At 42.6% G+C, this 72,089-nt stretch overlaps 1 protein-coding gene, 2 long non-coding RNA genes and 3 pseudogenes across 7 annotated transcripts; 1 reads left to right on the forward strand and 5 right to left on the reverse strand.

Annotated features, from left to right (window-relative positions):
- Window positions 1–484: 484 nt before the first annotated feature.
- Window positions 485–3,989, reverse strand: LOC147911533 (methyl-CpG-binding domain protein 3-like 2B pseudogene; annotated as a pseudogene).
- Window positions 3,990–16,432: 12,443 nt separating this feature from the next.
- LOC147911534 (ral guanine nucleotide dissociation stimulator-like) lies at window positions 16,433–18,849 on the reverse strand. The gene is made up of 4 exons (XM_087428038.1): window positions 18,699–18,849; window positions 18,073–18,225; window positions 17,553–17,929; window positions 16,433–16,786 (listed from the first exon to the last, which is right to left on the reverse strand). Exons 1-4 carry the CDS (start codon window positions 18,847–18,849, stop codon window positions 16,433–16,435), a joined length of 1,035 nt encoding a protein of 344 aa, XP_087284164.1.
- A 71-nt stretch (window positions 18,850–18,920) lies between these two features.
- LOC147911535 (uncharacterized) lies at window positions 18,921–36,263 on the reverse strand. The gene is made up of 3 exons (XR_015551228.1): window positions 35,938–36,263; window positions 19,622–21,363; window positions 18,921–19,025 (listed from the first exon to the last, which is right to left on the reverse strand). It is a non-coding gene; the product is annotated as an uncharacterized LOC147911535 (long non-coding RNA).
- On the forward strand, window positions 25,472–26,097 carry LOC147911536 (methyl-CpG-binding domain protein 3-like 1; annotated as a pseudogene).
- A 3,609-nt stretch (window positions 36,264–39,872) lies between the features above and the next one.
- On the reverse strand, window positions 39,873–42,062 carry LOC147911537 (uncharacterized). 5 transcript variants are annotated; one of them, XR_015550856.1, is made up of 4 exons: window positions 41,513–42,062; window positions 40,472–40,593; window positions 40,304–40,370; window positions 39,873–40,011 (listed from the first exon to the last, which is right to left on the reverse strand). It is a non-coding gene; the product is annotated as an uncharacterized LOC147911537 (long non-coding RNA). The 5 variants fall into 5 exon arrangements; XR_015550855.1 differs by lacking the exon at window positions 41,513–42,062 and having other exon boundaries at window positions 40,472–40,748; XR_015550857.1 differs by lacking the exon at window positions 41,513–42,062 and having other exon boundaries at window positions 39,873–40,020; window positions 40,472–40,748.
- A 9,123-nt stretch (window positions 42,063–51,185) lies between these two features.
- Window positions 51,186–59,993, reverse strand: LOC147911538 (vomeronasal type-2 receptor 116-like; annotated as a pseudogene).
- Window positions 59,994–72,089: the final 12,096 nt, after the last annotated feature.

A 72,089-nucleotide genomic window follows, 5' to 3' on the forward strand; every position in this document is an offset into this window, starting at 1 on the left:
AAATTATATGAAAATGGCTTGTATTTGAGTTAGCATTTGGCAAAGATAAGGGTACAGCTTATGTTAGAATGAGATATAAAAAACAAGCTTAGTAAAGTAAGACTTTTATGGAATCAAATTAATTTAAGGTTAAACAACGTTAAAGCTCTTTACAATAGGTATCATCTTTTCCTGATTGCAAGTATTCTAAAAAAATATAACTGAAAATACTAAATGATCCCTTAGGCCAAATTACCTTTAATATACAAGTGAATAAGAATCATGGTAAGCAGAAATTGCAGTATACAAGGACAAGTAAAGATCTTCTTTCCTGTCACATGAAACCTGATCTTTCACCCACACAACTGTCGACTCTTCACATTTATGTCTCTCAAAAGAGTTTAATAAAGTACAATTATAAAATGACAAAGCATCACGGTCCAGAGCAAGAAGAGGGGTTGACATTAAATGAGGAGAGTGAATCTGGGGACTGTTCATGGGGAACCACTTCCCCAGGGCCACAATTCTTGGCTTTTTCAGCATGACCTTCTCCTATTTTCTACCAGGTCCCAGAACATCGTTCCTGGCTCCTTGCTCTCTCAGCCTCCCTGCCAAACCTGTCTGCCCTCAGGGCCTCAGTCAGTCTTTCCTTTGCTTTTTTCACTTTATGACTCTGTCTCCAGCTGTCTACATAAGTTATGGGCTGTCTGTAGAGTGGTTGGGGGAGACTGAGACCCACTCCTGGGATCACCTCTGCCCAGTCTGAAGACTGTGTGGCACTGGGGTTGAGGATGGGGTTTAGAGACCCAGCACCAACACAGCCCAGGGATTCACCTGGACCACTGGTGCAATTATATTTAAGGTATTTGTGATATAGAAAGTACTTAAAAGTTCTCCTTCACTGCAGCAGGCCCGGAGTCCCTGCAGTCTCCTGTATGCACAGACTTACGGAGGGTTCTGCAAGGTCTCCTCCCGTTGACTGTACCTGACCTCATGCCAGGGTGGAAAGTTATCCTTGTAACTGGTCTCTTGAAAATGCAGCTGGTGAGTCTTATAGGAAGTACAGACCTTTCACGATGTCTCCACTTGCTCTTGGTTAAATGGACCTCTCTTTTCTTCTCTGAAGTCTGGGGCATCATATTTCTTTTGAGCTTCCCCTTTCAAAACAAAATGAAATGTGAAATCTGAATAAAATGGGGGATGCAGACTGCCAGCCATGGAGAATATTCTCACCTCATTTGGATCTTCCATCCTCCTGTATCCTGGAGAAATATCATTCAAACTGCCCTGTGCATCACAATCATCTGGAGGGTTGTTAAAACACAGATTGCTGGACCTCCACCCAAGGAGCCCTGGGGAGGTCTAAGAATTTGCACTTCTCATTGTTCCCTGATGATGCTGATGCTGCTGGCACAGGCACCACACACTGAGAACGAGATCCTGGGACATCAATATGATATGAGTCAAGGGCAGAGAGGACTATGAAAACTAGATGGTCGTGTGCCCAGAGCATAGTAATTTAGTGCCTCATCTCTAATGAAATCACGTTCCTCTCAGCAATTTAATGCTCACTTCACTTGCACACCTAAGTCCCATCTTCACTCAAATATTCTCCTGTTCATAAGTAAATAACTCACACATGCCATATTCCCATCACACAGTCCTATCCACTGTAAATAACCATTTTTCCTCCCCTGACTTTTCCTCTCTCCTCCTACTCCTCCCTGTTAATCTGGGCTCCACCATCTGACTTAACACAATTGATGCTTCTTAGAAGTCAATCCTGCTCTCACATTTGTTCCACTTCCACACCCTCTTCTAGGTCATCCCATCCATTTCCCTGGCTTCAAATACCAGTAATGAACTAGAAATGCCCGTAGAGTCAGCACAGATCTGGCTTCAACCCTGAGACCCAAATACCCATCTGCCCACTCACCACATCAGTGATAACTCGATGACTCAGCTTGCAGTTAGCAGGTCCCAAGTTGAACAAACCAGTTCTCCAAATAATCACCCATATCTCAGGGTCCCCTAATCTCACTTGTTGGTACTGATATCCTGTCTACACCTGAGTGTCATTCTGGACACCCTGCCACTCCACACTTGTACATCAATGAACCATCCGTCCTCCCTCCTGAATCCACCTAAAAGTTCTCCACTTTTGAATAATTCTTGAGCACCTTTCAGATTTCCTACAAAATACCATTTCCACAGAGTGGCATTTCCTGATCCAGCCATCAAAATTAATGTCACATTGTCTCTGTTAATTTTTAAAATTTTAATTGTACGTGTATTATCATCTATTTCTCTCATAGTGTTTTTCTCACTAAATTGGATACTCCATGAAGTGAAGACTAATGTGGACTGTAATGTTTTACACTGCCGTATTCACTCATTGCTGTGCCCTTAGAAGGTACTCAATATATTTATTGAAAGAAATTATTCAAACTCCAATAAATACTTTGTAAAATTTTCAAACAAATTCACTCGACTGAAGTTATACAAGGATATAACCTGTTTTGTGGTATACTGCAATAAATTATCACTAATATTACAAATCCTTTCTGTCTGTAATTCATTTTAAGACTCTAGCCACAATAATCTATTTGAAATGTAAACCTAATCAGTGCACCTTTCCTTTACAATCTCTCATTTCTGTCTTCAGATACTCTTTTTTTCTGTATGTGTGAGGAAGATCGTCCCTGAGCTAACATCTGACAATCCTCCTTTTTTTTTTTGCTGAGGAAGACTGGCCCTGGGCTAACATCCATGCTCACCTTCCTCTACTTCATATGAGATGCCGCCACAGCATAACTTGACAAGAGGTGTGTTGGTGCACCCCGGGATCCGACCTGGCGAACCCTGGGCTGCCTCAGCAGAGCGCACGCACTTTATCGCTTGCGCCATCAGGCCAGCCCCTCAGATACTTTTTAACAGTGAATTCATAAATCTCGTTTCATCCCTGTTGTCCTGCCATAATGATTAATACCATCCCTTTCATTCTCCAACATGTCCCAGTTTGGAGGGAAAGTTATTTGATCCTCCCATTTATAGAGCACCTATTATAAGCCAAGTTATGTACTAAAACCCATGATCCAGAATTTAACTTAAAAAGTCACTGCCCCTGTTTATTTTAATCTTGGTGAAAGGGATGAGTTAATAAAGAGACTAATGAATGTGTAATATAGTGTTAGGTATAATTAGATCCTGTAATAAACAGTAAGGGCTACGCAGAGTTACAGAGACAGAGGGAGGGATGGAGGAAGAACAGTAAGGAGGGATAACGGAAAGAAATTACCTACAATTATTTCATTTATTTATTTATTTTGTGAGGAAGATCAGCCCTGAGCTAACATCCATGCCAATCCTCCTCTTTTTTTTGCTGAGGAAGACTTGCCCTGTGCTATCATCTGTGCCCATCTTCCTCAACTTTATATGGGATCCCGCCACAGCTTTGCCTGACAAGTGGTGCCTTAGTGCGTGTCCAGGATCTGAACCCAGGCCGCCAGCAGAGGAGCGTGAGCACTTAACCGCTATGGCATGGGGCCACCCACCTACACTTATTGATGATGAAGAGATTAGGGAAGGACTAACTGATGAGGTGATATTTGAGCACAGAACTGAATATTTTTTTAAAAAGACCAATCACATTGTGGGTAAAAAATTTTCCAGAGATGGGAACAATGTGAAAGGTGCAGGGCTGAATAGTAATTCCACTTCCCAGTGATTTTGTTGGTTAAAAACAAAACAAAACAAATGTCTGGCCTATTAACCCAAGAAAGCTCCCTCTACAGAAAAGTACAATACCTTGAACATTACCTAACAAACATTAACACCTAAGAAACAACTTTCGGTAAGGTTTGTTCTTGTTTTAAGTGCTACGGTCTGCTCACTTAAAGAGGTTTCACAGAAGGACAAAGTGTAGAAATGGACATTCTTGCCGTCCATATGGATTCCACGCTCACCAGAATAGGCTGGCTTGGAAAACAGAACAATGCAGATTCCTCCATGGCTGCAGAGTTGTCCTGCTGACCCCACTCCTGATGTGCAGACAGCCTGTGGATTGCTGGAAAATGCAGGGACTTCTGCCTCTGATTCCCCTTTTATGGAGGAAGGGAGTGGATAATCCAATCTGTGGATGATCCAGAGGAGACATCCTGTCTCTTATCAATGGGATTTGAGAGATTCCTAAAGCTTTATACCTAAACACATAAATGTTGGATTATTGACACTGTCAGATACTGTTGGTAGATGAAAACATTTAATACAATTGTGTGGGGAGGTGGTATTTGCAGTTTCTATCAATATTTTAATGTTTCCTTTTTCTTCCACTATGGATACCGTCTGTAAAATTAGAAATGGAAGTGTATATGTACAAAATGTCCATACAACTTATGTTTTAATAGGAAAAAATAGAGACTGTGTAAACGTTTATCAATAAAAGAATGTCCCAAATTTTTATTAACAAGTCTCTAGAAGATAGCACACAGCCATTAAAAAGAAATTACTATTTTGTGCATTAACATCTCAGGTAATTTCCAGTAAACTTGTAATTATTTCAACCGTCTTACTCTTTCCCTTCCTTTTGACCTGAATAATTAATGTTCCTTTACTCTCTTTACTTCACTGATGTTGATTTAACTCTTTTATTATTCCATTAATTCCTCCATAAACTTATTAGTTGAAATCATATAGAAATCTTTGTTTAATTGCACTAATGGTTAAATCCTGAATCCTTAATAAAGTCTAATATGAATAATTACTTTTACCATCTCCCCCAAATGCTAATACCTTCAACACTTTCAATTCTATTTTTAACCTTCCTGACATTTGTATTACTGTTTTCATGCATTTTATTCCACATATATTTTAATCTCCATGAGAGATTTCTAGAATTACTTCACAAAATAAAATTCATTTATATTTATTTATAAATTTTCCTTTCCTTTCCTCTTCAGTACTTACTGCATTCCTGGTTTTCAACCAGGGATCATTTTCCTTCGGATGTGATAACTCACTGCAGTATTTTGTCTAATTCAAGGCTACTAACAATGAAAAGTTTCACTTTAAGTTTTTCTAGAACATTGTAATTTGGGGCACTATTGCTGCTGGGTGTAGAATTCTGGTTTGACATGAGATTTCTTTTAGCATTTTAAAAATGCTGCTCTGTTGATGTCTATCTTATTTTCTTTATGGGTAGAAATCACCAATTGGCCTTTTTCTTGTTTATTTGGCCTCTCCAGTCCCTAAAATCCTTTACATTAACTTTGGATTTTAGACCATAGTTTATTTCATTAATATTTCCTGTATATGCACTCTGCTTAGGGAATCTTGAATTAATTGAACCTGTGGATTGATGTCTTTCATCAACTGGGAACATGCTTGTGTATTTTCACTTCTGATATCAATTCCTCCCCACGTTCTCTCTACACCCCTTTTAATCACACGCCATGTGTCTTCTAATTCTACCCTGAATTTTCCAACGTCATTGACCCTATGGTTTTCTTGAGAGATTTGCTCTTGAGCTGTCTTCCACTTTAGTAAACCAGCCTTTTGCTGGAATCAATTCCTTCTTAATTACTTAAATTCTTAATTTCAGTTCTAACATAAACACAATATATAACTTGAATTTTTTTAAAAAAGAGATAGCAGAGCAGTTTGACAATAAGGAGAAAATGATTTCCTTTTGATACAATAAAACTTAAATAGATAGGAGAAAATTATATATTGCATCATATTAAGAAATATGAGGAGCCAGTATTCATTAAAATTCACCAGTAAGACAGAATGGGTGGAAAACCTGAATATCTTGTTCTTTGTACTGATGTGGACTACATTTTGAAATGATAATATTTAGATTTCTTGGGTTAAATAAAAATGTTATAAAATCCAGTTTCATCTGTTTGTATTTACTTTTTTAACATGTGTTCTGGAAAATTTAAATGACATAGGTCACATTGTGATGTCACTGTTGCTCTTGGTTGGATAGAGCCATGATGTGATGGTTAACTTTAGCTGTCAACTTGACTACACTCAGGGATGCCCAGATAGACTGTGAAGCATTATTTCTGGGTGTGCCTGTGAGGATGTTTCTGGAAGAGATTAGCATTTGATTCCATAGTCTACATAAACAAACCCACCCTCACTAGTGTGTGTGGGCATCATCTAATCTGTTGAGGGCTCAATAGAACAAAAAGCAAAGAAAGGCTGAATCCACTATCTCCTCCTGACCTGGGATGTCCATCATTTCCTGCCCGTGGACATCATATGTCCTGGTTTTAAGACGTTCAGACTTTGACAGAATTATATCACTGTTTTTTCTGGTTCTCCAGCTTGCAGATGGCAGATTGTGGAACTTCTCAACCTCCATAACCTTGTGAGCCAATTGCTACAATAAATCTCCACTTCTATATGTTTATATATATTATATGGTTCTATTTCTCTAGAGAATCCTGACTAACACACATGGATAACAAAGTGCATATTAAGTGCACCTGGAGGAAATTTCCCAAGACATAGGTGGCTCCCCCAACCCCCAGGATGAAGCTATTCATCCCATCTAGGCAACAGGCATGAGCACGTGCACACACACACACACAAAGACAAGTAATTTGAAAATGTGCTCAAGCTCAAACTCTCAGTCTCTGCCTTATCCTTCATCACAGCAGTGATTTGTACATGGCATGTTATACATCCTTTGCCATTTATGATCTCTTTCCTCTCACTAAGACTAAATCAAACAGGGGCAGTCAGTCTGTTTAGTTATTTTGTAGATCACGGGTTTTATACCAGAGCTTTGCATGTATTAAGTGCTTTACAAATAGAATGACCAAATAGTTTTCCCTCCAAACTGGAACATATCAGGTAATGAAAAGTGTAGTATTAATATTTATGGTAAGACAACAGGAGAAATATGTGCTGAAGATAGATATGGAGGATTTAAAAGTTAAGATGAACTGATCACTTTTGCATTTTAAACAGATCATTGTAACTAGAGTCTCGTGATTGGATTACCGGGAGAAAGGATTTGGAATCTTAAGCTACTCTTGCTCATTTATTGCAGTGTACCACTATAAAGGTGGTATATTTGCACAAGAGTAGTTAAGTGGAGGGGCTGGCCCCGTGGCATAGCAGTTAAGTGCGTGCTCTGCTGCTGGTGGCTGGGGTTCGGATCTTGGGTGCACACCAATGTACTACTTCTCTGGCCATGCTGAGGCCATGTCCCACATACAGCAACTAGAAGGATGTGCAACTATGACATACAAATATCTGCTGGGGCTTTGAGGAAAAAAAGGAGGAGGACTGGCAATAGATGTCAGCTCAGAGCCAGTCTTCCTCAGCAAAAAGAGGAGGATTAGCATGGATGTTAGCTCAGGGCTGATTTACCTTGGAAAAATAAATGATTAGTTAAGTGGATGGATTTAAAATATTTCATGAAGCAAAGTTTTAGTGTTTGAATTTTATATGTATATAAATATAAAATATATATTGTGCACATAATATATGTGAGCCCTTTTTGTGTGCAAAGCCATATGTGAACACTATTGTGGGAAAATTTGGAAAATCCATATTAGTCTTGTCTTCATGGAATATCAAATTTAGTGAGAAAGAACCAAATCTTGAAAGAAATAGATAATAATGCACATATAACTAAAATAGAAAAAAAATCAACAAAGAGGAAAAATGGAGTTTTGTAATTTAGGTTATTAGAGCAAGAGAATTCACTGTGTGGAAATGCTAATTTGTAGGAGACCTGAAAGGTGATTAGAAATAAATCAGAAGTGGATAACTTGTAGGTAGATTCAGAAGGGTGGATGGATGGTTCATTGATATGTGAGTGTGAGGTGGCAGGGTGTCCAGAGTGACACCCAGGGGTAGACAGGTTATTACCACAAATAAGTGAGTTTGGGGACACTGAGAGAGAAGCAAATTATTTGGGGAAGCGATTTGTTAAACTTGGGACCTGGTCATTGTGAGTTGAGTCATCACTGATGTGGTTAGTGGGCAGGTAGATAAATGGGTCTGGGGATCAGAGTTAAGTCTCTGTTGATTCTTTGGACATGTTTGGCTCATTAGTGGCATTTGAAGCCAGAGAAATGTATGGGGTTGCCCCAGAAGGAGGGTGCAGATGGGGAACAGTTGTCAGAGCAGTGCTGACTTCTGGGAAGCATCAGTCATGTGGGGTGGTCATAAAGAGAAGCCAGGAAGTTGCTCAGGAAGTTTAGACAGGCAAGAGCAGGACAGTGTAGGGTGGTGAATCCCAAGGACAAATGGTCTTTTAAAAGGACATTGGAGTCCGTAATGTAACGTGCTACTGCAGAGCGTGTCAGATCAATCATGAAAAGTCCCTAGTGGATTAGTAAGAGACATGGCTTGTGAGGTTAACAAGAGAAGCATCCGCAGAATCTGAGTGGGACTGGGTGGGCATTGTGGAAACAGAGGCATTGGGATATATGTGAACTTTTCACAACGGATCCCTGGAAGGAGGAGGAGAGGAGGGGTGTGGAGGGTGAGGAATATTAAGAATGCTGGATGAAAGATTTGGTTTGTAGATGGTAGAGATTTGTGCATATTTGAAACTTGAGGGATGATTCCAGTAGGGTATTTATGGAAAGCACAACAAATATTGAGGGCATAATGTCATTGAAATGGAAGAATAAGATAAAAATCAGAGTGGTTTCAGCCAAGAAATCAATTTCTTTGCATATAACAACAGAAAAGGTGTGAGAAATGAATTTCTCATGAGGAATATTTGTAGATCTGATGACTAGAGAGTGAAATAGTTCTTGTCTGAGGGTTAACAATTTATCTGTGAAATATGGAGGAGGTCGGAATATAGAGATTTATGGAACTCAAGAAATGGAAAGAATTGAGTAGAGCATTCAGGAAGCATTAGAGAAATGCATATAGGTCCATTGGTTGCTGTTGATTCTTTGTTGGGATACACAGACTTCTGGTGCATTCTCTGTTCAGTGCAAATGTCAACATGGCATGGCAGGTATTTGAAATCATCTGAAGTGTGCAGGGTGGATATGATGGCAATAAGGAATCTGGGAGTATGGTCAGTGGATGATTGAAATGATGGACTGTGGAAACTGAGCTTAATAGACAGGAGTATGAGAAGAAAAGAAAGAGAGGCTTGTGAAGATATTCCTGCTGGAGTAATCTAGTTTATTAAAGAATGATTATTTAGAGTGGAGTTCTTTGTGTAAAAACTGGAAATGTGGAAATTTGTGTTGGGAATATGGTGTTTCTGAATTACTGATTTGCGAGCAGGAGAATTTTGGGTGAAGATAGGATCGGGGTGTGGAAGTGAATGACTAGGGATGGAATAGTGAATAATGTCATTAGAGATGAGGCACTAAAAGGAGCTATGGAGTCCTTGGAACTCGTGTGTCCCAATAACAGTGGGCTGTGGGGCACCAGCATGTGTGTATTTGACCATGACAGAGAGCAGAGGAGAGGAACGTCCTGAAGCAAGATGGCGGAGGGAAGTTGGTCTGGATTTGACACTGGATAATGACCTTGAGCTTTCTGTCATTGTCTCACATCAGCTTGATGGTGTCACTGAATCCTGTTCTCCACGTGTGGTCCCTGTACCAGCAGCATCAACATCACCTCTTAGAAATGAAAATTCTCCATTCCTTCCCCAGACCTACTAGGGTTGAGGTCCAGCAATCTGAGTTTTAAAAACCCTCCAATGATTGTGATGCACAGTGTGATTTGAGACACGTCTCCAGGGATAGAAGGAGGGTGGAATATCCACGTGAGCTGAGAACGTTCTCCATGGATGGTAGTCCTCATCCTCCATTTTGTTCAAATTTCATATTTTATTTTGTTTTGAAAATGAAAGATCAAAAAATATTCCCCGACTTCATAGTGGAAACAGTAAGACCATGAAACTAAACCCAATCAGAAAAGTGAAAATCTATGCACCCTGAAGCTTAAGCAGCTGCATGTTCCAGAGGCCAGTTGCTGGAATAACTTCCTATCCTGGTGGTGAGGTCAGGTGCAGTCAGTGGGAGCAGACCCTGGAGAAGCCTCAGCAAGTCTGTGGATACAGCAGACTGCAGGGACCCCAGGCCTGCAGCAGTGAAGGAGAACTCTTAAGTTCTTTGGAGTCGCACATACCTTCAAAACAGTCACACAGCCTTGTCCATGTGAATCCCTGGACCATGCAGGGGCCGAGGGATCTGCACACCAGCCCTGATCCCACCCCGGCCCACTGTCCATATTGGGCAGAGATGAGTCCAGGAATGGGTCTGGATCGCTCACAGACCCTCTGCAGGCAACAGGCATCTTCTAGAGATATCAGGAGACAGACACAGAAAGTGAAGAAAAGCATGGGAGAGACTGTGGTCTCGAGGACAGACGAGATTGCCGGGTAGGCAGACAGAGCAAGGAGCCAAGAAAGGCATCCTGAAAACACAGTGAGGAAAGCAGCTTCAGTGCTGAAGAAAAGGTGAGTGGTGCCGTTGAGAAATTCCCCATGAGACAGGCTTGACTCTCACAGCATCTCTTTGTAACATCCATCATGATCTTGACCTTTCATGGTAAACCTCAATATTTATTTATTTGAGTATACTTGGTGAGTTTTCTCCTTTTTATATTAAAATTTATTGGATAATTGAAGCTGAGGAATTAGTGTTTTGAACTTACATTTGTTTTTTCTAGAACTTACACTCAATGAAGAGATGATACCTACTTGAATGAGATTTGTCTTTTAATGTATATTAAATCCGATTCCATTCATTTTTATTGTGATTTTTTTTTTTTTTTGCTGAGAAAGATTCACCGAGATAACATTTGTTGTCAGTCTTCCTCTACTTTCTATACAGGTCACCGTCACGGCGTGGCTGCTAATGAGTATTGTATGTCCGTGCCTGGTAACTGGACCTGGGCCACCAAAGCACAACATGCCAAACTTAACCCCTCGGCCAGGGACCAGCACTATGATTTTGCATCTAATTATAACATCAAATCCATCAATCTTTTTCTTCATTGTCACATGGTAATTCAGACATAGGTGATGTCTATATCATGAATTAAGTATCTCTTCTCTGTTACCTGGCAAATTTGTGTAGCTTTGATTTTGGAATCTAAACAATGAGCATACCCCCTGGGGACATTATGTTCCACTCAGAGAACCTTGCAGCAGGCTCATTGCCTTCCTTCCCACATTAGATCCAGAGTCGTGGAAATGTGTTTGCCTTGCACACAGCACAGAATACATAGGAATTACTCAACAAACATGTGATAAGTGAACAATTGGTGGCATCATCAGGTCATTCACAGAAGCCAGACTGAGAGAGAACTTCCTTAGGTCAGCAAGGAGAAGTATTCCTTTATATTTGTGATGTTTTAATTTGTAACATTGCAATGTGAACACCAAGTATACTACTTTTATCAAAATTGTGTTCTGAAGGTTTTCAAAAATCTCGAAATCTCAGAGTAGAGATAAATCAATCTCTGTGAACCTGTTACTTGCTTCAAAGATTGTCAACTCGTATACCATCTGACTTTGTTTATCCTCACACCAAAACCCCAAGAATTAACCAGAGGAGATGACTGAGAGCACATCATTTCAACTGTAAATATTTCAGTTTCTCTTACAGCTGAGGGATTTTTTGAACATAAACACAATAACGTTATCACATACAAAAATATAAATATCATTCGGATAATCAACTATCTAGTCAGTATCCAAAGTCTCCCAGTTTTGTCAAGGTTATTTCTTGGTTTTACATTTTATTTGAGTCAGGATCTTAATGAAACCCTTCTTTTGCAATTGGTTGATCTGTTTCTGAAGTCACTTTTAATCTCTTAGTAGTTCATGCATCTTGGGATTTGGGTGGGATATGAGTGTGTGTGTTTGTGTGTCTACACCGATGTGTGAATTCTTTCTTTCCCAGATGACAGGGCCCTGGAAAGAAAGGCCTGGGCTCTGGGAACCAGGATTTCTACTCTGCTTCTGGCTGAACTGAAAAGGCCTCCCTGGGTGACACTTGCAGCCTTCAGAAAGGAGGCGGAAGAAGTATCAAGGAAGTCAATACAATGGCCCTTGTCTTACAGGGTGTTTCCAGGGCATGATGTTCAAAATGCTGGGTGGTAACACTTTAGCTCCTGGTCGTGGGGTGGGTTCTTGGGGTGAGCTCTGAGCAGTGTCTGTTCACCACCCACGCGGGGAGCATTTCAGTATTTTAATTGGTAAGGTTGTGTCTGTTGTGTCTAAGATTGGTGGCATTCCCCTGCTGGACCCACTTCTCTACCTGCCCCTCTCCTGCCCCATCTTTCAAAACTCCCAACAGGAAAGTTTCACATCCCTGTAACACAAATCCACATAAGAGAGAGTCTGGCCTGCCCTCACCCAACTCCTGTGCCCTCACCTCTCATCGATACTGAGGGGCTCCATGGCCTGTAAACAGGCCCCAAATCGCTCTTCGGGCTTCAGGTCATACTTATTTGCAGCCTGCTGGAGCAGCTGGATCCTCCTGATGACTTTGCATTTCTGGGAGGAAGGACAGGGTGCAGACAGGGCTTGGGTGGGGAACCCTGCCAGGGACTTGTGGGGAGTGAGGATCCGGCCTGGGGTCTGTGCTCACTCGGGAACCCTCCTGCTTTCCCCCTCAATTCAGGACTTGCCTGTCCTCACAGTTGGCTTGAATTAGTTCCTCATCCAGGAAGGTGTCCTTGATGCCAGCCCCTCCCGCACCCGCCAACGTGATGGGATTCCCAACTTTGTGGATCTAACTCATCCAATAAATGTAAGACCCGAGGGATGAGGACACGAAACATCTTGCCACGCGAGGTCTGTGATTTCCACTTCCCCACCCTCCCCACAGATGCTCACCTCACGCCATTTCTGGGGTTCACCAGATTTCCCTGGAAAGAAGACAGCGAATGTCCATCAGAAACAGCCCCCCAAGCCCATAACCAGCCCCTATCTTACCCCTTCTCAGGCTGCAGGACTGTCAGTGCCCAGCAGAGGGCAGAACTTCCACAAACAGAACTTGACACTGGGCCAGGCTCTGGGCTCCAGAACAGGAGGGACAGGGGAGCTGAAGCCAGAGACCTTGTAGCCCACCCATTTCTGATGACAGACGGGAAGACTGAGGCCTCAGGCAAGAAGGGACAGCTGGACCACAGGTGTGCTTCCTGACTTGCAGGGACTGATGGCACTCCCCCAGGGGCAGGGCCTGATGGGGAGGCTGAGTGCAGCTCAGACACAGCCTCCTGCAGCTCTGCAGGCAGGCAGCTCTGAGCTTCCCCAGGCTGGGGAGCCTCGTGGGGGTCTTACGTGGAGCCTCCGTTCCCGCATTGCTAAGATGAGCCTGACTCCCCAGCTCCCAGGGGTGGCCGTGGGGCTCTCATGAGAGGAGGTTTGACAGGTACTGAGAGCTCAGGGGCCAGTGCAGGGCTTTCTCATCCCAAAACTCAGGTTCCTGCTCCCTGGCCCACCTCCAGGTTCACTCACTTCCAGACCATCCTCCATCCCAATATTTAGCAGCTTCAGGTGATAGAGGTACATGCCCAGGAAGGGGATGACACCCTGTGAAATCAGGGTGGGAGGGGTGATGAGTCCCACCTCTCAGGTGCCCCCATGGACCCTCCCCCAAATCACTTCACCCCATCCTCCTGCCCACCACAGACTCCCACAGAGAGCAGCCTAGGACCCTCAGCAGCCTCCCCCCAGTTGCCCCCTCCAGGACCACCCAACGTCCCCCGTCAGCTACCAGGGGCAGCTTTTGGCAAATCCCAGGTTGTGCGGTCCCTGCCACTCCCCCCCCAAATCCTCCCTCAGCCCAGCCATTCCAGGCCTCCTCCTGGTCACTTCCAGGGCAGGCATTTCAAGCTCTGGGGCTCTAGGAGCTGGGCTGGAGGAGGAGTGACCCCTCTCTTGGGGAGGCCTCCAGCTGTGAGGGAGGAGACCCCCTCCTCTGACACCTGGACCCTCCCCCTCAGGCCCCCTCACCTGCTGCTACCTCTCCTGGGTTCCCTGGTGGTCCATCTTCAGGGTGGCCCCCACAGAGGTCACATCCTGCAGGTTCAAGGACAGGCTCCAGAGGCCATGCACCCTTCCTCGAGTCTCCCAGGCCCCTGATCTTGGACCCTGGACATCTGGTGTCTATGGCTGCTCCCATTCTAGAGTGCTCTGATTCTAGTCAATCCCAGCTCCAACACTCCCTCCTCTGTGCCCTCAGGCCTTCCCAGACCCCTAAGCCTCTCTCTTCATCAGGAAAGTGTGAGGAGGACTCCTCATGCCTCTCAGGGTTCCCTGAGGACTCAGTGTCATCTGACTGTCACCAGTAGTCCCCCCTCGCCCCCGAGGAGGAGGAGCACAAAGCTCCTGCACATCCCTCTCCCCCTTGTACCTCATCACCCCTGTGAGACCTGCACCACAGATCATCTCCCTCCATTTCCCAGATGAGGAGACCGAGGCCCACAGAGGGGCGGTGACTTGCTCAGGGGCCCACAGAGGAGAGACCGCTCCCCCGCCCAGCCAGAGGCCCTGTCCCCCGGCCTTCACTCCTCCTCCAGACACACCTCTGACCAAGGTCCTGTCCTCTGGACTCTCGGGGTGTGTCTAGGCGCTTAGTCAGGCTGACTCATGGATGGGGAGGCAAAAGGTGTCTCATGGGGCATATCCAAGTGGCTTCTGCCTGTCCCAGCCCCTGGGATTTTCTGACTCCAGGCTGGACCTGAGGCCATGCCAAATGCCTCAGCTCCCTAGGATCCCCTCAGGATTGTCCCTGCACAGAACTCCTCCTTCATTCACTCAGGAAGGGGACCCCTTTCAGCCACATCTGAGTGACAGTGTAGGGGGTGACCAGGGCGCTGTGTAATGGTGACATTTGCATCCTTTTTTACTTTGAAACTTCTAATGTCCTGCCAGGAAGGTCCATTCAGAATCTGTAGGTTCTCCGATAATTCTCATTGCCATCTGGGGAGTATCCTTGTCAACAAGGCACCGGGGTAGACTCTCACTGGGTTGTCAGCAATGACCACTATCGGGATAGAGTGCAGAGTCCCAGAGAGCACACAGTTCTGTCCCAGATCCACCATACATTCCAAGGCTGGGCAGCCCGTGTGTCCACCTGGCCTGTGTGACCACACAGTGCCTGTCCCTGGGGCAGGCAGGGTGCTCTTCCCTGCGAGGTGCAGTGAAGACCGAAGGAGCTGCAGGGGCCTGGCTTCCTGAGGACAGCCTGGGCTGCTTTAGGAAGAAAGGAACCCCCACCCACTCCATCCACCCACCAGCCTGGAGGGAGAGGGCCAGCTGATGGGCCTGCATGGAAGCCAGAGACCTGCTCATTCTGCCAGCTCCTCACCTCCTGGAACAGTCCAACCAACACCACTCTACGCCATGACAAAGGTCTCCTACCCCAAACAGTCCCCACCTGCCCCTGCAGCTCACACTCCCCGCTTCCTGTCAAGCTTGACAAGACACACCGTTATTTCTCAGGGAACCTTAAGTGAAAAACTTACCAAAGAACACCCTGCCTGGTCCCTCCTCCCCCTTCACCTTCCCTCCTTCCAGATCTCGAGCCTCCACTCACCTCCGTGAGCAGTTTCCTCCTCTCCCACTGGTCCATTCTGCACAAGGTTTTAAATTTTTTGCAGTTTCTCTTGAGGAGGGAAAAAAGGAATGAAACACTGTGGGGTGGTTTAAAGGTAAATCCCTTTTGTTTGAAAACGCAGAATTATACAGACAGCCTGGATGAGCATTTTCAATGTGTCCTCTGAGCCCAGAGGTCTCTGGGACTGGGGAGGGGGCTCTGCTGTTGCCACCTGGGGTCTTCATTCTCTTATCTACTGAACAAACCTGTTTTAAAGAGTTTTGATTTCAGGTGGACAGAGAGTTCTGTTGCTGCAAAGCAAACACTTGAAAATCTTCAATTTTGTTCAAGCCAGGATCTGGCACTTCGGGAAACTGATTCCTGAAGCAGAACCACTGGCCTAAGTTTCCAGAAAGACTCCATGCCTCCCAACCAGGTCAGACCCTGTCCCCAGGGTTCATTGTCTCCCAGGAGGTCCCAGCTTACTGAAGGGCAATGGCAGCCCTGTGGGGGGTGTCTGGTCCACACAGGTGGTGCCTCTCATGGAGAGAGGTCTACCCACCTGGACACCTGTCTCCATGTCTTTTTTAAATGCTGACTGGAGGGGCTCTGCATTGCCCAGAGGATGGCATGGAGTGAAGACAAGTTCCTCAGGCCGTGGCACTTCTGGGGAAGGGAAGAGAATGTGTTGTGAGGGGGAGCTGGAGCCCTGCTTCCTCTGGATTCTGTCCCCTCATGGACGTCTCCTGTCCTGGATGAGACAGAGGCTCAGAAAACCTGGGAAGAGCACAGCTGGACCCTGATGAGGGACACTCCAAGGGAGGAGGATTTTAGCTCAAGCCAAGGAAGGAGCCCAGGATGGGGTGAGCTTCCTACCACTGGGACCAGGAGTCAGGTCATCGAGGCCCTGGCAGGAGGAGCCTAAGGATTCTGCGAAGGCTCAGACCACAGACTTCAATCCTGAGAACTGAGTAAGGAGAAGGAACGGTTCCCAAGACTCTAGAGAGGGGTTCCCAGGGCCTCCCACATCTTACCTTGGCCACCTGGATCCAGAGCTCCACCACGCTGGCCCTGTCCTGGGCCGTCATGCTCGGGTCCCCGAGGCAGCTGGTGATGACACATTTGACCACTCTGCTAAAGTGGGTCATGGTGGCATGGATAGTGGGTGCAAGGTGCTCACTGACCCTGTTGTCCCACTGGGACCAGATGGAGTCCAGGAAGTCATGGGGCATCACTTTCTTGAAGAGCTCCTGGGGAGGACAGGGAGTGTCACGCAGCCCTGCCACAGCCCAGCTCAGCTTCCGCAGCCCCCAGTCCCAGGCCGGGTCAGTGATGAGAGCTGGAGCTCAGGAAGCTGAGAATGCGACCTGAGGCTTGTGGGAGTCCCTGGGTGTTGCCTGTGTCCCCTCAGGGTACCCAGCACAGGATGACCCAGGACCCGATACTGTGGCCCAGGGAAGTGGCATTTGCTCACTGCCCAGTCTCACTTCGTCCAAGCACCAGAACTTGGCTCCTGCTTGACCATCTCTAGGGGCATCTTCCACCCATTCTGATCATCCTGGGGTCTGACTCCTCTTTCAGATGCACATTCCCCCAAGGGAGCAACAACCACGGGCTTTGTTTGTCTGCCATGTAGTCATGTACACATGAGGTGCCTAATAAGTGCTGAGCCTGTTGAGGCCTCCTGGGCAAATGAGTGAACTACCCAAGGACCAGACAGCACTTCAGTGTGCTCCCCTCCCTCACCAAAGCACAGACTATGCCCAACTTCCTCTCTGCTCCACCTCATCCATCAGTACAGCCACTCTGCATGGCAGCTGCTCTCAGTGTCCATCTCTACTGTCCACATGAGGACAGCAAAGGCTTGGGAGTTAAGAAGGCTGCTCAGGTTACATGAGGGTAAGCAGGGAAGCTGGACCGAGATCATGGGATTCTGGATCAGGAAATGGCAGGTGTGGGGCAGCTCATGGCACAGCGAAGGCCGGCCCCACCTGCCCTGAGAGCCCCACTGCTCACCACATCCATCAGTGTCAACTGCTCTGCCACCAGCTGGGGAGGGAACTCCAAGAAGTCAGGCTTCTCCTCCCTCAGAAGGTTCTTGGTGGTCACGTCCCAGGGGCAGGTGGGTTCTGGGGCTGGATCTGGCTCTGCTGTTATCTCTCCAGGTGGAGGGAGGATTCTCCCTGGAGCCAATGGTCCATCTGACTCCTGCTCAGGAGCTGGCACTGGGGCTGGAGCTGATGTTGGTGGTGGCTCTGGCCCTGGAGGGACTGATGGAGGTGACACTGGCTCCAGCTTTGGCACAGGTGGTGGAACTAGAGCTGGAGCTGGATCTAGCCGTGGAGCTGGCCCTTGCTCTGGCTCTGGAGCTGGAGGGAGCTCTGGAGATGGTACTGCAGCAGGAGAAAGAAACAGTATCACTCAAGTAGGTGACTTCCCCTGTGCCTGTCAAAGCCAGGAAAGACCCCACTGCCTTGAAGGGAACAAAGCCTCTGAACACTCAGCAAATTTTCTTCCCAGACTGCAGTCACCTCACCTTCCAGCTCTGCCTCAATGTGCCGTGGATGCTCCAGCTGGACCTGGAGAAGGTAGGCGTGGCCCTGCAGCCCCGAGCCAGGCAAGCTGACATGCAGAGAGGCCAGCTTCGCCCTGAAGCAGGGATAGTGCAGGGGTTCCCAGAAATCCTGCCCTGGGTCCAGGCAGGTTCATACCAGAGAAGAAATGGCACTGGGGGAGGCAAGTGGGCAACAGAGTCAGAGGCCTGGCCTTTCCCTCCACACTTCTCCCCCAAGGCACCTGGCTTGGGACTGGGCCCCTATGCCTGCCCCTTCCCATCCAAGGGAGAGCCCCACGGCAGCAGTGGTCCCTGTGAGGCTATCCTGGCAGTGGCAGGTCTGCTTATACAGCAGGTTGAACACAGATTCTGTCGTGACTCTCTTCTCACTGACACTCTTCTCCCAAAGGGCTGGGACACAGCCCAGCCCAGCCCTCCATGCACTTGTACAACTGGACTGAGCACTGAGGCAGATTTGTGAGCAGGTTGCTCACACATCTCCTATCTTGGAACTGGAGGTTGATTTCAGAAGAGGTGGATGTGGGGAGGCCGATTTTGATGGGTCTGTGGTGGGAATGGGTCTCTTGGGGACAACTCAGCCAAGCCACCCCTCGGACTCCCAGGGGTCCTGACACCCATCCAAGCTCTTTGAGTCCTGTCCTCTTGGATTGGAAGCCACCAGACCTCGGCCTTCCCATGGAAATCAAAAGATGCATGAGATGTGGGTTCTGAAAGGCCCGCCCCAGCCACAGCCCCCATCTCTCCCTCCACACCTTCTTCTGTAGAGACAGGAAGCCCTTCTTCGGGACCCAAAGACCACTCACGTTTTCAGATGGTCCTGCACTCTGCCCTCCTGGCTGGAATAAGGAAAGATGCCTCTAGATGTAAAGGAGGCTATCAGGGCACCACTTGGGATGTACGATGGAGAACAGGACCTGCGAATGATGTCCAATGTGACTGTCTGACTCTCAGACGACAATTGAGGCCCAGCAATTGTATCTCCTTTATTCACTGAGTTTTACTAAGTGTCTCCAAAAGTCCTGCATGTAGTAGGTGCTTAATCTACATGGTTGCATGAGTGAAGTCCAACCAGAACCATCCCAGACACCTGAGTGGGACTGGGGCCCCTCTGCTGCCACAGAGATTCCTGATTGGCTACCACAAGGAAAACAACCAGGACCAGCTGAACAGAATCTCCACCTCCTTGACAGGGTGGTTTCCATGTGCTTTTCCAAACTCAGAAAGGCCACATCCCAGAAAACGATGAGGAAGACTACTTTTCGTGACAAAGAGAGAAATAATAACCATGAACAACCACAGCATGTCTACAGCCCTCTCTGCAGATCCAGGCACCAGGTAAGCACCTGACATTGCTGATCCCATTAGTCCCTACAAGATCACCATGAAATTTACACCCCCCCACTTTTCAGAAGAGCAAACTGAGGCTCCGAGAGATGCGGGGATTTGCCCAAGGTACACAGCTGGCAGAGGGCAGAGTCACCACTGTGCTGAGGAGGGAGTGGCTACTCACCTAGTAAACAGCTGGTCCAGGACCCAGTGGGATGTGTCTGAGGCTGATTAGTTGACCACGAAGGTGGTGAAGCTGGAGATGTTCCTGCTCAGGAAAGTTGGTGCCATGGACTCTGTCAGTTTATCCATCATGCCGCCTGGAAGGCACGCATCCTGCAGGCCTCATTTAAATTCACAGTGGACTCATGCTCACACTGGGGGAGAGGAGGAGGGACATACAGTCAGTGACACAATGGTGAACCACCAGGAGGACTGAGGTGACTTTCTACCCTCCTGTGAAGCTTGTGGGGAGGGGTGGAGGTCCAGATTCCTTTGAGAGTGGTACTGTGGGGCACTCTAGTGAGAAAATTCGGGGCAGCGGTTCCCAGCGGAATCTCAGATTTGAGTCTGGATTCTAGTACTGCCTTGATCATCTCAGGGCCCTGGGTGTGAAGACCCCTCTGCACCCACACTCACCTCAGAGCACCCCTGGTCATTGATAGACTGGTGCACCTGTGTCCACTCCAGGGAGATGGCAAACTGGAAACCATCCACCAGATCCTCGACCATCTCCTGGGTGCAGCTTTGCAGTGACAGTGCCCAGCAGTCAGGCCAGGGGGGATCAGGGACATGCCTGGACTTTGCCACAGTGGGAAACCCCAACAGAGATCAGGCACAGAGCGGCATCAGCACAGACTCCACCAGGGAAGGAATGCGAGGCACCTTGTGGTCCTGGCATTCACATGCGGATAGAGGAGCTTGGTCCCCAGCACTCACCTTCCTCTCCTGCAGCCAAGATCTTGAGTATGAACTTGACACACTGCCCGACTTCCACCATCTAGCTTACTGCTCCTGCCCAGCCTGGATCCTCCTCATCCCCAAATTCCCTAACTCCACCTCCCGCCCAAAAACACACAATGAGGGTCAAGGGGTGTGGGGCTGTCCTTTTGGGATCACAGTTCTGGCCTGACCTAGAGTGGCCTTCCCTGGCCTAAACTGTTACCCGATGGTTCCTCCTGCCAAAAGGCCACACACATTCGAGGTGAGGGTTGAGCCAACGTCTAAAGTGACTTAACAAGCCCTCATTCTTGGCTTTCTGGGGGCCAGAGCCTCGGAAAGTCACGGAACAACACGAGAACATCCTGCTGTGTCGAGTGTCTCCACTCAAATGAACTGGACAGGAGGCTGTGATTACAATGTGGGTGCCTGGTAACAAGAGTTCTAAGTTCTGTTGGGGGCTGTCACCAAGGAAGTGAGGTCACTTCTTCAAGGTTATATTACTTGACCCCTTCCTTCAATGAGACCCACCCAAATCCCCAACTAGGCTGTTGGCTGCTCTCCCTCCTTGCCCATGTCATCTCCATCACTGTACACAAATACCAATCACCACCCTCCCCACAGCTCCTTGGAGTGGATCCAGGCCCCAGCTTTGAGGAGACAGAGCTGAGGTCAGACCTCTTTTTTCCTACCAGTTCTGTGTCTTGGAAAAGCTGCTGTTCCTCTCAAGATCTCCCCAGTCTCCCAAGCTGCACAATGAGGATTGCGCTAAAAAGAGCTTCCTAGGGACCTCATCAGGTGTATATGTGATAATACGTACAACACCTGTGGTCTGGTGTCACATGTGTCTAATGCAGACAATTAGAGATGAAGGAAGTACAAGGAGTAGGACATCACATAGAATACCAGTCAGAACTTCTCTGGGTCCCAGATGTGTGATCTTTGGTAAGACACTGCCACTCTCAGCCTCATTTTCAGGTCTGCGTCCTGAAGGGGTTGAAATTAGATGAAATTCAGACATTGTGATCCACTGACATTAAGCCTTCCACGGTCCCGTTTTACTCAGAATCAGTCCCAAGAGCCTCATGTTGGCCTATGGGGTGGGAGCCTTCACAATGTTCCCAATGCTCCTTGCCTCCTGGAGTGCACATCCTTGTGTCACCACTAAGTGGTCAGTATCTGGCTTCTGAACAACAGAACACAGCCAAGGTGATGGGATGTCACTTCCAAGTTTTAATTACAAAACGTCTGTCACTTCCCACTTACTGACTTACTTGGGTTCCCTACTTACCTCCCTCCTTCTGTTTCCATCTCTCTCTCTCTCTCTCTCACTCTCTCGCTCTCGCTCTCTATCAAATCACCAGAACTGGGAATGCAAGTGCTGATGTTGTCAGTTGCACTAGGTAGAGGCTCCATAGGAGAGAACTGAGGGAGTGTCCAGCCAACAGACAGACAGGAGCTCAGACTCTCGGTCCAAATGGATGCTGACAAAAACCCATGTGAGTGATCTTGGATGGAAATCTTCCCCCATTGGAGCCCTGTGGAGACCACAGCCCCTGCTTCACAGAGACTTTGAGGCAGAGGCACCCAGCTAAGCCATGCCTGATGCTTGGCTCACAGAAATTGTGAGATGTTAAATATTTGTACTTTATAGGTGGCAGGTTTGGGAGTAATGTTGTCACAGAGGAACAGAAAGTAACAGTCTGCCATGTCCCAGTATCCAGCCTGATCACCCTCCTCTCTCCCCTCCTCTCTCTTCTCAGGCTCCCTCCAGCCACACTGGCCACATTTCTGACCTTCCCTGGTCAAACTCGCTTCTTCCTGTGAGTCTCTGCACCAGGGAGCCTTCTCCTTGACACACTAAGTGTTCCCAGACATACGCAGGTGTGCTTAGACTTGTCATTCTGGTCACAGCAAAGGTCTGAAATGCCTCAGGACAGCCTTTCAGAACCTCCTAGCACAGTCTCTGCCATCACATATCTCACATCCAGAAGAGCATTACATGATTTCCTCCTCCTTCCTCCCATTGAGATAAAATGAGTGCATGAGGAAGGGCTGTCTGCTTTGGCTGAAGCAGAGGCAACTCCTTCTGGTTATACCAGGCACAGGACTGTCTCTTCCAAGCCGAATTTTTCCCATCATGAGTCCATTGTTTAAGGAAACCGTCATTCTCTCTCTTTCCTGGGTCTGGTTTCCCCAAGAACACAGTGAACCATCCCCTCTCCCTGTGCTGCATCACCATAAACCCACAGCCAGAAGATAAGCACCGGGTTAAAACACCACCAGATCCTGAATTCAGTCACTGCTGAGACCCTCCCATCAATGTTGTCATTCAATGGTGACTCCTGAGGACAACTGTCCCTTTGAGACCCACTCCCATCCTGTCCTCAGCTTCTTATAGCAACACTGAGATTCCCTCAGAGTCCTCCCAACCTGGGCAAGAAACATTCTGAAATGTTCTCTGTATTAATTTTCAGGGACTGGAGACATTGGTAGATGTAATTTGAGTGTGAATGTGCAGTAGTTTCTACGCAGGTAGTCTATTTTTCAGGCACAGATAAAATAGTGTGGCTACTCAATGCACCAAGAAAATGGATAACTGATCAAATTTTTTCATGATGTGAAGTCTTTAGAGAGTAAATGTCATGGTTAAGAGCACAGAGTATGGAGCTAACTCCTCACGTCCAAATTCCAGCTCAATCCCTTATTAGATATTTGTATTGTATGAGTTCTTTACCTGATTGGTGCCTCAGTTTCTTCAACTGTCAGTTGGCAATAATGATCAGCATACATATTTTGTAGGTTTATGGAGAGTATTAAAGGAGTTAATGTTTGAAAAATGCTTGAAACACCTAGTGTATTACCAGTGCTGTACCTATATTTTATTTTTTTATTTTTTTAATTTTTTGTTTATTGCAGTAACATTGGTTTATAACATTGTAAAAATTTCAGGTGTACATCATTGTACTTCTATTTCTGCATGGGCTACATCATGTTCACCACCAAAATACTAATTACAACCCATCACCACGATAGCCAAGACTTGGAAGCAACCAAAGTGCCCATCAAGGGACCAATGGATAAAGAAGCTGTGGTATATATACACAATGGAATTCTACTCAGCCATAAGAAATGACGAAATCCAGCCATTTGTACCTATATTTTAGAAATTCTTCTGACACTGCCTGTGAGCCCCAGAGGGTGAGCCTGTTGTCTGGATGAACGCAGAAAGCACTCCATGACACACGGTGAATAAATGAGTGAACAACATTGGCGAATGCATTACCAATGTCACCTATGTCATCCTACAGGCATTCCCAAGCCGAACCACAGGCAGACATTCCTGCTCTGTCCTGCATCACATTCCCTGGAGGAGTCACTGGGACTTCTTGGACCCTGGTAACTGTGCCCACTAAAGGTTCTTTTCTGTCAGCAATCCCCAGTCTTTGTCAAATAGCTGCAGCTCACAGGGTTTATGCTCTGATCCTTTCCTTCACTCGAGGGAGAGGTGCCATCCCGAGAGCTGGGCACACACAGATCCTGAGCCTTGGAGAAAATGATTCCCTGGCACTGGGGCAGGTAGAAGAGCACAGGGACAGAGTGGGATTTGGGGAAAATCCTCCAGGTGTTGTCAGAAGGGATGGAGGCAGGGGATGTGTCAGCAAGGACTGGTCTGGTTGGTGGGCCTTGGTGGTTAAATAGTAGGAGGGGCTGGGAAGTTTCGTAGGTTCTGACATAATACAATCAATATGATGGTCATGAAATCAGAATCAGCCTAATTAAGGCCAAATCAACCCAATGTCAGCTGTTCCCTGACTCTCTAATCCAGTAGTGACTTATAATAAGGGTATTCGTGTTCTATCATCTCCTTTTCATTGATTGCCTAGAGTAATTATTCTTTACATAGCCTGTCTATTTTTACATAGTAAAGAAAAAGTGAGTTTTAAAACAACCCTCCTTGGAAAAGTCTCCCTAACATATTGAATTAATAACAGAAACCACGACAGGAAATTCACCACATATCTTGAGCTTTAGTCTCTGGTTTTAGATCTTCCTAACTGGTAAATTACCTTGACTTCTGCCTTCTTTCTTGAGATTAGTCCACTTAGGACTAAGTAGGAGTGCAACCTCATGCCATGTGAGAAGAGGTGGGACTCTAGGAAGAGGTTTTTTTCATTCTGTCAGTGTGTGTGTGTGTGTCTGTGTGTGTGTATGACAGTTTTTGCTGCATCTTGCAGTGTGGGTCAGTGTAGACTCATTTTCTAGGGAAAAAATGTCCCTAACCATTGTCTCTGGACTTTATTTTCACTGATGGCTTCAACGGTACTGTCCAATAGTAACATTAAGCACTCTATATTGTAGAATTTAATTTTTTTCTTAATAGCCACACTTTTAAAAATGAAAGCCAACAGGTGAAACTAATTTTAATAGTATATTTTAACCCACTATAACCAAGATATCATCCATGTGGGTGCACTCTACACAAAACTTCATAATGAGAGAGTTTACATTTTTTTCCTGGGTTTAATAAACCCAATGTGTACTTCCCACTTACAGCACAATCTCCATTTGTAAGTTGAGATTTTCCAGACATATTCTCTGTACTGAGATTTAATGTTCACAGTTGTCAAATAACAGTCACTAGGAGTGGAGTGGATGATAATTTCACTACTGATTTAAACTCTAATGGAGCTATGAACACCAACTGGTCAATGGGTTAATCAAATGAATAGTCATATAGTACAGAAGAATGGTATGATTTGGGATTTAGAAAAGGACTGGGGACAGTGTGTCCTGACAGGAAGCACCAAGGATTTTGTTGTTGAGAGTGCCAAGGACAAAATGAGAATAAAGTCATACTCATAAGTGTCTAACAACATGGGGGAGAAGAAATGACATGCAGTAGTCCTGAGTTTTTTCCTCGAGCTTTCTGTTATTGACCCAAATCTCTTTGATGATGTCCCAGGACAAAGGTCAGATTAATCCCCACAGGGAGAGAGGGAGGGTAGAAGTACAAGGCATCTGACATAATTGTCCTGGGAAGGCAGGCTTTGTTTATCACTCTGATCCACATTCACAATTTATTTTTATAGGGTACGAGGAAAAGAATTATGATGATCAAATCATCACAGAGGAAGCGACATGATTGTGGAAACCAATCCAACCCAAAGCCTGGTTTGAGCATCTCCATCCCTTTGAGGATGTCCAGTTACATATTCAAGAGGCCAGTTACTAGAATCTCATCCTATCCTGGCAATGAGGTCAGATGCCATCAAAGGGAGGAAACCTTGGAGCAGCCCCAACAACTCTGCTGGCAGAAGAGACAGCAAGTTTTCCATTTCTGCAGAGTGCTGGAGAACTGTTAAGTCCTTTGGACCTTGCCAAAGCCCTGCTGAATCTTGCACCTAGTTGCACAGGTGCAGCACTGCCAGGTGTGCTCGCAAGTGGTCTGAACTCCAGTCCCATGCCCACCCCTGCCTGGTCTTCAGATTCGGCAGAGACAATCCCAGGAGCTGGTCTGTACATCCCACAGCTCCTTTGCAAACAACTTCTGGTGACTGAGGAGGATATCAGGAAACAGGAAGAGAAAGTGAAGACAGCGAGAGAGAGCCTGGCGGTAGCACTCATGCAGACAGAATTGCTAGTGAGGCAGGGAGAGTGAGGGGACAAGAAGGACGTCCCGACAAACACGATGAAGAAAAGACAAAACGGTGCAGATGACATGGAGCTCACACTACATGAATGCCTCTGCAGGGGTCCTGATGTCTTCTTGCTTTGAGCTCTTGAAACTTGAATATGTACCAATAGTTTTCTTTTCTTTGATTCCTTTGCATGACAGAGAAGATACAGACAGTGATCCTTCTGAGGTGAGAGACTGGGTTTCAGGTGAGGAGAGAAAGGAGATCTTTCTTTCTCATTTTGTTCTCTCATTTTCCTTTCCTGAGTGTTATGCATTTGTATTTTAAGATCAACAGAGAGTTATCACAGTCAGGGGATTCTTTCGAGTTTTGCCCTCACAGTCACAGAGAAAACATACTTAGTCCAAATGGATTGTCCTTTTTGTGTAATATTCCAATAGATTCCAACATAATATTTCACTAAAGAGCTGTTATATCTGTCTTCTCAAAAAAGACACCTACTTCTGGGTCTCTATTTTTCTGGTATTTGTTGCATGTTGAATCACAGCCGCACATAATGACATACTGCATTTTCCCTTTTTTTAGATTTATATGTGGTGGAAACTTCATTCATGAAAATTGATATGCCATTGCGGTATCATGCTGTCAGGAGAACGACTGTTTTCAGCATCACAAGTGTCACAATAAGCCAGTGTGTTGGGATTTGTCTATTTGCCTGATCGAGTATGTTGCACTCTTCAAATCCTCTTTATCATTACTTACTTTTGTCCCACAGATTTATCAGTTTCTGAGAGCAATGTGTTAAACAATAATAGAGTATCTTAGTATTTATATCTTCCCTAAAAAATGAGTTATTTTTTAGCTAAGTCTTCTCTCCTCTATTCTTCCATATGGTAATCATCTGGAATTTTGGTTCGAATGTGTTTTTAATGTCTTGTTTTAAAACTAATACTAAATTAGACAGACTGTTTTTTCCTTTCCTCGTGACTCCTGTTATGTTTTCCTGGGTTCACTTTTCTTCTTTCTGATGTACATTCTTTACCGCTTCTTTCACTGCGGGTCTGTGAGGTCAACTTTGAGTCTGTTTGTAGGTCAGATAATGTCTTACTTTCTTTGACACATATTTTGAATAGGTGTTTATTTAAGCTTTGTAGTAATTATTTTTCTTCTTTGTCAAGTTATTTAATATATCTGAGCCTCAATATCTTTAGCTTAAAATGGGAATAAAACCCTAAAAATAGTGACTGTAACTGAGATAATACACGCAGAGCTTGCCAGTCATGTTGCTTAGCAGAAATTAGTCAATAATGATAACTATTATTAATCATTATAATGATATTATTATAATAATGTAATATATAATAATATATTAATGTATAATAATTAAACATTAATTTATAATTATAATGTACAGTGTATAACGTATAATGTATGCAATGATTAATAATATTATTAATCATTATAATCTTCAAGTGTGCATTCTCAGAGAATCACTGCTTAAGATTGAGAATGTGAAGCTCACACACAAAAAGTCTGAGAGAGTGCCATGACTGTGACTTTAATTCTCAGCCCTTGGGTATCTTCAGCTGTGGTCGTCTGCACAGTGTGTACAGATAATGTAATCTGTTCCCACAGACCCACGGCAGAACAGCTGAGCCTGCCTCACGCCTGGGATGCTCTAGACTGCTTGTTGGGGAGCATCTGCTGTGAGGCTAGTTGGACTCTGTACAGAGAAAGATGAAAAAAGACTCTTTCTGTTCCCTCAGTTTTCTCCCGCCGAGTTTTATTCACTTTTACATCCAGAGCAGATACTCTCTTCCCAGAGCCTTGATGTTACTCTGGGATTCAGGCTTCCCAGACACCTAGTCATTTCAGCTCCCAAAGCCCAAGGTGACTTCAGAGTCATGTCTCACCCACTCCTCCCAACTTGGCCTGTTTCCCATCATGGAGGACCCATGAGTGGGGAGAGGAGCCATCGAGGGAGATTGATCTGGAAGTCCTGGTGAATCTGAGCTTCAGAGAATGAAGCAGAAAAGGGGAACCTGAGACTGCCAGGTCTTCAGTGGGGGAGGAATATGGAGGAACTGAGAGGGGTGTGATGGCTGCACAGAGTCAAGGGGAGGGATGTTTCAAAGTTTCCTAAGAAGGGAAAGCTTACACTGAAGTGGGGATTCGATTTTACACGATGGCAATATCTGTGCTGGTTTCACCAATTCTGGTGTCCCTGAGGGATGAACTGGTGTGACACCACAAGACAGAAATTGCAGTCATTTTCTGGAATTAAGGAAGGTGAAATCTTTCAGCATAGTCCCCTGTAAGCCAGTTAGGGGCCAAGTCTAGAAAGGCTCGGAGCCTGTGTCCGTCCAATGTAGGTTCGTTGTGTTCCAGCCAAGTTCCTCTGGACACCAGCTGGGAAAACGGGACATCAGACCTAGTCAGATCTAGTCATCGCAGCTTCCGTAGGTCGCCATGAGGCAGGTAATAGCCCAGGCGTCGTCACTGGACCTCATAGTTGCCCTCCTTCTTCCGCTGACAGACAGTGACTTGTGAGGTGAGCAGAGCATATCAGAATGGTCCAGTCAGCTGCCCAGTATGGGAGACTCCAGGCGAAGGAGATGCCAAAGCCACAGAGACCCGATGCCTCCTATGTCTCCCTTTCTTTTTTCCACTTAATTTTCACCCTCAGTCCTCTTTTCCTCCCCTTTTCCCTCTTTTGGCTCTCTCTCCCTCTCTTTCCCCTACATGTTCTAGCATAATTGAGGTATTAACGACATACAGTAAACTGCATACATTTAAAGTGAACAATTTGATACATTTTGATTATAACTTATTGAACCATCACCACAATCAGGAAAAGGAACACCCATCCATCCCAAATTTCCTCATGCTCATTTTAATTCCTCCTTCCCTGCCGTTTGCAAACACATTCTCATTCCCAGGCAACCAGTGATCCGGTATATGTCCCTATAGATTTTCCTGTATTTTCCAAGAATTTTTATAAATGGGATCATATACTATGTACTCATTTTTTACTGGCTTCTTTCACTCAGCATAATTATTCTGAGATTTATGCTTGTCATTGCATGTACTATGAATTCATTCGTATCCCCAAGACTTCCGTGGCAGCACTGTACAAACGCCCGAGTACTTCCCAGGTTGGCGTGAGAGCCAATAGTACTGCTGCATCCGCAAAAGTAGGAATGCGTCTTGGTGCAACTCTGGGAGGGGTTGGCTGCAGCCCTGGACCTGCACAAAAATGCTTTCCTGGATGGTTGGAAATCCCACCATGCCACTGCAGTCGCAATGATTGGGGAATGCTCAGAACCCATGAAGAAACCCCACCCGCCAAGCACAGAGGCTGGCATGAGCATAAGACAAGGCAGCAGCAGATATACGCGCACATGCAAATGCTTTCCGAGATGGTACAAATACCCATAGTAGTGCTGCAGTCTCACAACTGGGTACGTGTCTCTGTGTAGCGGCAGCTCTGAGCCCATTGTGAATGCTTTCCCAGCGGGTGGGAACAGCCATTGTACCCACACAACTTCCAGCATATGGGGTGGGATCAGAGACACAGCTCATGCTTCCCCCACAGCGGTAGCAGGTGGAATCTGTGAACTGATACTACCACAAACACACAGGCAAAAGATTAGTTCATAAAACATCATAAGAAACTACACTAACAATTCAGAGCAGAAGGAAATGACAAATCTCCAGAAATGAACCTTGAAGTCACAGAAATTTACAATCTAAATGACAGAAAATTCAAAATAACTGTCATAAAGAAACTCACCAAGTTACAAGAATGTTCAGACAGTTCGATGAACTCAGGAATAAAATTAATGAGGAAAATGAATACTTCATTAAAGAAACTGAAACTATTAAAAAAAACAAGCAGAAATTCTGGATGTGAAGAACATAATTAATGAGATAAAAAAGAATCTAGAATCCTTAAAAAATAGAGCTGATATTATGAATGAAAGAATTAGTGATTTAGAGGATAGAAATATAGAAATGCTTCCAGTGGACGAGGAGATAGCTCTCAGATTTTCAAAAAATAAAGGAATTCTTGGAGAAATATATGACTCAATAATAAAAACAACATAAGAATTATACGTATTCCAGAGGGCTAAAAGAGAGAGAAAGGAGCAGAGAGCTTGTTCAAAGAAATAATAGCTGAGAACTTCCCACACCTGGGGAAGAACCGGACCTACAAGTACATGAAGCCAAGAGAACACCTAATTACATCAATGCTATAAGACCTTCTCCAAGGTATATAATAGTAAAATTGGCAATAGCCAATGACAAAGAAAAAATATTAAGGGAAGCAAGATGGAAGAAAATAACCTACATAGGAACCCCTATCATGCTTTCAGCATATTTCTTGGCAGAAACTTTACAGGCAAGGAAAGAATGGAATGATATATTAAAAACATTCAAAGACAAAAACTTTCAGCCAAGAATACTGTATCCAGTGAAAGGATCCTTATGATACAATGGAGAAATAAAAGTTTTCCCAGATAAACAAAGGCTGAGGGATTTCATTGCCACTAAATCTCCCATACAAGCAATGATCAAGAATGCCCTCATACCTGAAACAAAAAGAAGGCAAATGTCTACAAATCTTTGACCAGAGTGATAAATAGACAGACAAAATCAGAAAGCTACAGCTCTGTTTCACAACAGGGTAGCAAATACTTAATTATAACTTAAAAGAAGAAGGGAAGGAAAGCATCAAAAGTAACTATAAACACTTCAACTTAGTCACAAATGCACAACTCAAAAATGAATAACTTGTGACAACAATAACTCAGAAGGAGAAGAGGAAAGAGATGGAACCTGCTTAGACTAATGGAGATAAGAGGCTATCAGAAGATGGACTATCTCATCTATGAGATCTTCATACAAACCTCACAGTAACCAGCAAACAAAAAATCAGAGAAGAGCCATAGATCATAAAAAAAGAGAAAACCTACACAGAAAACCCCCAAAATGAAATGGTAGTCAGAAACACAAAGGAAGAGAAACAATGGAAATATAGATTAGGTGGGATTAAGTCCTCACGTATCAGTAATCAATCTAAATGTAAATCGATTGAATTCTCCAAATCAACAGACACAGAGTGGTGGTGTGGATTAGAAAACAAGACCCAACAATATGTTGCCTCCAGGAAACACATCTCAGCTCTGAAAACAAACAGGCTCAGAATAAAGGAATGGGAGACAATACTCCAAGAAAATGGCAAATAAAACAAAGTAGGTGTTGCCATACTTATATCAGACAAAGCAGACTTAAAGATAAAACAGACCATGAGAGACAAAAAGGGGCAGTATATAATGATAAAGGGGACTTTCCACCAAGAGGACATAAAACTTATAAAGATGTATGCACCTAACACAGCAGCACAAAAGAATATAAAGCAACTATTAATAGACATAAAGGGAGAAATTAACAGCAACACAATAATAGCAGGGGAGCTGAACACCCCACTTACATCCATGGATAGATCATGAAGAGAAAGGCAACAATAGTGGAATTAAATGAAACATATGATGAGATGATCTTAATCGATATAGAGAGAGCATACCCTCCCAAAACAGCAGAATACACATTCTTCTTAAGTGCACATGGAACATTCTCAATGATACATCATATGTTGTGAAACAAGGCAAGCCTGAATAAATTTAAGATTGAAATCATATCAAGCTTCTTTTCTGACCACAATGCTAGGACACTAGAAACCAACTACAAGAAAAAAGGTGGGGAAGTCACAAATATGTGGAGACTAAAGAACACACGACTGAAGAAACATTGGATCAATGAACAAATGAAAGGAGAATTCAAAAAATACCTGAAGACAAATGAAAATGAAAAGACCACAAAACAACTCTTATGGGATGCAGCAAACGCAGTTCTAAGAAGGAAATTCATAGCAATACAAGCGCACCTCAACAAACAAGAAAAATACCAAATAAGTAACCTTAAACTACACCTAATAGAACCAGAAAATGAAGAACCAATGAAGCCCAAAGTCAGCAGAATGAGGGAAATAATAAAAATTAGAACAAAAATAAATGAAATAGAGACTAAAAAAACATTAGAAAGGATCAATGAAACAAAGAGCTGGTTCATTGAGAAGACTGAAACAAAAGTGACAGACCCTTAGCCAGACTTACTAAGAAAAACAGAGAGAAGGCTCAAAGACATAAAATTAGAAATGAAAGAGGAGAAATTACAACAGATACCACAGAAATCCAAAGGACAGTAAGAGAATACACTGAACAACTTACATGCCACCAAATTGGATAACCTAAAAGAAATAGATAAATTCATACAACCTCCCAAAGCTGACTCAAGAAGAAATAGAATAAATGAACAGATCAATCACAAGTAAAGACATCGAAATTGTCATCAAAAAACTCCCAAAAAACAAAAATCCAGGACCAGATGGCTTTTATGGAGAATTCTACACAATATTCAAACAAGATTTAATACCTATGCTTCTCAAACTATTCGAAACAGTTGAAGAAGATGGAACACTTCTCAATTCATTCTATGAGGCCAACATCACCATGACAGCAAAAGCAGGCAAGGATAGCACAAAGAAGGAATATTATAGGCCAATATCACTGATGAACACAGATGCAAAAATCCTCAGCTAAATATCAGCAAATCGAACACAGCAATATATTAAAAGGATCATATAAGATGATCAAGTGGAATTTATACCAGGGATGAAGAGATGGTTCAACATCCGCAAATCAATGTGATACACCACATTAACAAAATGAGGAATAAAAATCACATGATCCTCTCCACAGATGCAGAGAAAGGATTTGACAAGATCCAACATCCATTTATGATAAAAACTCTCAATAAAATGGGTATAGAAGGAAAGTACCTCAACACAACAAAGGTCATATATCACAAACCCACAGCCAACATCATACTTAATGGTGAAAAACTTAAAGCCATTCCTCTGAGAACAGGAAGAAGACAAAGGTGCTCACTCTCGCCACTCCCATTCAACATAGTACTGGAGGTTTAGACCAGAGCAATTAGGCTGGAAAAAGAAAAAAAGGAATCCAAATTGGAAAGGAAGAAAGGAATCTCTTGCTGTTTGCAGATGACATGATTGTAAATATAGACATCTCTAAAGAATCCATCAGAAAATTATTAGAAATAATCAACAATTACAGCAAAGTTGCAGCGTACAAAATCAACTTACCCCAATCAGTTGAATTTCTATACTCTAATAATGAACTAACAGAAAGAGAACTCAAGAATACAATCCCATTTACAATTGCAACAAAAAGAAAAAAGTCTCTAGGGATAAATTTAACCAAAGAGGTTAAAGACCTATACAATGAAAACTATAAGACATTATTTAAAGAAATCAATGATGATCTGAAGTAATGGGAAGATATTCCATGCACATGGATTGGAAGAATAAACACAGTTAAAATGTCCATATTACCTAAAGTAATCTACAGATCCAATGTAATCCCTATCAGAATCCCAATGACATTCTTCGTAGAAATAGAACACAGAATCCTAAAATATATATGGAATAACAAAAGGCCTCAAATAGCAAAAGCAATCCTGAGAAGAAAGAACAAAGCTGGAGGCATCACAATCCTAACTTGAAAATATATTACATAGCTATAGTAATGAAAATGGCATGGTACTGGCACAAAAGCAGACTCATAGATGAATGGAACAGAACTGAAAGTCCAGACAGAAAACCACACATCTGTAGTCAGTTAATCTCTCACAAAGGAGCCAAGATCATACAATGGAGAAAGGAAAGTCTCTTCAATAAATGCTGTTGGGAAAACGGGACAGACACATGCAAAAGAATGAAAGTAGATCATTATGTTCCACCATACACAAAAATTAACTCGAAATGGATAAAAAACTTCAATCTAACACTTGAAACCATAAAACTCCTAGAAGAAAATATACGCAGTACAGTCTTTGACATCGGTCTTTGCTGCACCCTTCCCAATACCATGTCTACTCAGGCAAGGGAAAGAAAAGAAAAAATATACAAATGGGACTACATGAGACTAAAAGCCTTCTGCAAGGCAAAGGAAATGATGAACAAAACGAAAAGCTAGTGCCGGCCCCGTGGCTTAGTGGTTAAGTGCACACGAACCGCTACTGGCAGCCCAGGTTTGGATCCCAGACGCGCACAGATGCACCGCTTGTTCGGCCATGCTGAGGCCGTGTCCCACATACAGCAACTAGAAGGTTGTGCAACTATGACATACAGCTATCAACTGGGACTTTGGGGGGAAAAAAAAAGAGGAGGATTGGCAATAGATGTTAGCTCAGAGCCAGTCTTCCTCAGAAAAATACAGGAGGATTAGCTCGGATGTTAGTTCAGGGCTGATCTTCCTCACAAGTAAAAAAAAAAAAAACACGAAAAGACAACCCACCAACTGGGAGAAAATATTTGCAAATCATATATCTGACAAGGGGTTAATCTCCAAAATATATAAACAACTCATACAACCCAACAACAAAAAAACAGACAATCCAATCTAAAAATGGGCTGAGAATATGAACAGACATTTTTCCAAAGAAGATATATGGAAGGCCATCAACACATGAAAAGATGTATAACATCACTAATTATTAGGGATAGTCAAATCAAAACTACAATGAGAGTTCACCTTACACCTGTCAGAATGGCCATAATTCCCAAGACAAAAAATAACAAATGTTGGAGAGGATAAGGAGAAAAGCGCACCCTCACACACTGCTGGTGGGAGTGCAAACTGGTGCAGCCACCAGGGAAAACAGTATGGAGATTTCTCAAAAAAACAAAAATAGAAATACCATACCTTCCAGCTATCCCTCTACTGGGTATTTATCGAAGAAATTGAAATCAACAATTCAAAGAGATTTATGCACCCCTGCGTTCACTGCAGCATTATTCACAATAGCCAAGACATGGAAGTAACCCAAGTGCCCTGCTACAGATGAATGGATAAAGAAGATGCGGTATGTATTATATACAATGGAATACTACTCAGCCAGAAAAAAAAGACAAGATCGTCCTGTTTGCAACAACCTGGATGGACCTTCAGGGTATGATGTTAAATGAAATAAGCCAGATAAAGACAAATATGCATGATTTCACTCATATGTAGAAGATAAACATACACAGGAATAAAGAGAACAGATTAGTGGTTTCCAGAGGGGAAGGGGGCTGGGTGTTGAGTGAAAGAGTTAAATGGCCACATATGCATGGTAATGGATAAAAGTTAGACTACTGGTGCTGAGCACGATGCAGTCTATACAGAAAGTCACAAATAATAATGAACACCCGAAATTACACAATGTTAAAACCCTTTATAATTTCAATAAAATAATTAAAAAAGAAAAAATAATTCATTCTATTTTATGGTTGAATAGTATTCCAAGGTGGGGATATACCACAATTTGCATATCCGTTCACCAGTAGATGGACATTTGTGTTGTTTTCCGTTTTTATCTACTATAAATAGGTTGTTATCAACACGTGTGTACAAGTCTGTGTATAGACATATGGGTTTATTTCTCTTGGATGGATTCCTAGGAGAGGAATGGCTGGGTAGACGTATGGAATTATTAAAGACACATCCAAGCTATTTTTCACCAGCACTCGATGACAGTTTCAGTGACTTGACATCTTCAACAACACTTGCTATAGTCAGTCTTTTTAATTATAGACATACTCAAGTGTGGTGGAATCTCATGATGACTGTCACTTGCATTTCCCCAATAACTCATGTTGTGAAGGAGAAAACAAGCCATGCACAGACTGGGAGAAAACATCTGCAAAACATATCCCTAGAAAAGGACGTGTATTTATAGTATATAAAGAGCTCTTGCAACCCAATACTAAGAAGACAAGCAACACGTCATGTCTTACCAGGAGACAGCAGGTCAGGCCTGTATAAGCACCAGGAGTCCTGCCAAGAAGATGAGGATGAGGGCCCAGAAAAGGAGGTCTGGGGAGACAAGTGGTGGGGTGAACCACCTCCTGTCATCGCCCCAGGGCTCCTGCTGACCCCACTGTGCCTCAACCATCCTTGACAAGGTTTGGCTAACTTTCCTCATCATCCAAAAACATGTTCACCTGGTTCTCTTCGATGAGGCACAGCATCAAGATACTCACCTCCTACCCTGGACTGGGGCTTCCTGCAGGCTTACCAGGCTTCACAATCAAGGTGTCATCTCTGTTGGGAGTATATTCTGGAAGTGAATAAAATGGAGAGTGCATGTCAGTGTGTTTCACTCTTTTTAATATAACTTTTTAGACACACAGAAAAATAAAGGGAACAGTCTCATAAACATCCATCATCTAGATTTACCAATGTATATTCAATCCAATTAAAACAATATTTCATCAATGTATAAATTATTAACACTTGCCAGACTTGATTCATCCCACGTATTCAATGAAATATTAAAGTCAAGTAGACATCATGATGTTTCACCCCATTTTAGTTCCATCTCTAAAAAGTGAGCACACTTTGCTACAAAATCCAAGGCAATTATCACAGAACAAAAGTGTAATTAATTAAATCAAATTCATACCTCTGGGCACAGATGAGTGAATTTGAATGGACTTTCTTACGACAGCCTTGGGGAGAATGGGTCCTCACAGTTGGCAAGCCTATGGGATCTCTCTAAATTTGCAAATTCACACTGAAAAGGGTTCTTCCGTGCCTAGAAACACATCATCCCCTTCTCCTTTATCTATTTGCTTAATATTCATTTTCTAGGATTAATCTACACTGTAATTTCCTGCAGGAAGTCTTTTCTGATTTTCGCCTGCAAGTATGAGTTTGTTCACATCAAATAATTGATAAGTTTCAATTCTCTATTCTTGTTATTGCCAGCTACAACAAAAACTCCAGGAGGGTAAGACACACAGCAACCAGTGGGCATGGGGGGAGGGGTGCAGGTCCCCCTAAGTGTACCTCTATCCAGACAACCACTTAGAGGTGTGCTGTCTCATATGCAGCAGCAACAAGTCTCTTTTTGAATTAAAATTAACTTTAGTTAAATAAAATAAAAATTCTAGTACCTCAATAACAATAAAGACGAGTCACAATATCATCCTTCGAGCACTCAACAGTCACATGTGGCTATGCACTGGACAGCACAGATATAGAACATTCCACCACTGCAGAAATTTCTAGAGCATTGGTGCTCATCTAGAGTGGGACTTGGCAAACTATAGCCTGTGGATCAAGAAACACATCCACCCCCAAACCTGTAAGTCTGCTTCACACACAGCTGGAGGCCCTCACTGACCATCTGGCCCAGTGGCTTTCAGTGCAGAGATAAGGAAACAAAAGTCCAGAGAGGGGCAGTGACTAGTTTGAGGTCACAGAGCTGTCTAGGATAAGGTGAGGGCCACCTATATTACACTGGTGTCCTTTTCTCTCTCTCAATGGTGGGGAAAGACTGGGGGACTGTGCCACCACCTGCCAGCCTGAGAAAGTTCAATGTTCTCTCAGCCCCAGGTATCCAGAGTCCCCAGAAAGGCCTTATTTCCTTTCCCAATGACCAGGGAGCCTTACTATCCCCAAGGACACTCTTCCTGTCCAGGGTCAAGTTCTGCAGCTGGGTACCATTCTGGGTCAGCCACAGGAATTCCTCATAGATGGCAACTATGTCCAGTCTCTGTGCCAAGGTGGCAAGGTACACAGGGAGTCCACTCCAGTGTAGTTACTGTGGGGTACAGACCTGGAAGGGCACAAAGGATGAACAAGGGTGTCTAGAATTCTACCCTGATTTTAGATACCCTGCTTCTGGGTCCTGTCCAAAAGAACTTTCTGCAGTAATGTAAACATTTGTCTGCACTCCCAAATACACTCATTATTAGCCCCATGTTGTTATCGAGCACTTAAAATGTGGCTAGTGTGTGTGAGTGAGGAACTAAATTTCTCATGTAATTTAATTTCAAGTATGTAATATATAAGTAAATAACCACAGGGAGAACATTTTTGAAACTTTGGAGTAAGGACTTTTGAAAATGCATAAAAACAATGAGAACACTGGTAAAAATGGTCAAAATCAACTTTTCAGAAGCCTAGAAATTAATCAAAGGCTTGTAAGAATCTGAGGAGGGTTTAGTGAAGACACACGGTGGAATCTTGATAAAGGTAGCAAATTTTGTGGCACTATAACTGGCACTATTCCCATCCTGCTCTCACAATATCCTCCATAACTTTGCAAACTATTAGTCTTAGAACAATGGTAGCTGAGACAACCAGCAGCCAAGCAGCCATAATGGGGTTAGAGCTCTGAAAAGAACCATCCCCATCGAACTGTCACTAGCTGACCTGCCTGGCAGCCCCCTGAAAAAGCCCCATGTTCAGGGCTTGTCCTTACTTGACTCAGAGCTTGCCCAGGGTGGAATGTAGGTCCCCAAGGCACTTGGTAAAAACAATCAGCGCTAATTGTTTTTCTATTGTAGTGGCCTGAGGGAGTGATTCCAGCTGAGGCAGGTAAGAGGTGAGCCAAAACCTTAGAGGAAAAATTGGGGGAATGAGATGTCCACAGGGGGCTTTGAAAGCTGCAGTGTATTTGTGAGCATCTAGAAGGCCACAAAGGCTCAGGGATGTGGCAGGCCCAGGACAGACTTGAGAACATCTTAATCTCTCACCTCTAGTTGAAGAGTTGTCTTAATATCTGAAAACTTGATTATGTAATACACCATATTAATAGAATAAGGGCCAATACTACGTATTTTCAACCACATATATAGAAAAGAATTTCACAAAATACAATGCCCTTCATGCCTAAAAAAGAAAACACTCAACAAATTAGGAATAGAAAAAAACTTTCTCAACTTATAAATAGCATCGATGAAAAACCCAAGGCTAACACCATATTCAATGTGAAAGACTGAAAATTTCCCCCTAAGACCAGGGACAAGACAATGATGTCTTCCTTCATCTCATATGTTAATAACAGGTACTAATGAGGGCAATTAGGCAAGAAAAAGGAATAAAAGAAACCCAGATTGGAAGGGAAGAGGTAAAACTATTAGTTTTGCAGAGGAGAAGACATTGTATATACAAAAACCTAAAAAATACAACCCCCCCCACACAATATGTGAATCGTATCCCAAAGGTTTATAAAAAATTTAAATTGCCCCATGTGGTTAGTGGCTTCACTATTGGAGAGCACAGTTAGACTGCTGATATTTGTTGAAAGCCTCCAGAAGAGAAGGAGGAGGAGGATGCTGGAGGTTGGTGGCCTCAAATGTTAATGCTTTTCTCAACCCCCGAAAACCTATGGATGGAGACAGTAGGATTAGCTGACAGGGATGTGGGGGAGAATGGGCACCATGTAAGTGACTTCCAGATCAAGGATACGTCACGGGAGCTCAGAGCCATCAGCCATCAGCTCAACCAATGCTTCCAATCTCCTCAACCTACATCAAGTTGGTGACCAGGCAGGAGTGGAATATGTCTCACAGCTTGCTGCCTCTGTAGAGCTTGGTAACCTAGAACAAATGGGAGGGAGAGTGGGTGAGATGGATGTCTCCTGTGGACGCAGGGGACCACTGGAGTCAGTGAATGATCACAGACCTTGGGGCAAGGGAGACCTGACTTCAAATCCTGGCTCTGCCCCTAACTCATTGTGTGACCTTAGGCACAATACTCCCCTTTCTGAGCTTCAGTTTACCCATGTGAGAAATGGGGAAGGCAGCTAGGACATCACCTCTGGAAAGTGAGAGAACCCAGACACGCAGGGAAAGTGAAGGATTGAAACAATAATGTAACAGATGTAAGTCAGGCAGAGGAATGAGAGTGCTCTCAGGGCAAGGAGAGACGAGAGAGGGGAGACCCCACCTTGTCCTGGGTGTCTCTCTGCAGGGCGGTGTACTCCGAGGATGTGGGCTCCAGGTTGCTGAGGTTCCAGCAGATGCTGTGGAAATGTAGCTGGTGCTCTCTCTGCATGCATAAACTCCAGGGTGCAGAGCCTGGAGCCACTGAGAGGAAGAGCAGACAGGTGGAAACTCTACAGCTCCCAGCACAGAGGCATGGTGGCCCACGGGGTCAGGGTGGTGGGTGCAGACTACGTCCACACTGGTGGCTGCCCCATCCTTCTCAGGCCTGGGGAGAGAGGGACGTGGTGAATCTAGAGAGAGGTCCTGAAACCTCTGGGGTTTGGGCCAGAACAGGAAGGAGGAAATGGGAGGTGAGTGGGGAAACTGAGAGAGGGGTGGTCACAAAAGTGGTCATTAGGGGCAAGGGCTCAAGGGAGGGCCTTACCTGAGGGAGACCAGTCTGCCACTCAAGGAGAAGGGGCCCAGGCTGCTCTTCTTGAACAAGGATCCAGCTGGGGAGGAAGGAGGAGGAGGATGAGCAAGAGGGACAGGGGTTGGGGGAGGGGCTGGGTGGGATTTAACCCACCAGGAGCTGCTGGGACCAGGGTCTCACCAGGCTCTGCAGGACCCTCTCAGTGGAGTTGAACGTGGCTGAGCTGTTGCTCCTCTCTGATGAATACCAGAAGGTGGAGATGGTGACATTGACTGTGAGGGTCTTCAGGTTGTGCCCCAAAGCTGCAAGACGAGAGGGAGAGCGATGGCCATCACTGAGAGCTGGCCTGAGACCACACCGGAGTCCTGCATTCATTATCATCTGTCGTCTTCTCTCACAGTGGCACCACCACCCACCCGTGTGGTCACCCAAGTCAGAACCAGCATATCTGCTCAGCTCCTCCTCGCTCCCTGTGACACCCATTCACCTTGCACACTCGTCCTCACATACACTCCATCCCTGTCCCAACTCAAGTCTTAACTTCCTTCACCCAGAGCAACACCACATCAGGCACACTGGATGCTCTGTCTAAAGGATGTTCTACATGGACTACTAGAAGAATCTTTCTGAAATGAATACCTCACTAGGGCCACCACTGTTCTAGTACCACCCATGGCTCCCTATGGCCTTCAGTGTTTAGTTCAACCTTCTTGACCTGGCACTCAAGGCTCTACTCAATCTGGCTCCTGCTGACCTTTCAGTCTCATTTCATCCATCTACTGCGAGTTAAACTTCATGCTTCATGCAACCCAAATTCGTTTCAATTCTCCCCATACGGCATGTTGTTTCTGGCTGGAGTCTTTGCTCATGGATTCCCCTCTGCCAGGAAAACTCTTCATCCTCTATTTGCCAGGGTCCGTCCTACTCATTCTTAAAGACTCCATTCAGGTGAAACTTTCTCTAGCAAGCTCTTCCCCTCCAAATTATGCCAGGTGCCACTCCCCAAATCCTCCCACATTGTGTTATAATGGTGTGTTAATTTCACAAGACTAGGGGCTCTCTGAGGGCTGGCCTTAGACTGAATCGTTGGTATAATCTTTGTGATCAGCATGATTGTCCTAAAACCAGAATTTCACACCCTGGCTTCCAAGCTCCTGGATCACAACTGGCTGGTAGGGGCTGGAGAGCTTCTCTTGCAAAGGAAAAGGCACCCCCAGATACCTGTGGTGGCTTCTGGTGGCACAGGTGACGATCAAGTATGCAGGGATGTGGTGGCCGGCTAGGGAGCTGTGGAGAGGGCTGTCAGCAGGGAGGGACAGATTAGGAGGAGCTTCCAGGCTCACCCGGGCTCCAGCAGTGGCTGTCACAGGACCACCATTCACAGGTGAAGCATAAATGAGAGTGAGGGGACGGGTCCTGTGTGAGTAGAGGGATGAGCAAGCCTGTGGATGAGAGGAGCCCAAGAGAGTGAGATGGGTGAATAAGAGAGACTGAACACAGAGGAAAGAGAGATGGACGGGCAGAAAACTGGACAGACGGATGGGATGCCTGGAAAAGGAGGACCAAGGGCGGGGCTTCAGGAGAATAAAAGTGGGATCAGAATGTGCTGGAGAACATGTCTGTGTCTAAGGCTTTCTCACCCTGGGCTGGGACTCTCCACCAGAACCCAAGAGAGAGAGAAGGGATGAGTTAGGACCCTTCCAGGTCCTTCCCTCACCAAGGACAGCGGGTGAAGGAGAACAAGTGCTCCCCAACCCCAAATGCGATGGGACTCAGGACATCAGGGCCAGGAATACTCACTGGTGGTAGTCGGGGCTGCGGCTCCATAGGTATAACCTGTGGAGAGAAGGCGAGAGGAGCTGAGCGAGGGTTGGGGTGAACACAAAGGATTAAGGGTGAGGGAGGATGTAGGGACGTTTGAGGGAAAAGCAGAAGGGAAAAGCAGAAGGGAAGAGGGGAGGGGTGTTCAGGGAGGTGGCAACGAGGTGGAAGGTGGCTGAACACAGCGGTCACACCGTGAGGATCAAAACTCACTTTAGAGCAACGGAGGCAACAAAGAACTTTGACTGGCAGAGGGAGCATGGCTGTAGCCAAGCCCCTCACCACTGACGTAGAAGCTGTCCCCGTCCAGGGTGAGGGAAACCAGGTGGGTGACGCCCAGGTTCTCATGGCTCAGCTCCCAGTAGAGTCGCTCTCTGTCCAGCCCGGGACCTGCAGGGCTCAGAGTGGAAGGTGCAGACGGTGTCCACCCCGCTGGCTGCCCCACCCTTCTCAAGCCTGGTGGAGGAAGAACATGGGGCTGTGCAATACTGAGCAGGTGTCCTTCTGGGTGTGGAAAGTGGGAAAGTGGAAGGGAGGAGGCTGAGGGAGAGGCTGAATGGGCTGCTCTGATGTGTGGAGGGGCTCTCCTCGATGTCTCCCATCTGAGACAACCCCCTCACAAGTAAGGCCTGACTTCCTTTAGGATGCGGAAGGGGGCCTGTGAGTGGCCAAGTGGGGTGAACACACAGACCTGGGTGAGGGGGCGCCTGCAGGTCTACACGTACAGCAGCGAGGAGAAAAGTCAGTGGCCTGTGCCATCTGACACATGCAGGCAAGAAAGTACCGTTACATTCTCTCGGTTCTACACTCCAAGGTCTTTTCTTTCTATTTCTTTCCTACTCCACAACCATCACCCAGACCTAGGGAACAATCATCTCACTCGTAATCTTCTTCCCAACACCTCCTGTCTCTTAAATATTCAATCTTAACCCTCAGGTCCATTTGAACCAAAGTGCTTAGGCCAAACGCCAATCACATCAGCCATCTGTTCGCATCTCTCCAGAGTGTTCCCACTGGTCTTAGAACAGAGTCCCAAGTCACGCCTGACCTGATGCAGCCTGTCCCCCTCGCTGGTCTGGCTCACACCTCTCCCCCTGTGTTGACTCCGCTCATCCATCCCTCTTCTCAGTTCATGGACACAACAGGCTCTCTGCTTCAGGGGTGTCCTCATGCGGGTCCCTCTGCCTGAAACGCTCTCTTGAACACTCTCCCACGCCCTCACTCCAGTCTACCATTCAGACCAGCTAAATCCAGTCCCAACTCTAGCTCTCAAGCTAAATATCAGTCCTTCTCAAGAGGGCTTCCCTGCCCCCTCAGGTTGAGTCCCCTTGAGCCAAACTCCCACATCACTCTCATCATTAACTGTCTAAAATCCAAATTCCCAAATACAATATAAATTCCATGGAGGTGGGACAAGGTCTCTCTGGTTCTCCAGGAACCCATGCAAGTGGCCCAGGGCCTGGCTTATGAGATGAGGAAACATCCTGGTTTGTCTAGGACTGCCTTGGTTTGAACACTAAACATCCTGTATCCTGGAAAACCTATCCGTTCTGAATAAACGAGGATGGTGGGTCACCATAAATTATACACTCAGAGACTATCTATTGCATGACAAGCACATATTCCCCTCAAGAATGTCACAGGAAAGCTAGAATGAAAAAGGCACACACACACACAAACACAATTAGTAGAGGCCAACAACTAAATACAAAATCATTTAACAAGATTCTCTGCAACATGAATCACCAGACTGTTCTTCCAGAAAAGATTCAAGAAACAAAGTTAATTCCCTTTAGAAGTCAAGGTGGAGAGGACAGTCTTTTTGGAGACTAGTGCCCTTCCCTTCAATCTACAGTGTTGCTTAGTATTCCTCCAAATGATTTGAAATGTCATAAAGAAAAAAATGCTCAAAATAAATCTGCCTACTGGCAAATTCAATTTTAAATTTGTTATTAATACAAAGTTCCAATCATCCATCCAAGCATCTGAATGCTCCTTTATTTCAAATTTTTGTGGAGGATTTATAGGACTTTAGAAGTCAAATTGAATGGGTCGTAGGAATGTTGCTGAGTATCCCTGCTAATATTTCATGGGATGTCTTCTAATACTACATACACACGCAAAACATTTCTGTATTTATATTATATATAAATTCTGACTTTTGAGTATTATGCAAGTAAATCTATATTTTCTACTATAATACACATTTGCAGTTATTTACATTTGTTTCATGTGTTCTTATTTGCATGTAACTGTACTTACTGAAATATTTACCACACAGAACCACACACAGCTTACCATCTTTCCATCCATCAAACATCAATAATTTTTCTCAAGATACCCTCACTCTCAGTGACTCCATGTGGTGACAACCCGAGCCCAGGAAAGCCCACTGGCAGGTCTTCGGCACAGCGGAGGCTGCCGGAAGCTCTTGGTACCAGGTCCACAGGGTACTCACCTGGTCACACAGAAATCCATGGATCAGCGAGGACGGGTGAACCCTGAGCCTGGTTTAACCTCAAACTTGAGCTCCACGGATGCTTTTCGTGTCTGAGGGGGGAAAATAAGGCGCGTACAAGCTTTTGAGGCCTTTTATAGGGTGTTGGATGTAAAGGCCACCCCATTCACTTTTCTTTTTTTGTGTTTACTGATTTAATTGTAACTGTTGGCTGTGACTGGATTTTCCCGATTCTCATCCAGCCACCTGCTGCCCAAGATGGGAGAAAGCAGCTTCGTGCTGTGTGCACTTGAGTCGCTCAACTCACTTGGCTGGACACAGACTTTTTGGTGACTCTGGACCCTTTAAACAAGCTTGTCATTTAGGGACCCTGTAAGTGACTCGCTGACTTGTCAACATTTTCCACACTTCATTCAGGGCTCGGGAGATTTTCAGGCCCTGGAGCAGATTTCCCAACCTTGGCACAACTGACATTTGGGGCCGGATAATTCTCTGTCGGGCCGCCCTGGGCCCTGGAGGACGGTGAGCAGCATTCCTGCCTCCCCCTCTAGACGCCAGGAGCGCCCCCATTAGTAACAACCCAAACACCGCCTCCAAAAGCAGCTAAAGCCCCCTGGGGACAAAATCAAAAGGAGGACGGTGACGGGGACTCTGAGGAGAGGACAGCAGCACCCGAAGCCAGGAGGAACAGCAGCCTCGGGCGCCCTGAGCAAACAGCCCAGGGGAAACGTGGCGGTGTGGGGACGGAGGGACGCCGGGCCCTGACGGGACTGCCCATGGACCAGGCCCCTCCCTGGACCCCCACCCAGCCGGGACCCCCTGCCGCTCACCGCGCTCCGCCCCTGAGGGCGAACGTCCACGGGAATCCGGTTCAAGCCCAGAAGACCAGACACACCGCGCAAACACGCCCCATCCATCCAAGGCCCCGCCAGCGCTTCCGCTTCCGGTCTCGGGCGGGCATTTGAGGAGGACGAAAGTTTGAGGGCTGCGAGTTGAGGCGGCGGGCGGGTCGGGCCTGGTACCCCAGCCTCGGGGGAGGTGTCTAGTTTCTAGAGTGAGTGCCAAGCCGGAAAGCGGGCTGGGTGAGCACCAGGGACAGGGACAAAATCTAGGGGCGGGGCTGTGTGCGGGAACCAGTTCTAAGGGTGGACTGTGGGCGGGGACAAGGGTGTGAGTGACACCAGGCCCGGGGGGGAGGTTCTGTGGACGGGAACAAGGGTAGGGGAGGGGCAATGAACAAGGACCAGGCTGTGGGCGTGGGCCAAGCTGTGGGCTGAGCCAGGCCCGAGAGTTGTGGGCAGAGACCAGTTCCAGGGGCAGGAAGAGGCGGGGGATGGGCTGGAATAAGTCAGGCAGACTTCACAGGGGGAGGAAATCAGCTCCATGGGCGGGACTGGAGGCGGGGCTTTCCGTGGACCCCTAGACTGTACAGGTAGCTGGATGTTGAACAGCTGTTCTTCAATCATTTCCCCACGTTTACACAGCCTAATAGAATGATGTGCCCATATTTAGAATTCTAAATTTTTGTGCGTGTTTGTTGTTCTTAATTTCGTTTAAAAATTGGATCATATATTCACATTTCTCTACAACTTGCTGTCCCAAGCCAGTAGATAAGGATATAACGCTATTTTAATTTTAAAAATCTGGGAGGAGGGAGGCCAATACGTTGAAGATGCACGTATAGGAAAACTTCAAAGAGTGGTACAAAGTCAGTAAAATATTCTCACTCTACCACTGTCTCCCAGTCCTTTTGTACAGAGAGAAACAGCCTTTTCTCCTCTATCCTTCCAGAGATACTGTGTATATGTGGGCCTGTATATATGTTCAAGACCAAGAGGGATGTCCCCAAGCAAAACCTGAAGCCCATGAATTGTCTCATGCGTCAGAAGTTACTGAGAAGAGATTTAAGTTTCTGGTGGAAGGAGATGAACCAGTGATGAATCCATAGGAAGACAACAAAGAAACAAGAGAATTTTACCATTTAAACTGTCAAAGGAAAAAGTGAGAAAGAAAATGTATTCATAATATCTGATGTAGCACATCTTTGGATAAGAGTCATATGCTATAAAATGGTAAACACTTATGTCATAAAACAGTAGACATTGAATTTTGATTTATCCTAATTCATTAAATAGTTATATTGGGCAAGGGAAATTATGTTTTTAACATATGTAAGAACACTTCATGCTGGATTTTTCAGAGAAGGAAGAAACTATAAATAGTCAAAAGCTGAAAAATGAAAAAGCTGTATGAGTAGCTAATTTAGAAATATAGATTTTAAACCAGAAAATTAAAGAAGTTGTTTTTGGAACCAGAGTCAAGAGTGGGGAAGGTAGCTTTTCGTTATAAGGCTTAAAGTATTATTTGAGAGATGTGCGTATAGACACACACACACGCACACACAGGGGAGCCTGAATTTGTATTCCAAAGTGATCATTTAACTCTACAAAGAATTTGTAAAAAGGATTCACTTTACAACTGTAGAACGTATTTTGAAAACTACAGACTTCAAGCATAAAAAAAGCTGTCACCATCCCGGTGGAAAAATGAATAGGACATCACTTTCCCACCGACACGGTGATAAGCATTTTACATATATTACTCTTGAGTATTTTCACAGCAACCCATAAGGAAGATGGTATTATCTATCTCCATTTTGCAGATGAGGAAATTGGTGACAGCATATTGCTAAAATTTTCATATAAGTTCTCAATAGATCTTGTTTTATGTTAAAATTGTTTATTGAATTTTCTTTTCATTAATAAAATGATATTTGCCATTCTTACAAATAAGCAAAGGATGTGTAAAAACAATTTAACAAAACGATAGTTTTCTTTTGATATAATTAAATATAGCAATCACTTTATTATTTTTCTGCTCTCTGCCTCACATCTAGGAAGATACTTCCTATCCTAAAGGCTTACTAGAAAACTCCACTAAAAATCAAGTATCAGGGAATACCCATATTATGCAAAGTTCCTGAATACATGCGAAAAAGGCATTATAGCAAATTTTTGTAAAAACTCTTAGATCATTCATGAAGTGATAACAACACAAATCATGATTAGGCAAGGTATTTCTGTAGAATGACAAATATTTAAACTTTAGACATTTGGAAAGGTAGTTCATTACAGTAACTAATGTATATAAGAATAATGTTTTCAAACTCACTAAGTGCCAGGAAATCGTTTGACAAAATGCACTGCAATATTATTCACAATAGCCACGAAATGGAAACTACCTAATTGTGAATCCGTGGGTGAAAGGATGAAGAAAATCTGGGGCATCCATACAATGGAATATTATTCAGCCTTAAAAAGGGAGGAAATCCTGTATTCAGAATTGCTTGACCAGATAATTTCAGTAGCCATGTGTTTTCTTGCTTAGTCCCCTCTGGTCCATTCACCAACCAGGAATCAGGGTAATCCTTTTACAATGTAAGCACCATGACCTCTAATGGATCCCTAAAAGAGATTTTGGAGGTAGACTGCCTGGGTACCAGCTGTGTGACCTTGGTCAATTATATAACCTCTAATATTCCTCATCCATACAATAAGGGTTAATAGTATTGTCTCCATAGCATCGTTGTGAGGATTAAATGAGGGAATACATGTCAGATGCTTAGAGTGCCTGGCACATGGTAAGGCAACATGAAAAATTTAGCTGTAATTATAACCAAATTAAATATTGTGATGGCCTATTAATTAAGTTGAACCATATGAAATTTCTAATATTCAACCATTTTGACCCATTTTATTGTTGAATAAATGATAAAACTCAGTCTAGGTAGGTTGCGTAGAGTCAAAAAGGATTGTATAAATGAAAATATTATTAGAAAAAGTAAGCTGAAATATATTGCTTTGCAATTTACAAAGCAGTTTCTCATACTTTGTTTCATTTAATCTCTATAGAATACTTTTCAGTGTATTATTACCACTGTCTCTGAAGGAGTAACTGACTTGCCCCAAATCACACCACATTAAATAACACAATTAGAGTGGTAAGATCATTTCGAGTATAAATCCTACATGATATTTTGTTTCTCTTTCATAATATCATCCGTCCTCTCAAGAAAGTGATGAAATAATGTTGATTCATAGGAACTTATTCTTAAAGAGACATACTCTCAGATGATAAACACTATGTCTTTGAAATAGGGGTGTTGTGAGAAGAAACTTGGGACCCATGCTTTCTGTGTTTTCAAGTCCATGCTTAGAGTTCTGGGAAACAGCCAAAGAAGGGAAAGGGTGAAAAATAGTCCAGAATGAAAAAAGGTTGACGTGTATGTAACTTTATTGATCACCTCAAGATTCTCTTTTTGTTTATGGTCTGAGTCACCCTACTAGAATACAAATGCTCTTAAGGTAGATCACTGCTATCTTGAAGCAAGGGTAGGCGCTGAGTAAATATTTATTAGAGGAATGAAAGTGGCCTTGAATACACCCGCTCTTTACTCACCAGAGAACAGCCCCATACCAGGCAAATGGCATCATTAGCAAAATTTTAAAAATCATATCCTTATTAGCTCGTAATCATGGATTCAAGGCTCCCATTTGTTTCATACATGTAAGTACAAAAGAATTCTGGTGTATTAAGGAATGTTTCCACAGCCTCACTGTAAAATAAAGCAAGACTTTTTGGCCCATTGATTGCTAGTTCCAGCAGGGCCCATCTCTATACTTACCTCTAAACAATTAACTATAGATTTGTTATCCCAATGAACAGTGATTTGGTATGGAACCTGTTTTATCAGTGTCATGCAAAAGTAGACATTTGGTATGTCTTTAAGTGGTGATATGGATAATAATTTTGATGCAGAGGAAGACAACTAACAATTCTCTCTGGTCTTTGTCAAGGGCATGTGGGTGAAGGGTATCTTGGAGTCACTGGATTTCAGAACTCAAAAAGACTCGTCCAACTCTTCATGTTACAGGTGAAGAAAATGAGGTCAAAAAAGGTTGAAAGATTTGACCAAGACTAATTCCTGGGACTAGAGAGAGATCCTCTGATTCTCAGCTGGCCTCATTGTCATAACATCTCCAGCTCCAAACAACCAAGAGGAACAAGTCTGTTGATTTCCAGCTAGCAATGATTCCCCTTCACGTTTTCACTTTCTCTCTCTTCGATGCCTGCTCTGCCCTGACAAGGAAATTATCTGAGGTTTACACTACACTTAAGAAGAGGAAAATTCTCCTGGCAAACACTAGTGTGATTCAGTGTGGCACTGGAGAGCACAGTCATGAAAAAATGAGAATCAAAAGAATAAGATGCAAATAATACTAGAGAAGAAGAGAAAATCTATTATTTTAGTGGGACATAACTTAAAAGTTTAGAACTGGTAAATAAGTGGAGTAATGTGAAAGGAAGCTAGATTCCTATATGAAACATCAAAAATACTGTTACATGAGCAAGAATTCATTTAAACATGTAAATAATCATTCCATTCACAAGAGCAATAAATTCTTTAAGATAAGTAGTTAAAATAATTGGAACTCCATATTAGTTATATGAAGAAAATTATAAAGAGATACAAAGCGTGTAAAAGCTCTGATTAAATGGAGAGATATGCTATACTTGTGACTGAAAGTGTTTCAAAGATATCAGTTTTCCAAACATTATTCAGATTCCATATGCTTCAAATCAACTTTTAAAATGATGCTGTATTTGTTTTATAGACTAAATGATATCCATTTGTAACATAAAACACTGGACCATCAACTAACATTATTCACAAGTAAATCATTCCAAATGGATTATAGGGCTACAATTAAAAGTAAAAATCCCCCGTGTATAACAGTGGTGGATGACAATATAGAAGACTATCCATAAACTTAAAATTAGTGAAGATATTCTTAATATATATGCTTAAAGATGTCTGGTTGAAAAGAGGAAGGAGAAAAAAATAAAATGGAATGTAATATGGTCTCTGATTTTCTTTCAGAGACTTAATCTAGAGAAGGATATTCCAGTCTACAATATTGGATAAAGAAATAGAAATCTGTGATAATTACACAAATAATGAGAGGACATATATAAATGGTAGCATAAGGTATCAGTTAGCTTCTGCTGTATAAAAAACCATCTGAAAATTTGGTGGCTTCAAATAAGAATAGTTTATTTTTTCTCAAGATTCTGTGGGCAAACTGGGCAGTTATTTTTATCTGGACCAATTGGTGGGTCAGCTGGGATTGGAGAGTCTAGGATGGCCTTACTCACATATCTGATTGTTGACTTGAAGTCACCTGGAGTGATGGAGATGTGCAGTCTATCTAGACTCATTCACATATTGATGGCCTCAGGCTTCCCAAGGGCAGCCAGAGAAGGACAAGTACCAACAATGAGCAAGTGTTTTTCAAGCCTTTGTTCATGTCATTGGCTAATGTCCCATTGGCCAAAGCAAGTTACAAGGCGAAGTCTACCCAGAGTCAACGTGGGATGCTATGACCAAACAGATAGAGGGAGAGGACTAATGTGTGGCCATTTTCGCAATCTCTCACACATAGTTTTAGAGGAGAATTAGTATGAATGTTTTTGTATTTGTTCATTTGAATGTCCGAGGAAGATTGTACAAAGCCAAAAGAAACGTAAAGCAAATAGTTAACTGGAGATGTAAGGTAAGTTTAGTTGATACTTAAAGTGGGTCTGGAAAAATGTGGTAGTTTTGTTGTCAGGTGTATGCGAGTTCTTGTGACCTATGAAAATAGCATACATTTCGATTATTTTCTCCCTGAATGTGTTTTATTCATTAACACTTTTGATGTGTTTCTCTCTGGCCTTAGGAAAATAACGTAGCACTTGGTAGCAAAAATGCAGCCTAATAGCCCCACACTTGAGGCCAAGATGGAGAAGACCACCACGGCCACCATGCCCTTGGTGTTGGTGCTGTGGTAGACGGGGAGGAAGGTGACCCAGACACTGCAGAACACCAGCATGCTGAACGTCAGGAACTTGGCTTCATTAAAGGTGTCAGGCAGGTTCCAGCCAGGAAAGCCACAGTGAAGCTGCCCAGGGCCAAGAAGCCCAGGTGTCCCAGGACACAGTAGAAGGCAGTGACCGAGCCCTTGTTGCACACGATGAAGATGCGGCCGTGTTCAGAGTGTGCATCTGTGTCAATGAAGGGAGAAGAGATTCCCAGCCAGATTCCACAGAGACTCAGCTTGACAAAGGAGCAGATGGGAATGATGAAGTTAGGTACCCCTGACAACAACCACTGCCTAATCCTTCTCCCTGGTGCAGTGACCTTGAAGGCCACAACTACAATCATATTTTTGGCCAAGACACTGGAAACAGCCACAGTAAAAATGACTCCAAATGTGATTTGTTGAAGAAGGCAGGTGGCTGTGTTGGGACAACTAATGAAGAGTAAGGAGCATAGGAATCAGAGAGTGAGGGAGATGAGCAGGATGTAGCTGAGAGTCTGATCATTGGCCTTGACTATGGGAGTGTCTTGGTGCTTCACAAAGACCCCCAGGACCACAGCTGTGAGGACAGAGAAGCACAGAGCTGTGCAGGCCAGGGCCATCCCCAAGGGGTCCTCATAAGCCAGAAAGATCACAGCATTTTGGAGGCAGCGATCTTTCTCTCTTTTGGCCTACTCATGATCTGGACAATTCACCCACTGATCCATGTCTGGGGAGAGATGCAAAGTGTAATCAGCCCAGGTTCAGTCACTCTCTCTTATTTGCATGCCCACAAAGAAGGCATTGGTAAGTTTAGAAAACTGTCTTCCTTTGTTGCTCCATGCACCAAATAACAGAATACTCTGCAGAGAACCGTTCCCAGTTAATAGTGCCCATCTTCTTTATGGCAAAGTAAACAAAGCTATTATGCTTCTCAGTATTTTTCTTGCATAATCATGAAAGCACTTTTTCCTCAGCAGAAAACCAAAAGTGCTCCCTGTCTCTCTGAGCTATACCCCTGTAAGCTATGGCCTAGATTTACTCATTCAATGAGCAAGCAGTTATTGGAAAACCTCCATGAGGCAGATAATATGCTACATTCTAGGGAAACAGAAATTACAAATTCATAGACCTCACTCCCAAGGAGTTTCAAAATGAGACCCTTTCTACCATCTAAAATGATCTCCAAATCATTTCATCTTGATTTCACTTCCACCACTTCTGTTAAGATTTTAGTCACTTTCTCCTATGTTATCATAAGATCTTTTTACTCTGGTTCCCTGCCCTTGTCCTGCATCACAAATGATACTTCTACAGGTAAGTGGGATCATGTTTAGCCTCCATTAAAAAATCCGACAAACTCTTAGGAAGACCAAAAAGACCGTCTAACCTTGGTCTTGCCTACCTCTACTACCTCTGCTCTGATTTTTAAGATTCCCAAATCTTCCTGTGGTTCTGAAAGTGTTCCGTGCCCACTCATCCCTGCAGGTATAAATACATGTTTTTACTTCTACAGGGGCATTGCTCCTTCCTCTTTACAGCCCTTTAAATTTTCTCACTTTTCATGTTTAGAACTACAATCTGCCTGATGATTTCTGTGGATGGTGTGAGTTCGGGTTGGCGAGTCATTGTCTTCTCCATGAAGACAGCCAATTTACCCAACATGCTTTATTGAAAAGGCTTTCATTTGCCCACTCCTCCTCAGTGTTTCCTTGTAAATCAGACGTCTATACAGGAGTCCCTATATGAGCAGCTTGTATCTGAACTTACCATTTGGTTCCGTTGATTTTCTTGTTTATCCTCTTGATGAACCTCCTCTATTGTGATGTTATAATACTTGATGTCAGGTAGAGTAAGTACTCCCACTCTATTCTTTTCTTCAAGATTTTCTTAGTTAAGTTTTTCCTTTATCATTTCCATTAGAATTGTATCAATTGTAATTTCCACAGAACGGGTAAGCATTTTAGCTGCAATTTTGTGGAAGCTGTAGATTAATTTGGACAGTTTTGGTATCTGTTGACTTTTGAGTCTGTTCAGTCACGAACTTGGTTTATCCCTCCACTTCTTTCAGTCTTCCTCTATTTTTCTAAATGCTGTTCTACAAATTTATGGACAGAAATCTTTTGAAAGTCTCATTAAAGTTATTTCTAGGTACTTCATACTTTAAGATGTTGTAAATGTCACTTTTTAAAATTTAAATTTTGGAAGCCTTATGCCGGGTAGATGGAAGCAAAATTTTCTATATTAACCTTGTATTCAGCCACCACTAAGCTCAATTAATACATTAATTTACATGGATTTTACATTTATACCATAATATCATCTGAAGATAACATCAATTTTACTCCTTCCTTTGAAGTAAATTATTCCTTTTATTTCTTTTCCTGCCAATATTGTATCAGGCAGGACCTCCAGTGTAACGTCTAATAGAGGCAGTGATGTTGAACATTCTTCTCTTATCCTTGCTTTCAACACTGCACCATAAAGTTCCATTCTGTGACTACTGTGTATGGGAGTAAGAGAGTTTCCTTCTGTTCCTGATTTTGTAAGGGTTGTTCTGTTGTTGTTGTTTGTTTTAACATATGAATAGGTGTTTAATTTTACTAGTTTTTCTTACAGTTATTGAGATTATTATTTGTCTTTTTTCAGAGATTAGTGTACTGAATTACATTGCATGAACCTAATTGGGTCAAGATATGTCCTTCTTATAGAATATAGCTAGATTTGGAACATTGATTTGATTTGATTTTTTTTTTTTTAGGATAAATGAATTTAATCCAAGAAAGAGAGTGGCCTGTAATTTCCTTTCCTGCAATGAATTTGTTAGATTTTGGTACCAATGTTAAGCTAGTCTCTCATAGTGAGTCAAAAAGTTTTCTGTTTTTCCTATTCTCTGGAAGAGTTTGAGTAGATGTATATTACTTTTTTCTTGAATATTTGGGCAGATTCATCAATTTTGCACCAAATAAATAGCCTACAATAAAATTTTGTAGAAATGTTTTAAAGTATGGTCTCAATTTCTCTAATAGGTATGGAAATATTCAGATTTTTCATATTTCGTGAGACGGTTTGGTAACTTTTATTTGGCTGGAAATTTGTGAGTTTCCTCTAAATTTTCATTGTATCAACATTATGTTATTTATGTTTTCTTCATGTTAAAAATTTTCCATATGATCTGCACAGATTACTCCTTTTCAGCCTTGGTATGTTTTTGTTGCAAATTTTCTCTTTTGTTGAACACTAGTACTAGGATTTTATTGAGTATATTTGTCATTTATTAGAATCTAATTTAGTTTTATTTATCTTTTTGATGTTTGTCTTTTATTTGGTTAACACTTCCTCTAATATTTATCATTTTGTGTTTTCTATTTTCCTTGTGTTTAATTTTCTGCTCTTTTTCTAGCTTGTGATGAATGCTTACAACTTAGAAATTCAACTTTTCTTTATTTAAATATACAAAATAATATATAAATATATATAATCTAGGATTATACATTTCTCTCTAAGCATAGTTTTAACTCCACCACATAAGATTTGATGAATAGTATTTTTAATTGGAAATACATTCTAATTTCCATGATAGTTTACTCATTAATCATCGGTTGTTTACAAGTGTATTTATTAATCACCAAGCACGTAGGAATTGAAGTTAGTGGACGTAGTGTTCTTTAGATGTGCGTATGGAACATATACCAAAACTTACCACATGACAAATATGCACGTGGAAGCTTTATCCAAATTGACGATATGCGAGACTATATCATCAATCTCAGTACATTTGAAAAAAATTGAAATTATACAAAAGATGTTGTGAAATTAAGCTTCATATAAATCACAAAAATAAAATTAGATGATGCCACCATTGAGGGGATTCCAGCATTGCACCATTTAATATCATAAATCTGAGTAATTCCAAGATGTTAATTATGTTATGAAAAATCTTCAGTGTTGGTTTTCTGTCCCTCTTCTACTTCATGATCCAACTCCCAAACCCACATTGTCTGGGTTATAGTCATGTTGAACCTTTTCTCAGCTCCCTAGAATATTAAATGCAGGGCTAATTTCCCAGTTTCTGCCATTTCTAAGAATTCCACCAAGAATTTAATCCGCCTTCATTAGTCTGACATAATACTAATGCTACTGCCTCTATGAAGAAGTCCATGAGAGTTGCCTCCCCACAAATATATATACTATCACTTATTGCATCCCATGGGTCTCTGCGTACCTATATTGCAGCCCTATGTCACCACCTTGAATTCACTTCACTGCATGTTGTCTCCCCTACTCACCTGCGAACTCTAGGACATCAGAGAAAAGATGTATGTACTCATTGAAGGAAGCTGGACCCTAAGCACGTTGCATACCATGTAAAGACTTACCCCTTAAATCAAACACAACCTTTCTGAGCTCCTGCTCTGTGCCAAGAACAGCACCAGACTCTGGAACAATAAGGATTTGTTCAATGTGATCTAAATGTAGATTTAAAGAAGATGAAAAGTAAGGACTTATGATGCCATGTGTTAGATTCCATGAGATAGATTTATGTTTGGTTCCTGTGGAGTGGTCAAAAAGGGTTTCCTTGAGATGATAATGCCTGCAATGATGCTAAAATGAGTCAAGCAAGCTAGTTCAATGTAGAGAGTGTATCTTTTTGGGTGGAAATGATAAAAAAGTTGGCTTTTTTGACTATAAAAGTTAAATTACTAAATGGAGGAAGGAAACATTTGGACCCTGCAGTCCTCATCCAGAGCTTTTCCGTTTCTTTGGGAGAACGGTGCATACAAAAGAGTGGTGGAGAGCCAGCCCTGATGGCCTAGTGATGAAAGTTCAGTGCTCACCACTTTGGTGGCTCCGGTTGGTTTCCTGGTCATGGAACCACACCATCTCTCTGTGAATTGCCATGCTGTGGTGATGGCTCACATAGAAGAACTAGAATGATTTACAACTAGGATATACAACTATGTACTAGGGTTTTGGGGACAATAATAAAAGAGGAAGATTGGCAACAGATGTTAGCTCAGGACAAATGTTTCCCTTCAAAAAAAAAAATAAAATAGTAGTGGAGAAAGTCGCTGCAAGGCATATCCTCACCTATCTCATTGGAAATCTCATTCTCTGGGCAAGGAATGCAATCAAAACAACAGGCAGCCTTGCTCTCCTGAGGACTCTTCCTGAATCCCGGACTGCAACTCTCACTGTATACAGAGTGTGGAGTCTGGAGAAAATCAGATAACACTTGGTAACAGCTGTGACTTTTACCTAATTTTCAAGTAACTAGAGTGTTTTAGAGTATTGGGCCTTAACAAATTGAAACTTGAAATATCTAAATCCAATTCATTGGTTGGATGCCATGCTTATTGTATGATATAAAAGACTGGTACACCTCAGACGTATTGTGGGTTTGTTTCCAGAGCACCGCAACAAATCAAATATTGCAATAAAGTGAGTCACACGAATTTTTTGATTTCCTAGTACATAAAGAAGCTATGTTTACACTATACTGTAGTGTACTAAGTGTGCAAAAACATTATCTCTAAAAAACATGTACATAACTTAATTTTTTTAAATTATTCCTAAAAATTACTAACCACCTTCTGAACATTCAGCAACTTGCAATCTTTTTGTCTGTGAAGGTCTTGCTTTGATCTTGGATTATTGGTAAAAGAAAAAATTACTTCAGTTGGAAGTGAATTGTTAAATTCCCATATGTGGCCTTTTATGAAGCTCTGAGGGGGTACAAAACCCCAACAAGATTTTCGTTATTCATGTGTGGTGTAAGTAATTGTGATTGGAATCAACCCATCTCAGTAATTCCTTTGGCACACTCAATCACCTCCTCAGATAAAGACAATTCTTGACCACGTGGAGCATGTTGGGAATATTCTCCTACTTTCACCATAAGTCTAAGACCTTCTGAAAATTCCAAAAGTTGAGAATGGTGTACTCTTAATCTGATTTTCCTCCTTCAGCTAAATTCACTGAGTCACCAGCAGGATTGTTAAATTCTATGTTCCTCAGAAAGGGGTGCAGCTAGAAGTGACACATCATCCTGCGGTGAATTAGGCCCAAGTGTTAAAGAGAAAAACCCTGAATTGGGGACAGTCTTTCATTGTCTGTAATCCTTGCTTCATAATGTAACTTTATTACAAGTATCCAATGAAGTAAAGCAAATGAAATCATATGGAGAACTACAATATCATAATGTTTCTAAAATATCAGGTAGTTTCAAGAGAAAATGCCTAAAGACAAGAATATCAAGATGACCAGTGGTGATAGGATTCAGACAAATGTCAAGTACAAAGTCCAATCTAGCCACCTTCATGCACTCTCTGAATTTTCCCAGACCATCAATCTGCAAAATGATGTTAGCAATACCTAAAGTGGTTGCAGAATTAAATGAGATCATTTATGTAAAGTATTCACCATGATGTTCAGCACCAGATAGTCAGGTAAAGGACAAGTTCTCTTCTTCTTGTCATTGAGGAGCTGCATGGGAGAAGGCTGGATAATCCCTATTGAAACATTAGGCAAGCAGGATGTTGGGATCCTTTGTAACACAAAACATTGATTTTGACTCATAGCTCACTTCCTCGTTGCCACTAGAACCTTCTTGTAGATGACTTATTACCCAGGAAGATTTACCTCCTAGAGAGTGAAACAAGTACAGAAACTCCTCTGCTTTTCATGGAGAAAGAATCCTAACTTCTTGGTTTGAACACCTGTGGAAACCCATAAGAAAGTCACTTTTACAAGGGTACATGCTGTTAAGTGGAAGAGACTTTACCTGCCAGGGAGAAAACACCAGATCTTCCCCACTTCCCATTGGCTGAATTTCTGCACGTTGAAGAAGCATCTCATGAAGGCTCCAGGCCACAGCATACACAGCATTGCACACATTGTAACTCCATTCAGTCATGGTCGTGTCAAAAATCTGCCAAGGCAACCATCCCAAGGAGGCATTGCGTGAACAATTCTCCAGTGTTTTACATTCAGGCTCAGAAACGGTGCAAGGAATAAAGGGGTACCACAACCTAGTGAGGTAAATGTCTCCTGGATATTTGGTAGGGTTAACTGTCTGGATAAAATTTTCAAAGCCAGAGACATCACTAGGGCGGTGTCAAAAAATGAGAGTCCCATGGAATGAGTCAAGGATGAAATCTCCCTCACTGTGGGTAAAATCCCACTCTGATGTCGTGACCCAGACTTTCCATATCACTAAATACTCCCAAGTAGAAAAGCTCAAGCTTCCGAGAGAGTCGGCATCACCATAAATGATAACCACATTCCCTTCTGTTTCCTCTACTTGTAAATCATATGGCCAGGTCATTGAGGAATATGACCTTTCAGTGACAGAGATCATTTCCACAAAGGCTGCACAGATTCCATTCTTGTCCATCTCTCCTCTCAAGTCTGAGAGAAACTCAACACCTTTCTTGTCTTCCGAGATGACCAGCCCCACCCAGGTCCAACTGAAATGAAACAGCAAAGAGACCATTCCAATGGCTAGAGATGTGTCCCTGGAGGCCATCTGATAGAGAGATGGAAGCTACTCTTCATCATTCAGGATAAGATCACAAGGACCATATGTAAGCTAAAAGGAAAAGACAATTGGAAGCAATATGAGGATGAGGATTGGCAAAATCCACACTCTCAGTCCTGAAGGCTGTTCAACAACACTTGGAGGTGGTAGAAGGGGACAATAGCTCATTTCATTTTCTAATCATTTTCCACTCCCTGAAAGCTTTCTAGAAAATAAGATCAGCAGACTTCCAGGAAACTGCTTTATCTCCTTCCCCCTCAGTGTTCTCTCTACTCCAAAGAAAGGAAATGTCATACCCCACCAAGATCCTGTACACGTGCCCTTTGAGATCATATCCTTTGAGAGATGCACAAACCCAGTCTTCTCCTCTCCTCCTATTTAGGCACCTGAGAGTGACACCAAAGGAGACATGGTTTCATCTCTCCCCATCCCACCCAGTCTTACCTGTGGAAATTTGTACAGATAGAGCAGTGTTCCAATCTGGGCAGAAATTGCCCATGTGGTTCCTGTAAGGACCGCTAGAGACTTGCTCTCTCTCCTGCAGTTGTAATTAGGGATGTCCTTGCCCAACCCCGAGAGTCAAATCAGGGAACTCTCCAATGACCTCCGTTCACTGGGCAGGGCATTATAGAGATCAAATCCCAGAGACATGTTGGGCAAAATACGAGGGTTCCCGTTGATTTCCTCAATGGCAAAACCAAGGCCAGAACATACTGGTAGATCTTGTACTGAAACCTGCATAGAAGGATAGGGATCCTTAGGGAAAATACTCAAAATGATTTCCTTCAAATGCAATACAATAACTTCATTCAAATGAATTTGCTATTGACTCGAACGTCTGTGGCAACAGATGGCTCTCCTGAAGCCTTAGAATTTATAACTAAAGAAAATAACATGACTCCAGCTGTGGAAGGTCCTTAGTGAATTCCACACTCATGAAGGTAACTGGTTAAGTACACAAAAGAAAGTACAATGAATGGAAAAACAGATCACATTCAGATTAGATTAGTACATGGCTATTTGGTTCAGGAGGCAAAATGCTTGTTTATATGAGCACACCATTAATTCCTTCCTAGAAGAGCAACAATATTAGCATGAGATTGGGGATAGCCCTGGGGAGGAAGAATAATCACAACTGACATGTGCGTGACAAGCATAGACGCATGACATGTGCAGGTTGAGAATGGTGCAACAGAAAGCTGTCAATCAAATTGCCTAAGCCTCTACCCCCTCAAACCTGTGCATCTGCCACCATCAAAAACCAGGAAACTAAGGTGAACTTCAGAGATCCAATGAACGAGGAATCATCAACAGGCAGGAAAAATTGAAAGAAACAAGAAGAACTGAAATGACTAGAAACACTTTGGAATCTAAGAGAGACAGCATTGTAAAGTTTAAAAAGCTTCTCATCCATTTCTTTTTTTTTAATTGATGTTTTAATGGTTTCTAACACTGTGAAATTTTGTGTTGTACATTTTTGTTTGTCCATCACCATATATATGACACCCTTCACCCCTTGTGCTGACCCCCCACCCCCCTCCCCCCATCCCCACTGCCCCTGGTAACCACAGTCCAGTTTTCTCTGTCCATGTGTTGGTTTATATTCCACATATGAGTGAGATCACACAGTGTTTGTCTTTCTCTTTCTGGCTTATTTCACTTAACATAATATGCTCCTGGCCCATCCATGTTGTTGCAAATTGGACGATTTTGTCTTTTTTTATGGCTGAGTAGTATTCCATTGTATATATATACCACATTTTCTTAATCCAATCGTCAGTCGAGGGACACTTAGGTTGCTTCGACTTCTTGGCTATGATGAATAATGCTGCAATGAACATAGGGGTGCATAAGCCTCTTTGGATTGTTGATTTCAGGTGCGTTGGATAGATTCCCAGTAGTGGGATGACTGGATCATAGGGCATCTCTATTTTTAATTCTTTAAGGAATCTCCATATTGTTTTCCATAGAGCCTGCACCAATTTGCATTCCCACCAGCTGTGTATGAGGGTTCCTGTTTCTGCACATCCTCTCCAACATTTGTTGTTTTTTGTCTTGGTGATTATAGCCGTTCTAACGGGTGTAAGGTGGTATCTTAGTGTTGTTTTGATTTGCATTTCCCTGATGATTAATGATGTTGAGCATCTTTTCATGTGCCTATTGGCCATCTGTATATCTTCCTTGGAGAAGTGTCTCTTCATTTCCTCTGCCCATTTTTTGATCGGGTTGTTTGTTTTTTTGCTGTTCAGTTGTGTGAGTTCTTTATATATTATGGAGATCAATCCCTTGTCAGATGTATGTTTTGCAAATATTCTCTCCCAGCTGGTTGGTTGTTTGTTCATCTTGATTCTGGTTTCATTTGTCTTATAAAAGTTCTTTAATCTGATAAAGTCCCACTTGTTTATTTTTTCTTTAGTTTCCCTAGTCTGGGTAGGCATGTCATCCAAAAAGATTCCTTTAAAACCAATGTCAAATAGTGTGTTGCCTGTATTTTCTTCTATGAGTTTTATAGTTTCAGGTCTCACCTTCAGGTCTTTGATCCATTTTGAGTTAATTTTTGTGAATGGCGACAGCACATGGTCCACTTTCATTCTTTTGCATGTGGCTGTCCAGTTTTCACAACACCATTTCTTGAAGAGACTTTCCTTTCTCCATTGCATGTTCTTAGCAACTTTGTCAAAAATTAGCTGTCTGTATATGTGTGGTTTTATTTCTGGGCTTTCAATTCTGTTCCATAGATCTGTGTGCCTGTTTTTGTACCAGTACCATGCTGTTTTGATTACTATTGCTTTGTAGTATGTTTTGAAGTCAGGAATTGTGATGCCTCCTGCTTTATTCTTTTTCTTTAGGATTTCTTTAGCTATTCGGGATCTTTCGTTGCCCCATATAAATTTTAGTATTCTTTTTTCTATTTCTGTGAAGAATGTCATTGGGATTCTGATTGGGATTGCATTGAATCTGTAGATTGCTTTAGGTAATATAGACATTTTAACTAGGTTTATTCTTCCAATCCACGTGCATGGGATATCTTTCCATTTCTTTATGTCATCATGGTTTTCCTTCAATAATGTCTTGTAGTTCTCATTGTATAGGTCCTTCACCTCCTTGGTAAGATTTATTCCTAGGTATTTTATTCTTTTTGATGCAATTGTAAATGGTATTATCTTTTTGAGCTCTCGTTCTGTTAGTTCATTATTAGCATATAGAAATACAACTGATTTTTGTAGATTGATTTTATACCCTGCAACTTTGCTGTAGTTGTTGATTGTTTCTAATAGTTTTCCAACAGATTCTTTAGGGTTTTCTATATATAGAGTCATGTCATCTGCAAATAGTGAGAGTTTCACTTCCTGGTTACCTATTTGGATTCCTTTTATTCCTTTTTCTTGCCTAATTGCTCTGGCCAAAACCTCCAGTACTATGTTGAACAGGAGTGGTGAGCGTGGGCAGCCCTGCCTCGTTCCTGTTCTCAGAGGAATGGCTTTCAGTCTTTCCCCGTTGAGTATGATGTTGGCTGTGGGTTTGTCATATATGGCCTTTATTATGTTGAGGTACTTTCCTTCTATTCCCATTTTATTGAGAGTTTTTATCATAAATGGATGTTGTATCTTGTCAAATGCCTTCTCTGCGTCTATTGAGATGATCATGTGGTTTTTATTCTTTGTTTTGTTCATGTGATTTATCACGTTGATTGATTTGCGGATGTTGAACCATCCCTGCGTCCCTGGTATAAATCCCACTTGATCATGGTGTATAACCTTTTTAATGTATTGTTGTATTCAGTTTGCCAATATTTTGTTGAGGATTTTTGCATCAATGGTCATCAGCGATATTGGCCTGTAATTTTCTTTCTTTGTACTGTCTTTGTCTGGTTTTGGTACCATTTCTTATTTAAAAAGATATTAAATTAAAATTAATCCTTAACATCTTTAACAGTACCTATTCCTGATAGCCCATACTATATTCATCTTTTCTACAGACTTTCTACACAAATAACTCCTAAGCCAAAGAAAATTCTTTGCATTTCTATTGCCTGGGATCTGTAAGACCATCAAGAATAAAATAGAGCAGTCACTTGTACTTATTTCAAGTGTTCTATTATTTGAGGATTGATTAGTACCCTAGTTCATGCTCACTGCTTGTTAATGCTCCCCGTGTCATTTGAAGAATAGGTTTTCTTCACTTGTTGGGTATAGGGTTTGATATGTATCCACTAAATCAAACTTGCTAATTGGTTTTTCAAATACTCTATTAATAGATATGTGTTATCCTTTGTCTCAGAGGAATGTTGAAATTCTTCACTATGAAGATATATTATTTCTACCTCTCATCTTCTTCTGCCTCCTTCTCCTGTACTTCCTCCTCCTCCTCCTCCTTTTGTTTCTTCTTGTCTTCTCCTTCTTCTCCTTCTTCTCCTTCTCCTCCTCTTCCTTCTCCTCCTTCCTTTCCTAGTTGAGGCTATATTATCTTCACATGACATCGTGTGTAGTATAACAACGACTATATCTTCATGATCAGTTGAACTTATATACCATAGGGAATTAATCACTTACTTCCTAATGATGGTTTTTTCCTCATCTGTTTTATCTCATATTATTATAGCTACCCTGGGTTGATTTTTGATTGGTATTTTACTAGCATATGTTTATATGTTCTATTCTATTTTGAATTTCTAGTTTTCCATGTTTTTTAGTTTTCACAAGTCTTGTAAACAAGATACAGTTACGTTTGTCATTGTCCCATCAAATTTAACAATCTGTATTTAACTAGAGAATTTATTCCATTTACATTTGTTGTGACCATTGATATCCTTGTTTTGCCCCTATTATCTATGTTTTCCTTCTATTTTTTCCACAAGATTTATTATGTTATTTCCCTTTAAAATTTATTGATTTATACTTCTTTTGCATATTCTATTGTATCTCCTCTATTTGGGTCAGAGTTATATTCTCTGCTTCTATTTTACCACCAGCCTACATTGCCTGAAGTGGATATAATTTCTCATCTCCTGAGAAATTTATAGACCCTTTAACATTCAGTTTTACCCTCATGGCTCACTTGTTTTTGTTGTACAGTATTATATTTCTCCTTTTTCTTTACTCTCTCTCATCATCTCCATATCTACCTTATCTTTCATGTTTTCTACTTCCTTGTCTTTCTATGCTGCATTCTGTTTCCTTCAGAATTAAAATTTAGTTTTGTATTCTCTCTTCTGTTGTAGAACCTATCTGTGGAGTTTTGAAACTCAACAGTTAAGTCTTTTTCATCTCTTAAAGTTCTATAAGGCCCTTTGGCAAATATGTCAGATAATTTCTAGTGTCTCCTGTTTGATTTTGTTATTCCCATTTTTCTGGTTCCATTTTTTATAAACAGTTTATACACAGTTATTTTATATCTTGAAGTTGGTAAATCTCATATTTGAGGTTTTACTGTTTAAATCTATTGTTTTATTTTTAATTTTCTTATGTGTTGATGACACTTATCGACAATGACAGGTATTCCTTATTTGTTTGGTGAACTTTGATTATGAGCTCATTTTTGTATGATTTTAATGTGTACAGAATGTAAGGCTTTAGTTTAGATCCTTTCCTCCAGAAAAGAATGTCACTGGTTTCGGCTCACAGTCACCTGCGTTGACACCAAGCTAAGTGACATTTTTGTGTGACTCACAACTAATCTGTGACTCCCGGATTCATTCCCTCAAGTCATTTGTGACACAAAGACAAATCCTTTCATTAGAGGATCGTACTGACCTTTGACCACTGGGTGAATCCAAATTTGTCTAGCGCTTACAGTTTCCTTCTTCTGTCCTTTGAGATTTGGCTTACTTCATGTGAACTCAAGAATGCAATAAAATTATATTTTATGGAAGATATTGTTATGTGGAGGGAAACTCCTTCAAGGTATCTAGTCCTCTATACTCATAGTATTTCATTCTTTAGGATACTCCTTTGGATTTCTTTCTTTTAATAGAAATTCTTTCTTTAAGTTGAAAAGAAACTAAATGTTAAAATCAAATGTGTGAGCTTGGGGGCATAGAAATAATTTACATGCTATTCAACAAAATAAGTTTATGATATAGAACGTTTTACAGACCAGTAATGTATGTATGGATTAGGTACATTTAACTGAAAACCTCTATTTAGAACATATTTAATCAAATTTTAGGAGAAGAATCATTGAGAGACACACTCCAGGAACATTCTGTTTCTGTGAGATGCACACATACTATACATATACCTGATGGTCATGTGACAAGCCATGATATGACCAAATGTAGTTCAACTTAGTTCAGATGTGATATGATCAATTAAACTTGAAGAAGGGAGAATGTCCAGAATGTCCAGAAGCCCCATGTGTTTCCAATATTAGAGCATTAAATGCTGAGAACAAGAAAGAATGGTGCAGGTGTTGTAAAAATACATTGCAATCTCTAAAGAGCAGAGAGCAGCATCCATATTAAACTTATTGCAGATTGTGTGAGTTTTCTGAAAATAATGCACCCCTTTCTGAGGAAAAATGAAGAACTTTTGCGTGTCAGTTGAGGCCTCCAATTGCTGAGGTGGAGTTAGGAGTACAAGAAGTTTATTGTGACATAACCCCTGTGAAGAATCAAAGGATTGGGGAGGGACAGCCCTACACTGAGACACGGAATTTACTGCCTGTGAAATGAAAAAAAATAAGGAATATTAGGCAGGGGAGCTTCCAATCACAATATGGAGATGTCAGTCCTTCAGCCCCACCCGAAACCTACTGAATCAGAATATCTGGGGTGGGGTCCAGCACTCCTTCTGTGTTTTAACAAGCCCTGCAGATCATTCAGATCCTTAATCAAGCTTGAGGATGACAGGTTTCAAAAAAAAGCACTACACTAAAGAAGTGAACACTGAAAAATTAAAACAATTGTCTAAGTACTTTGTGTTAATGTGATTTATAAAAAATGCAAAATACAAACAACTTTAAAGAATGTGCATAAAATTTAAAACCATCTTGACCCAAGTGCTTAATCTATACCTAGGGACACTGGATTTGGAGAAAAAGAAAAGAAGTAAAATACTAATTAATTTTTCATCTAACATTGAGGAGTCAGTGAGGCAAGACTTCAGATTCTGGGTTCTTCTTATTTCTCAAATTAAACATATTGTAAAATAGGGGCCATCCTGGTGGTGTAGTGGTTAAGTTTGCACACTCTGCTTTGGTGGCCTAGGGTTCATGAGCTCGGATCCCTGGTGCAGACCTATGCACCGCTCATCAAGCCATGCTGTGGCAGTGTCACATATAAAGTAGAGGAAGATGGGCATGGATGTTAGCCCACGGCCAATTTTCCTCAGCAAAAAAAAAAAAAATCTAAAATAGAATGTGAGAATGATCTATATATCCAACACAGTGGAGAAAAGTTTAATAAGGAAATTACTTTAAACAGAGCAAAACTAGGAAAAAAGAAAAAAAGCGAAGTACAAAAAAATAGAACCACAGAGATAATCCTACTTATATCAGTTATACTATACTGAAGTTACTTAAATCACTTTTTCAATATTGAATGTTACTCTACATTCCATGAAGACATAGGAAACTAACATTGAACGTACATGCTGAAAGAAAGGGGATTGTCAGTAATAGTCCATACACGTGCTCACAAAAGTAAAGCCACAACTAATATGAAACTTTTATATATGAATGTGTATAATGGTACACATATCTGAAGGCAAAATATTTAGGGACTAAAAGGTGGTTAGCAGTCAAAAAGTATATGTTCAATCATATATTAAAAAAAGGATTTTAAAAATATGAAGTAAAGTGAACCTAACTACAACCATAGTAAGAGTATTCAACTAACTTCTCAGTCTTTGTCCAAAAAAAAGTCAATATAGGAATCGTATATATTGTTAATCTTGATTTATCATTAATTATTTTTGGAGCATACACACACACATATGCCTGCATATAAATTTCAAACTTCCTACTCCGAAGCAAAGAGATAATATTATTATAAAATTACATCCTATCCTCGTCCAGCAAGCAATTTCTACATAGTAATCAATTCCTGAAGCCACCAGAAAAGAGATACATGGCCAACCACAGAAATTCTGACTCAGTAGCTCATCAGAGGAACGGGCAGATTTGAAATCCAGTTCCTTAACCAACTTGCACGCATAAATGCTCATTAACTGCCAACATATCTTAAGCAAATCAGACAGTTTATAAGCCAATAATCACTCTCATGAATAACTCTTTGGTGAAACAGGAAATCAAACCATTGATTAGCAAGGAGGCCTGGAGAGAGAGGAGAGAGAAAGGAAGAAGAGAAGAAAACTGTCTGTTCTGAAAGAAAATATCTGAGCATTAAATATCTTGAATAGTAAATAAAAATGAAAGCGAGTGAATCAAACTCTCAACTCAAAACAAGGAGAACGGAGAAAGAAAACATAAAAAATAATTTAGAAAGAGAGATAGAAGCAGAAATAAGAGTATAATACTAGTATAAAATAAGTCCAGAGGAAAATTAATCAGTCACTCTGATTCTTTGGGAAGCTCAATAAAATAGGCATCATACAGACAAGTCTGATAAAGAAAAACTATTTGGGGAAGACAAACATCAACAACATTAGGTGAGAAAATCGGACCAGGAGCGAAGTCAGAGAGAATGTTGTGCATCTGCACATGGAGATGCCTTTTGGGATCTCAGTGATAAAGCTGCTTTTTAAATGAAACTGGAATTACTCAAACTGGCTCAAATAGAAAATAGAAAATTTTACAAATGTTCTTTACGGTTTCAAGAGAGTTTTTAAGACAGAAAATTCCAAATATATGGTGGATTAGATGTATTTACAGGTGAATTGTTTCTAAAACTTAACAATAGATATTTACTCTACCAGGAAACTCTTCCAGAATATAGAATAAGAAGGCATATATCTATTAATTATGAAATTAACATGAGCCTGTTACCAGGACCAAAAAGAAAATGTGAACAAGGAATCATCTTAAACACACTATTAGAAAATTAGATAATCTTTTAATATCCTCACATTTAATGTCCTCACCGTTCTGCCAGGAAAAAAACCACAATATGCTCATGAAGTGTATAAAGCATTTGATAAAATTCAGGATCCACTTCTCTAAAACACATTCTTTTTGGAGGGCACCTCCTTAACATGCTTTTGTTAAAATAACTAACAAACACCACAAAAAAGCGCTCTCGAGCCCTTGCTTAAAACAAAGACAATAAGTCACAACTAAAGACGTGTGAGGGGCAGGCACACAGGATCACCCCCACCCAAGGGCTCCTCTGTACAGGCTGGGATTCTCCCCCCAAAAGAGCAGAAGGTAGAACACTATGCAGCAGCAGCTGAGGCACGAGGAAGGGCAGAGTTCGTTTAGTATGTTGGTGGAGAGTGCTGTCTCACTAAGCTTCTAGCCCTGAAAATTGGAAACTAAAAGGAAGAAAACTGGAAAATATTAAAACACCGTTCTCTCCTTTGAAGGAAGCAACAAGTCAGCGGGAAGAGATAGAGATAATAATGGACAATTCTGGGAAGGTGGGGATGCCGGGGAAAGACAGGACAGGTGATGCACAGCGCCTTGGTCTATCCATCCACAGATCCCATAGGCATCATTCATCATAATAATCAAGCAGACTATAAATAAAGAGGCACTTACCACTGCAAAGTGACATCCTTGCTAAGCTTCTTGATACCTCTGTGTAAGAAATACGTATACAAGGGGAAAAACCCACCAATAACCACATCTCCATCCTTTTATGCACTGGGTTCAATTCACAAAAAGCAGTCAGGATAAGCCAAACGACAGACAAAGAGAGGAAACTGCAGGAACAGGAAGAAGAAAATCAAAAGGAACATCTTAGAAGCCTCTGCAAAGCCCTGCTTCTGTGTGAGGTGTGAGACAGCAGAAGCAGAGGTGGAACATGCAGCCTAAGAAGATATCGACACATGTCACATATAGTAACACATACACACACACACACACGTGTATATGTGGTTTTCGTGGACTGGAAAAGCAATTCTAATGCTCTCTGACTCCTTTCAGCAGTCTCTTCCTCTCCCCTGGTGAGATCCAGACCCCTCTCTGTCCAGGGGATCTGCATCTGAGGTCCTGTGTCCAGGTGAAAAACACCAGTTGGAAAACATGTTTGAGGAACATCCTCTCCAGCCTTAGACACTATGATTTCATCCAGGTCCATGGATAGCAAGGCTCCAGGGACCACCTCCTCTTGGGCAGATGGGGTCCCAAACCTTTGTCAACAAGACATCCACATGAATGCCATTTGTGATGCTGCAAAATAACTGCATCAGAGGATGTGATATCAAGTGTAAGGTGAAAGGTTCAGAAAGTATCCATGTCAGTCAAGCCTTAGCCAAGAACGTTCCAGCATCTCTCCCTCCAAAGTCCAAGATAGGGAGGGACAGCTTCATACACCCAGGGCCAAGGGCAGCCACTGAACCTTCCACGTGTGACCCGTGCAGGACTGCACACCAATCATGAGTGCAGAAACACCATAAGCACGTGAGTCCCTGCCTGGGGAAGCAATAGTCAGGCTGAATTCAGAAAATTCCAAATCCATAGCTCAAGATCAATGCAGAAATAAAGCTACATTTTTGATTCTTAAAAATCTTCCTCCTTTCCTCTTCCTCAGTTCTTTTAACCTTGTTAGTCCCAGGAATCAATATGGTGTGATGATCCACTTCCACACCTTCAGGATTAGTTTCCTCCACTATTTATGCTGTTGTGAGAACATGGGACTATGTGGGAAATTCCTTTATTTTTTCATCCTAAAGTGGAGGATACAAGCTGGAACACACCTATGTTCCCATCACCCCAAACATCAATGACAAGGGCCACATCTATACATCTATCTGGCCCTGGAGCACAGTGCACTTTTATGGCAGGAAAATGATTCTTCTGTTTGATACTGTAATGTAGGGCACAGGATACATTTCCCAAAACCCATAGAATGTACAAGACAAAGAGTGAACCCTAACGTAAACTATAGTTCTTTGTTAATAATAATGTATCAATCTTGGTTCCTGAATTATAGCTAATATACCACGCTAATGCAAGATGTTAATAATAATGGAATCCGTGCATGTGTGCAGGGAGGAAGAGTATACGGGGACTCTATACTCTCATCTCAATTTTTCCATAAATCTAAAACAGCTCCAAAAACATAATATTTATTAATTATTTTGTTAGCCAATCTGGTAGCCACTGGCCATATGTCATTATTGAGCATTTAAAATATGGTTAGTCTAAATTCAGATATGTTATGAGTGTAAAATATGCATAGATTTAAAAAAAATTTGTATGCCAAAAGTGAATATAGAACATCTCAATAATAATGTTTATACTGATTATACATTGAGACCATAATACTTCTTGACATACTGGGTCAAGTAAAATATATTCTTAAGATAAAAATATTAAAGTATACACGACTACTGAGTTGGGAATTGCAAAATGCATCCAATGCACACAGACATGAGACTCTGGCAGAGGCAAGGGCTTCTAGGTTTTGCAACCACCACATCAAATTATGACTTACCACACTGAAACCCACCTCTTCTGACTTGAGACAAGGCTAGTGTTATGGGTTGATTTGGTCCCCCCAGGCCACAAAAATCCCCTCCACTCAGCCCTTACATCAAACCCACCACTCCAGTTTCCTGCCAACTGCTGGCACACACACATTCTACATTAAGATGCTACCACTTGCCACACAATTTATCCTGGTGGGAGCCATGTTCCACTTCCCACTTGCAAGCCTGTGTTCACCTTCTGTTGCTGATTTCGGTCCACTTCCGGTGCACATCTTGGTTCACTTCTGGTGCAGCCACAAGTGCTCCATTGACGGCCTGACTCTGAACCACCAGGAAGTCCAGCATCTAGTGCATCGAAAAAATGCTAGGACAACTGCTAACTTTTTGAGATCCATTGTCTCCATACCTATCCCCCTAGTTTGAAGTCTAGCACACTCGTACCCTTAACCTCATGATGACAAGTCAAGGGACTTTGTGGAGCCCCTCCAGGTTGGGCAACAGCTGGACCTGGGACTTCTGGGTCGCTGGAATGACCCAAAGCTGGATCCCTTGTAGGGCGGAGGAAGTGAGAATTTGGGGTCAGTGTTTCAATGTCTTTGAACAAGTCTAGCCTAATGCTATGTATCCCGATCGAATACATAGTGGGTTTTTTCTTCTTTGTATGTGTAGATGTATTAGTTCTAGATGTATCATGTTGTCATGTCCTTCATTGGAGCAGCCACGTTAAGTTTCCATCTAGATATTTACGTACAAAGACATATAGCAACTATGTACTCTCTCTTTGCATTCTTGCAGACAAAATTCCCCTATGAACTATCTATTTACAAACCATAGTTAAGTGTTTCCATACATCCATTTCCTCAGACAAAAATAATATTGGGGCCTGGCCAAGTTGCGTAGTGCTCAAGTTCCCGTGTTCTGCTTTTGTGGCCCGGGGTTCACTAGTTCTGATTCCGGGCACATGCCTATGCACCACCAGACACTTAATGCACCACTCCTCAAGCCATTCTTGAGGAGTGGTGCATCCCACAGAGAAAAATTAGAGAAGAATTGGCTCAGATGTTAGCTCAAGAGCATTCTTCTTCCCTAAGTGATAATGTTGATGGAGAAGTAGATAACTGAAAATTCACTCTGTTCTTTGTCAGGTGCATCTGGGTAAAGGATACCTTGGACTCATAGGACATTAAAACTCAAAAACACTTTTCAAGCTCTTCATAATAAAGATGAAGAAAGTTTAAAGAGGTTAAACTATTTGACCAAGATTAATTCCTGGAACTAGAGTGAGATCCTCTAATTCTCAGTGGGTACATTGTCATAACATATCTAGCATTAAATAACCAAGAGAGGGAAGTCTGTTGACTTCCAGGTAGAAATGCTTCCCCTTCACGTTTTTGTTTTCTCTCTCTTAGACGACTGCTTTGCCCTGACAAAGAATTTATCTGGTGTTTATGCTACACTTCAGAAGAGGAAAATGCTCCTGGCAAACATTATTGTGATTCAGTGTGGCACCAGAGAGCCCAGTCATTTA

The sequence above is a fragment of the Ceratotherium simum genome, unplaced genomic scaffold, assembly GCF_057802395.1.
Source record: "Ceratotherium simum simum isolate JZ-2026a unplaced genomic scaffold, ASM5780239v1 HiC_scaffold_43, whole genome shotgun sequence".
NCBI lineage: Eukaryota > Metazoa > Chordata > Mammalia > Perissodactyla > Rhinocerotidae > Ceratotherium > Ceratotherium simum.

Coding starts and splice junctions, on each gene's coding strand:
- LOC147911534 (XM_087428038.1), bottom strand. CDS start 18,849: ATGGGGGCTGTGGCTGGGGCGGGCCTTTCAGAACCCACATCTCATGCA. Junction 18,226..18,698: donor GACCCCTGGGAGTCCGAGGG/GTGGCTTGGCTG, acceptor GCCTGGACCCAG/GGCAGGATTTCTGGGAACCC. Junction 16,787..17,552: donor AGTTGACACTGATGGATGTG/GTGAGCAGTGGG, acceptor TGTCCTCCCCAG/GAGCTCTTCAAGAAAGTGAT.